The sequence below is a fragment of the Bombina bombina genome, chromosome 6 (genome assembly GCF_027579735.1).
Source record: "Bombina bombina isolate aBomBom1 chromosome 6, aBomBom1.pri, whole genome shotgun sequence".
Lineage (NCBI taxonomy): Eukaryota > Metazoa > Chordata > Amphibia > Anura > Bombinatoridae > Bombina > Bombina bombina.
Window position 1 is genome coordinate 261,036,365 of NC_069504.1, and position 72,089 is coordinate 261,108,453.

General features: G+C 37.1%; 1 protein-coding gene across 5 annotated transcripts; it reads left to right on the top strand.

Moving 5' to 3' along the window:
- Positions 1-3,944: 3,944 nt before the first annotated feature.
- Positions 3,945-52,652, top strand: MDM2 (MDM2 proto-oncogene). Of its 5 annotated transcripts, none has more exons than XM_053716809.1 (11): positions 3,945-4,211; positions 5,353-5,431; positions 5,833-5,907; positions 6,025-6,158; positions 6,303-6,352; positions 6,718-6,785; positions 7,305-7,392; positions 15,232-15,389; positions 16,214-16,387; positions 22,078-22,155; positions 50,238-52,652. In XM_053716809.1, coding segments are annotated over exons 1-11 (1,458 nt in total). In that variant the 5' UTR covers positions 3,945-4,209; the 3' UTR covers positions 50,790-52,652. The 5 variants fall into 5 exon arrangements, with proteins under 5 accessions (XP_053572784.1, XP_053572787.1, XP_053572785.1 ...); XM_053716812.1 differs by having other exon boundaries at positions 15,262-15,389; XM_053716810.1 differs by having other exon boundaries at positions 3,945-4,135.
- Positions 52,653-72,089: the final 19,437 nt, after the last annotated feature.

Genomic DNA, 72,089 nt, shown 5'->3' on the forward strand with positions numbered 1-72,089 from the left:
ACAGCTGTTTCCGGATATTTGTTTTTATAGTTGGTGTGGATTTGGACTTTTATTATTATTCCATTCTGGATACAATAAATGTTATGTTTTATTTAAAGGATAATGTTCTTTTAAATATAATTTTGATGTGTTTCGTGGAAACGTCTTTACTGACTGCTCTGAAGTCACGCGCACATAAATTCAATTGCGTTCGAGCGAAAGTGTTTACTTTCAACCTGTGATATTCGTGCTACTTCTGACATGCACAAAGAGCCGCAATAAACCCCTTTACACTTGTGCGCAACTGTTGCCGTGACACTTGTAATCTAGCCATAAAGCTAATAATGGCTCTTCCAAATAAAGCAAATTGTGGTGGAGTATGTCTATTGATAAATAATTGCAGCAAAAAAGGATGTTGATGTGTTTAAAAACATTAAAGTGATGGAAAACTTTCCCCTTTGTATATTACAGATCTGGAATGTTAGCAATATTCTAGATAGAGTTTAATTGATATGTTGTAATGAAGATGTACTGTAACCTACTTTTTAATTTTAGATATGAAATTCAAATACCCCGCTAAAGCCACCCATTTCTAAAGTAAAATTATTTTTGTGAGCCAAAGGTTTTAAATATTCTCCAATCAGCACTCTAGCCTTATGACACTTTTATTGTAGCAAGAGCACTGATTGGAGAACAGTTCACTTTTAGCTCACCAAAAAATTACTTTAGAAGTAGGGAGCTGGAGCGCTAGGTATTTGAATTTCAGCGCTACATTAAAAAGTAAGTTAAAGAGCTTCTTTATTTTAACTGATAAATTAAACTTCATCTAAATACTGCTAACATTCCAGATCTTTTTACACAAAGGGAAAAGTTTAAATCACTTTAAGATTAGGCTGATATGTTATGTCTTGTGATAACAAGGAGTTTAATGTCCCTTTATATAATAAAATCACTTAAGATAGGAAAGTCTCAATTCCCTTCATGCTTCTATTCGTTCTTTTAACCCCTTCATGTTGGCTTGTGTTTAACACTTGCTGGACAAAGTGAAATCACAATATCGTCAATGCGATCACGTGATTTCAAGGCCGGGATTGGATCATGGGGGACTGCCTACGTTGCTAAGAACACCCCCACCGCAGTCCGATTTTTCACTTCCTAATAGGAGGCTGCAGGATGCCATATAAGTTAGGATGTTCCATGCTGTTCTAACAGCGTTAAAGCCAAGCGCTGTTATGACAGCATGGAACCTCCTAACGTTGTGAAACTGTTAATATATCCTTCTCTGACTTTAAGTCGTTCCTCATCTTTGTGGTATGACCAAATATTTACGGGTTACTACTGAAACTTTAGTGGTTGCAAAATACTATGACTGTGTTGTGTTGTATTCATTGAAACAATAGACATTTGTTTTCTCAAAACATGAAATTCTATATATATGTAAACATATACTTTATTATGTAAGCAAATAAGCCCACCTATCCTTTAGAATACCTCTCACAAAAGTGTTATAACAGATACTAACTTATGAGTGGGTCTGTTACCTCCTCACATTCAGTAATTGTGTGTGATGGTTATGTAATATACTGGCTTGTGAAATAATAGTTTCATTTCATAAATATATGATTTTTTTTTAAAGCACTTTGCATGGTAGTAGTGGTGGGTGGTAAATTATTCTACACATACAAAATGTCATTAATTTATGTTTAACAGTTGAGACATTGGGGTAGATTTATTAAGCAGCAGATGCTGCAATCTACCCTTGAAGTTTCTGGCTTGCCGGAAACAAAAGTTAAAAAGCAGTCAACACAGTAGATCTGCATAATCAACAAATGCAAGATAACAAGACAATGCAATAGCGCTTAGTCTGAACTTCAAATGAGTAGATTTTTTTTCTGACAATTTTAAGTTATGTCTTTTTCCACTCCCCCTGTACCATGTGACAGCCATCAGCCATTCACAAATGCATACACGTACCATGTGACAGCCATCAGCCATTCACAAAGGCATACACACTTATTCTTGCACATACTCAGTAGGAGCTGGTGACTCAAAAAGTTTAAATATAAAAAGACTGTGCACATTTTGTTAATTGAAGTAAATTGGAAAGTTGTTTAAAATGGCTGCTCTATCTGAATAATGAATGTTTAATTTTGATTGAGTGTTCCTTTAACTTCTCTGCCACCTACTGCAATCATCCCGATCCGGATTGACACCCCCTGCTAGCAGCCGATTGGTCAAAATGCGATTGACCTAATGTGCTTGAGCCGAAATGCTCAAGCACATAAGGGCATTTTATTTTTGCACTTGTATGTCCCTTTACTGTAAAACTTTAATTTCCTTATAAATTATATTTCAATACTTTTAATTTTCTGTCAGCATTCTCAATGATGCCATGAGACTTTGAGTTAGCAGGTATGCAATGCCTATAAACAATATTTATTTTAACTTTGGGGAAAAAACTAGCACACGATATTTTGTCTGGTCACCTTCAGGTGTCACAATAATCTAAGTACGAGCATATAACTTTTTTTTTTATGACTTATGCTGCATAAAAATGATTCCAAATCTACACTAATGTCATTTTTGCGGGTATGCGTATAGATATATATATATTTATAAAGTGAATTGTTAAAGACGCAGATGTTATAAATATCGAAGTGACTAAATGAGTAAATGTGACACATCACACATCTATTATTCCATTTTACTCAGTGGGTTTTGTAACCCACCATCAGGAACGAGGCTGAAGTTGGCTTCTTATTGGGCCAGCTTCTTATTCGCTAAAGTTGGCTTCTTATTCAGCTAGCTTCTTATTGGGCAACTGAACACAATCAGATAAAAAAAGCTGTTTAAACAAAATGTCTACAATTATTTTTATTTTAAATAAAATAATAGACTTTCTCAAAACCTTACATTTTATACAAATACATGTTATATTGCAATAAACAGATGGTAAACATGGCACAATTTTGCTTATGTTTTGAATAAATAACTTTTATATTGAAAGGGTGAAAATCCTTTGGGCTACTGATTTATGTAAGGATATGTACAGGGTGTTAGCCCCTTTATATAATCCACATTTTCAGACTGGCCCAATGGTTTCTATGACAAACTGGTGCCAACCTTACCACTTCATATATTTTACCTTTTCTGAATAAGTAACTGGTATTTTAAAAGGGTTAAAATAATTGGACCACTCATTTCTGTGTGTATATAAACAGGTCCTGAGCCCCTTCATAGGATAGATATGTTCTCAGCCTGGACCAACATGTGAAGAGGCTCACTCCCTGTACATATCCTTACATACAACAGTGGCCCGAAGGATTTTCACCCTTTCAATATAAAAGTTACTTATTCAAAACATAAGCAAAATTGTGCCATGTTTACAATCTGTTTATTGCAATATAACATGTATTTGTATAAAATGTAAGGTTTTGAGAAAGTCTATTATTTTATTTAAAATAAAAATAATTGTAGACATTTTGTTTAAACAGCTTTTTTTTATCAATATAAAAGTTACTTATTCAAAACATAAGCAAAATTGTGCCATGTTTACAATCTGTTTATTGCAATATAACATGTATTTGTATAAAATGTAAGGTTTTGAGAAAGTCTATTATTTTATTTAAAATAAAAATAATTGTAGACATTTTGTTTAAACAGCTTTTTTTTTATCTGATTGTGTTCAGTTGCCCAATAAGAAGCTGGCTGAATAAGAAGCCAACTTCAACGAATAAGAAGCTGTCCGAATAAGAAGCCAGCCAACTTCAGCCTCGTCCATCAGGAAAATATCAAGATCCAAAGCAGAAAACTTCAAGATCCCATCATCCCAAGCGCGCATTATTACTGTACTCTGTACTGTATTGAAATAAATACAAGCTACGCATGCGCTTACGAAACAAAGTTTCTTCCAAAACTGGGTGCGTTGTTATCGCGAGATTAAGATTTGTTGTGTAAATGGCAAACATTGCAAAGCTGCCAGTGCCTTGCAGTTCTTGTTTTTTTCCTATAGAGGGACAGCTTACATTACGACTATATGCTGGTTCGATTGCGCTGATCTACTCTATAAGGAATAATTTGACAAAACGTTCAACATGAAACAGTGAACGCTGCGTATATAAAAAAGAGCGGTCGGTTAGGGCTTCGTTAAACGGAGGTGAGATTTTTTTTATATATACAAGCAAGAATATCGTTATTATGAGGAAATCGAAGGCCTAATGACTTCCCACCATGTGAGTCACAACAAGCTTATGTTTGAGTGTAGTAACTCCAAGATACCTCTATGTGGGGGTAAACCAGTTGCAAATTACAATGTATCGTTCTATATCTAAGCGCGCAATATTGGGGGTCCCTGTTTAGAGTGAACGATTTCTGATATATTCCGGCCAGTGTGTACGAGAGGTTTAGACTGTAATGCAATTGTACGTAAAAAAAACCCCACATACATATATTTAGACCTATTTTATTGTATGCCCGTGTATTGAGCTGAGTTTCTTCTATTGTTTGCCATAGCTTACAACGCATGCTATGTGCATTTTCTATAGAAGCCAAACATTAACTTGAAGTATTCGATTAAGTTCTTCACGTGTTATATGTTACACACTAAATATTATAATAAGATTTTGTCTCTGAGGTTATGGGTGGGCACCCTCTGGCTGGAGAGGTTATGGGTGGGCACCCTCTGGCTGGAGAGGTTATGGGTGGGCACCCTCTGGCTGGTGGGGTTGGGTGTTGATAATTCCGGTCACAAGCTGCTTGTTGTGTCTGGCTGATCCGGTATGACTGTGCTGATGATGACTGTGGACAGGTGGTGAGTCAGCGCAGTTGTGGTTCATGCTCAGACATGCACACTCTCTGCACTGGGTCTAGCCCTGACTTGTCTACTGGCTGTTATTTAAAGAGACGATACAGGTTGCTTTGCTGCACTTTACACAACCAAGGAGCTTCTTACTGCTTCTGAAAAAGCACTTTAATAACTTTTCTATGATATTTATTTAAGGTAAGATGCAATTTGTGTTGTGTTTAAGGAAGGGGCATATTGTTTTGCTATTTTTTTTTTTATGCAGAATATTATAGGGATCTACAGGAGACAATACTGAGTTACAGATGTAGTGTTGGTGCATGCTAACAAAATCGAAATGTATACTGATATTAAAATGCTTATCATGAGTCTTGGTACCAATGTGATAAAGCATTACTAAGGATGCACTTGTACAGAGAGTAACATTATTCACCAAGGCTGATCTCCACTCTTCTAATTTAATTTTATTAATATTTTTGCTAGTGCATTATTTTCATAATTGTTAAAAGTATATATTTTTATATTTTAAACTAGTGCTTTTAAATAAATAGCAATTTTTGTCTTTGTTGTAGGCAGAGGTGCAATATAATGTCGTCTACTACAAATTGTTTAGAAAGTCCTCAAATGACGAAGTCGGACCAGGAGGCAATGGTAAGTATTTAAAAACAACTTTACAGTTTGGTTGCTAGACTGTGTTATGATTTGAATGAGTAAATTCATATAGTTTAATGATATTTTTAAATGATTACAGTATTTGATTATTTCTGAGTGTTGGCTTTTTAAAGAGTGGTAAATGTGCACTTGTGCTGCCCATAGCTCTGTACTTACAGGGTGCTTGTCAGTTAATATGCTTCATATACATGTGCATAAACTACTGCATTCAAGTTGACTTACCTTAGTAAAACAAATAGGGAGACTGTGTACTGTCAGTCACTTCTGCCACTTTTAATATGCTGGAGGATATTTCTATGTTCAAAATTACTTTGGATTATTAATAAATGAATAAAAAATATATTAATTTAATTTTTTTAAATTTTTTATTTAAATTAAAGGTTAGACCAAAGCCATTGCTGCTGAAATTGCTAAGGTCTGCAGGTGCACAAAAGGAAACCTTTACAATGAAAGAGGTGAGCAAGCATTCTGTAATCAGTAAACACCATGTAATTCTTTATCTCCATTATACATGAGCTATTTTGCAATGCTTTACTATAGTTTATTGCATTATCTTCATACTTGCGCTATAGGTTATTTACCATCTTGGTCAATACATTATGGCCAAGCAGTTGTATGACGAGAAGCAGCAACATATTGTCCACTGTTCTAATGATCCTCTTGGAGAACTATTTGGTGTACAGAGCTTTTCTGTAAAAGAACCCAGGTAATTAACAGAATGTTAATTGTCACTTGTTGATGTGCAGTATGTGGTTTAGAAATATTTAGGAAGAAATGTTTCCATTTTCAAATGTGATACATAAGGGACAGTTAGTTGATGACCAAAATATTCCTGTATTTTCTATTTCAGGAGGCTTTATGCAATGATATCCAAGAATTTAGTAAATATTGGTTCTCAAGGTAAGTTACTGGTACTCCTTTTTCTTAGGCTCTGTAATGATATCCCTTATGTGTTTTTTTTTTTTTATAGAGAAACACTAGCTGTATAAAACTGGTAATTGCCATTCATTTAGGAAGTTACTATTTCTAATGTGCATACACATCTGTCTTGATAGTAATCAGAATAAATGTATTTTAGACTAATGCATTATTAATAAATACAATGCAAAACATTTCTATTTGGAAAATCTTAGAATTGTGTAAATAGTTTAAATTTAGTAGAAGTGTTACTCCAGCAAATTGCTAAGTTTTATGATAAACTAATGACTACGTTCATGATATGTATATATGAATTATATCTTCAGATATTCTATTTTTCCTTTCAGATTCAGCTGATGGTGCATTGTCTGGAAATGAAATTTGTAGTGTTCCTGAGAAACAAAATGATCAAAAGGTGTGAATACTTTCCAATTATTAGAATGTAGACCAAGAACTGTCAAAAATACTAATTAGCTAGAGCTCAGCTCACTAAAGTTTTATTATTCTGGTTTTAGACTGTTTTGAAGGAAACTAGTCACTGCAGGGAATGCTCAGGAATTAGACAGGATCAGACTGATATACTACAGGAAGGTTCTCTGTGAAAGGCACATGTTTAGCAAAAAGAGGCTGCTTCTTGGGTGGTAACTAGCCAAAGAACAAGCTACATTGTGTTATTGTTACTTCTCAGGTTGAGTGCTTCTCTGTTTTTATTAATGCTCCGGAATTGTAGGCATCCTATAATGTTTGTTATATGGTAACTTCCCATTGGCTTGTTAAAGCTAAACTAGGACAGAGAGCAACTATAGTTATCAAAAACGCGATATAGCAGATGCAAATCTAAATGCTCCTAGAAAGATAGGGCTGTTAGAGTCCAGGTTTAACTTGTCAGTAGATCATTGCATGTTTGCATGACTTACTGTATATTCTTACTTAGCTGTTGGCTGCAGAAGATAAACTGACATCCCCAGATTCTGACTCTAAACCAAGTAACTCATCCCAGAGGAAAAGTCATGGTGAAACAGGTATGTGTATAAACATATCTCAATAGCACTTATGTAGGTGGTTGCTATTATAAGCTTCCGTAGTTGCAATTCGTGCACTTTCTACGTCTATCCAAATGCTGACTCCTGTGCATTACTTCTGTATTGTCCCTGGATTAGCTGCAGGGATGCAATAAACCATTATTCAGGGGTTAAGTACAAGAGCTTGCATTTGTAGGGCAATTAAAAGGTACCAGAGGCAGAGGTGTTTCATTGCTTTTAAAATCAAAGATGTCTAAAGGAAGTTAAATACTGTTTTCATGCTTAGAAATCAGAGTCCTTTAGCTAATTTAGCAACTTTATTGTTCATATGTATTTATTGTAGTGATCACATGTATCAATATCATATAGCATCTTACAGCTTCAGCCTTGCATGTGTGCTAGATATTAAAGTGAGTTATGGGAAGTCCTCATACAAGCAAATTGTATTAATTATTAAAGGGACACTGAACCCAATTTTTTTTTTTCTTTCCAGATTCAGATAGAACATGAAATTTTAAGCAACTTTCTAATTTGCTCTTATTATCAAATTTTCTTCATTCTCTTGGTATCTTTATTTGAAATGCAAGAATGTAAGTTTAGATGCCGGCCCATTTTTGGTGAACAACCTGGGTTGTCCTTGCTGATTGGTGGATAAATTCAATGAAAAAGTGCTGTCCAGAGTTCTGAATTAAAAAAAAGTTTAGATGCCTTTTTCAAATAAAGATATCAAGAGAACGAAGAAAAAATGATAATAGGAGGATATTAGAAAGTTGCTTAAAATTGTAGAAATAAGAGAAAGTTGCTTAAAATTGCATGCTCTATCTGAATCATGAAATAAAAAAATTGGGTTCAGTGTCCCTTTAATGTTCAATGTGCTCAAACTGAATAATTTCTACTGAACATTACCACTTAAGGTAGTAAAGAAATCTTCCTCAATTGTTTTTCAAAGATTTACAGTAGAAGAAAAAAAAATGTTGCTAACTTGTAAACCACAAGTTTTCCTCCAGTGTTTGGAAGATTCTGCTATGCTTTCAGGTAGGCTTGTCGGTGTGGAAGCACGCCACTGTTAATCCTAGCTCCCTATACTACATACCTGTCATCATGTTAGTCTGGGACATCTAAGGTGGGGGACAGATTCCATATGCTTTTTGGGTTTATCACCATCTAATGTAATTTCTTTTTGGATTTTTTTTTTTTCCCTTTACCACCATTTCTGTTAGGGAGGCATAATCTTTATCTGACACCTATTTAGGTATCTTTAAAATGTACTTCTATTGAGTTGAACTGTTAATAATATAAAATAATCCTGGAATATATTGATGACTTCCCAGTCCTCACCTCCATTTGATGAGGTTGCACAGTGGAGCAATGGCTGTAAGTTTCCTGTCTCACCGCTAAAGGGGACAGTGCTTTGTAAAATTGTTTTCTCTTTAATGTGTTTCCAATTACTTGTTATACCAGCAGTAGAGTATAAAATAGATGATACATTGCTTCTTTAGGTAGGTGTGTGTGTGTGTGTATATATGTGTGTGTGTATGTATATGTATATATATATATGTGTGTGTGTGTATGTGTGTATATATATATATATATATATATATATATATATATATATATATATATATATATATATATTTATATTAAAGAGAGGGAAAATAGGGGAAAAAAGGGAAATTCAGGAAGGCGCAACACTCTGGAAAAAGAATCCTAGATAGGGAGTATTTGGGTCAGTGTGTTTTAGATGACCTATTACTCAAGTGATATATACCTAATGGATTATTGCTAAGGGAATATCAAATAAAGATATAATGTAATATAGAGGAGAGGTAATATAATGTTTACTAAGAGTTATTTTGATAGGATGTTTGTTGATTATTAAATGTCTAAAAGTTCTGTTGGATGGTATGTGACCAATTAAGTACATACAGACCTATAACAGAAAAAGACACAAACGCCTAAAAATGCCTAAAATATTCAAAAGTTGACAAAAAATTATAAAAATACCTACGATTGATATTGTAAATTATAATAGCCAGAATATAGAGTAAATTATAATAGTAATAATAATATAGAAACGTAGTGTTGACTGTCAGACTGTGTTTCAACAATAAAAGTCCTGTGAAAGTTCAGAGTTTTAATCCAATAAGGCAAGTGAACTTCTATAACTGTAGATGAATGCAAAAAATCCAAAATGGTTAAACAGGATATATCAATGAATCCACGTTCCACAACGAACCCGTTGGGAGTATACTTACACTCCGTTACCTCAATCTCATGAGGTAAGTGCTGCGTAGTGTATAGGTAGTTCTTCCCCTTGGTGTCTGTGGTAAAGTGGAGAGGTGTCCTTTTTCGATCCAGAGATCTCTTTAATACTCTCTCCCGAATAGTATTCAGTCCTTGATAATTGGAGACCGTGAATCACTAAACATATACAGCTGATGCTTAGTGCTTTACATCTCAGTCACAGGCATGAGGACAGCAGCAAGCAGCTTGAGATAAAGTTATATCTTCTGCTCTCTCTTTCCTAGTGATAATGATGCGGTGAATGACAGGGATCAGTACAGCTGTAGTGCTCAGGTAGATGTTACTCCTCTTACTAACAACATAGGCACCCTTAGCAATAATCCATTAGGTATATATCACTTGAGTAATAGGTCATCTAAAACACACTGACCCAAATACTCCCTATCTTGGATTCTTTTTCCAGAGTGTTGCGCCTTCCTGAATTTCCCTTTTTTCCCCTATTTTCCCTCTCTTTAATACATATTTTTCCTACCAAGTAAACTGTTCCTGGGGGCTCAGTTTTTCTTTGGGTAGATATTCATAGGCAGCAAATTTACCACTCCAATCTATCTAAAATATATTTATAGGGTGTCTTTCTAGCGCCATTCCTACACCCATCTTTCTGTATATATATGTATATATATGTATATATATCTATATATATATATATATATATATATATATATATATATATATATATATATATATATATATATATATATATATATATATATATATATATATATATATATCTAACTGACATAGTTCTTTGACTCCATAACTCAGTAAAATGGACTGAGCTTGCATTGAAATCTGATCTCCATATGTTATAACTTTCTATACACATATGCTTTATCTTTTCTCTGTCTGTATATCAAAGCCCAATTCTTAGGGCCTGGTAATCTAAAGCTCTCCGCTCAGGTGAGATGATTTAAAATGATTCACCAGCACTGCAATATCCCTAGTGAAATTCTTAAAAAGCAGATAATGCTCTACTTCTCCAAGGGACGTTCACTGAATTTCTGTATGTGAAGCAGAGACAAGCCCGGTGCAATGTATTTTGCTTTCACAGTTTCTATGTATCTTTAACAAACTAGGATAAAACTTTGTACGTTTTATCTTTTTTACAAATTATATTGCACTTGTATTTAAAATAAAACAAACTGACCGCTTCAGTTGCCCAGAGAGCTTAATTACTTTCTATGGTACTGACAAGCAAAGATTCTCTAGTTTGGAGAGAAATTATAGTCACAGGGCTGAATTCTCCAAGATAAAGGGTGGAACCTGAAAATCCCAGAGAGATAAGATGCCTTCCATAGAAAGTAATAAAGCTCTCTGGGATACAGAATTTCACATGGGCAGAGGTAAGGTAACTGGAGAACACTTGGGACTGATATAAAAGCTCAGTTTGCATCAATTTCAGATTAAAATGTTTTCATTACAATTTAACTTGTTTTTACCTATAGCTTAGTATATATATTGCTTTTCTGTCAGTTTAAATAACTGTATTTTGAATTTTGAGTAAACTTCACCTGCATACAGCTAGTGTGATAATTCAGGAGATCAGCTTGTGTAAAATGCTTACAGCCTTTCACAAGACTTGTAAGAGAGCTTCAAACATACACAGGGAACTCCACTGTTCCTCCCACTTTCTGAAGCTGTGTTTTATTTTACAATGGAGGAACTACAAAGTGCAATGTAAGTTGTAAACTATACACCGAAATATACAAAGTATGATCTTACTTTCAAAACATAATCAGAATTGGTAAAATCCCTGCTTGATCTAAATGTAATAAAATAGAAAGTGCAAAGCTTAAATGTAATATTGAAAGGACCCAATCTGAAGTGTAAAGTAATATAAAATACATTGCACAAAGTGTATCAAAACTCTTATATCATGCAGTGCTAAATTGCACCGGACTTCTCTCCTTCAGATACAGAAATTAGAAAAATCCTGTATGCAGTGCTGTACGGCTCCGTCCTTTTTCTTTGATCATTCAGTGAATTCAGCCCCTGTGAAGTCTGCCCTACAATCTCCTTCAACCAGGAACATTTTTGTTCATCAGGCCCTTAGAGCAATTGAAAATGTAAAATTTTATTATCTTCCATACCACTGGGAGTGTAAACTCCTGTTTGCATAGCTTTTTATAGCCAATACTTCAGTATTTAAATTTTCAGTATAGGTTAGGCTACCACAGGGAAAATCAGCTATTTCAAATGCCAAAATAAACTATTTGTAAACCATTTTATACACTCCAGCAAGTAAAATGGATAATTGGGAACAAAGTAAAGGGGAGACAAAAACTACAACTTTAATGGTTATATTGTTTACAATTCATTTTAGTAGTTCATTTGCAAATGTTTGACAGGAGTGTTTTTTTTTTTTTGTTCCCCCCCCCCCCCCCTTTTACATTGTCTCTTGCTCAAAGGGACACATCTTATGTATGAATTGTTAGTTATGTTATTTATTTATTTAGTGTTTAATATAACTGATCTGTGCAGGGATACACTAAACACCTTATAATTACAAGACATTTCTGCTGTGTTGCTATAGAATAACATCGTCCAAGTCTAAACGTTTTTAAAACAAATTAACATCCTTTTTACTGCAATTGTTTTTCAATGGCCAAACTTCACCCATCATTTCTTATCTGTAGGAGCAAGTCTGAGCTTTAGTCCTCAAACAACAAGGCTAGCCTAGCCACTGTCAGTTAGTATAAAGTACATTGTTTTGCAGATGTTACCTGAAAAATTCAATTAGGGACAAATATGTAACAGCATTAGCCTTGATAAGTCAGCAGGATGCATTTCAAACTCTGAGAATTAGAAATTGCATACATTTCAGAGCTAAATTACACAAAAAGGGGAAAAAATAATATTCAAAATATTGCAGTGTTTCATTATGCATAACTAAACATAAAAATCACAAATTGGTTACTGTCCTTTTTCAAAAATCTGTTTGTTTGTGCTCCTGGTCTCCCAGGTAAACTACAACATTAGCAGATAAAATATGCATTGTGTAAACCTAGAAGAGCAGCAATTCTGTAAAATAAGCTTTAAAGTTTAATGAATGAAAGTGCCATTGTTTTTAAGATTAGTTTTAGATATCAGGCAAAACTTTACAATCATTTTAACCTTTATACAACTTTTATGGAAGACAATGTATTGTTTGTGATTTTTTTTTTTTTTACAAAGCTTTATATTTTGTCTCACACCATAAGCACTCATCAGAGAACACTGGCCCTTTTGATATTGAGATTTCTCATCCCTGTGCTGAAGCTATTTCTAGTTTTTTGCACCCCTTGAATTTGTACTTCAGATTTACTTTTTTTTCCTTCAGCAGCTCAAGCGTAACCACTTGTTAAAATACAGTAAATTGGGAAAAATACACATTATGAAATGTATAAAATGTGTGTGTGTGTATGTATGTATGTATATGTGTATATATATATATGTATATATGTGTGTATGTATATATATATATATATATATATATATATATATATATATATATATATATACATACATACATACATACATACATACATACATACATACATACATACATACATACATACATACATACATACATACATACATACATACACACACACACATATCTACCTACTGGCATTATACTCTTCTTTAAAATGTTTTTATATTGTGAGCAAAATGACGAGGGCTTCTCTAGAGCTGCCACACGGCCAGTAAGAACAGTTCGATGAGACCACAACTCATATCAATTGGGTTGCTAAGGTTTTTTTCTAGGGCTGCAACTAACGATTATTTTCATAATCGATTAATCGGCCGATTATTTTTTCGACTAATCGGATAAAAAGAGAATCGGTAATAGTTTTCTATGTTTTAAATAAAATCTACGTAATGAGTGTTACAAATATAAACTTCAGACTAAAACTTTACATTAACACAACTGTTTCTTCAATTTCTAAGCAGCAGAGCACAGTTTTATAATTAAACAAAACCACAAACTGTTTGAAAAGAGGTAGAACTAGAAAGAGTTAGACTATCACTGTTAATAACATTCTGTTATTCACTCTTTCAGAAACTTTGCATTGAAATGCAAAAATCTCAACATGTCCACATGCTTCTGGCTAAGGCTGGTTCTCTGTTTGCAGCTATATTTCCTGCAGCAGAGAAAAGGCTGTTGAGGTGTGTAAGTAGGGTTTAGCCAATTTCACCAAAGTGGGATATTTATCTTTGTTAGCTCTTCACCAATGCTAAGTGTTTTCTACCTTGGCAAGGGGCCTCTCAATAAAGTAACCCTTGACTTCATTCTAACATAAAAATATCTTGAATATCTATATGCAATGGTAAATAACCAGCTATAAGGTTAGGGGAAATATCTAGTCCGCTCTAAAAATAACTAAAATATACTTATAAAGGTTGAATCTGGTACATATTATCACAATTTATTAAAAATATAAAAAAACAATAAAAAAGATCAAAAGCGCTAAGGACTGTATATCAATAACAGGACAAAGCCTTACACATTTATTTATACAGTACATATAATCAGCAATAGCAAGCAATACGCTAATAATTGTGCAAACAGATAATAGTGCACATCAATTTAAATAACTCCCATCAATCTAGGGGCAAGGTGTAAACAACAGGCTTGGCACTATATCATGAAAAGCATAGTTACAAATCACCAGATTTAATATAAACAATCCAAATGATGACTATTATATCTGGGTTGCACATAAGCCAGGGGTAGTTGTAAACGTATACTGTCCTGAAAAAGTGAAAAGTAGACGTCCTTTAGGCTAAGGACATAACCATAAAACACAATACCCTGTGCAGGAGTTCATTGCAGTGAAGCAGCTGGTGTTGTGCACAGACCAACTAAGTGCAAACCAACTAATCAATTATGAGATTCGTTGACAACTATTTTCATAATCGATTATTATCGATTATGCCGATTAGTTGTTGCAGCTCTAGTTTTTTCTTCTAGCCCAGATAACACCGTCAGCTGGTAGGTGATTGCAATAAAAGTGCCAGAGATTAAATGACAGGGTTATGAACAAGGGTTTGGGATCTCATGACTTTTCATGTTACTTATAGCTGCTCTAAAAGTGTCCCTTATTAATCTAAAAACACCTTGGTGCATAGTTGGGGCAAGTCATCATCATTGTGATCACTCATTCATTCCAGTCTAGGTAAAGTGGTAAATGCGACAGTATTAGCTACATAATAGAGGGATTTATCCCTCTAGATTAAAAAATTGTATTTTTAGAACCCTGGAGCCTTAGCAAAAAATGTTTGTTGCATGCTATCACCTATATCCTAGGGGGAAATGCAACCCCACATTTTGAAAGTACAAACATTGTGACCAACTGCTTGTTAGCAAAGAATGGCCTTAATAAAGAAGAGGAGTCTTAGCCACCTGAAAAGGTGGGGTTTCAGGAACTTCTTTTTCAATCCTGCTTCCTCATAAAAGAGCCACTTTTTGCTATTGAGTGCTATCTAGGGAACTGAGCCAGGTATAGAAATTCTGTGTGTAAGATATATATTTTTTTTTTCTTCATTGCACAGAGGAAAAATCTTCATCTGATTCTCCTTCAGATCAGCAAAGAAAGCGGCATAAGTCAGACAGCATTTCACTTACCTTTGATGAAAGCCTTTCATGGTGGGTGATAAGCGGTTTACGGTGTGATAGAAATAGCGGCGAATCAACAGATTCTTCTATTCCTGTAAGTAAAAAAAAAAAATAACTACAAGAATAATTCCACATGTGCAGCCTCTTATATTGAATCAAAATTAAATTTCCATTATTCAGATAACCGGGTTTAACAAACTTGTTCATAATCTAGGAGCTGGAAACTTTTGTGTCTCTGTATTTCTGTCTAGCTCTTTGTATATCTATCTCTAATCTTTATTTATATAATGTGTTTTACACACACACACACGACACACACATTCTATTATATCTAAATAAAAGATGGGTTTGTATTAAACATCTGCAAGGATCTAGGCATACCAAGCTAAATTTTAGGTGGCATGGATGGCTTGGGGTCTCTAAATAGATATTTTAAACTTGTCAGAAAAAAATTATCTCCTTATTTGAAATTCAGCGTAAGTGCTATTGCATTGTAATTTTATTATGCATCTATTGATTATGCAACTGTACTATATTTAATGGTAATTTATAAATATTTTACAAAACAATCTCAAGGGGTTTTATGCCCTTTCTAAAGAGTAGATAGAGCCTGCCCCCCCCCCAAAAAAGGGCAATAAATCTGTAAATCCTATGGTGAAGCTTTTATGTTAAGTGTTACAAACTAATTAAAGCGTAATTGTTTTATTTCTGGGCAAAAAAAATAATAATTAGCAAATAAAGTAGTTTATTTTGTAAAATCTGTCATATGAAATATAGCTATGAAATAGCTGAAGATTGATATCAAATTATTTTTTATTTTTTGTAGTCCAGCATTTTTCTTAAACATCTAAAAGTGTCAATATTGGCATTATGAAGCCAGAATAAGTTATATAAGGTCTTTAATTTCCTTTTGTTTAGGATGTTGATATACGAACGGCTAGTGAAAACTCTGATTGGTTAGATAATGCTTCAGATTCTGATCAATTCAGTGTTGAATTCGAGGTTGAGTCTGTATATTCTGATGATTACACTCCTAGTGAAGATGAACAGAGGCTAACTGATGATGATGAAGATGACGATCTCAATGATGAGGTAAAAACATTTTATTGCTAGTTTTTTTTTTCCATTGCTCATTTTATGAAGTATACAAAAAAGCCACATTGTTACTTTTTTTTGGCTGTATCTTAAGATGACTTTATGGATTCCTGTTTTGCAGCGTCTACAACTGGGCTTTATAAATTTGTTTAAAATCTAGGAGCCCGTTTATATGTTGTAAATATTTTTTTCATAATGAGTCCACATGCCATTACATGTGGGATTAAAGTCCAGTCCTACAGGGAGGGGCAAAATACCCCACACAACATAGCTTGAATCCCTCCGGTTTTCCCATGATTTTTGACATTTTTTTGCCTCCAGCAAGGAGTGATGGTTAAACTTGAAATGCTGATCCACATGTTGATTGAAAGGGGTTTTCAAACTAATCCCCCTTAGAGTGCCAGGAGTAAGAAAAAATGGGGTGTAAAGGAGAACATTGTCAGTGAGAGTAATTCTCCTGCGGAAGTTTGTCACTTGCCTGCCCTAGGTGTTGCCTGGGACATGTCCTGCAGCTTCCTCTTGTTGGTGTGTCGAGGTACTTCTTCTTTAGATCCTGTGTTATTGTGTACTACACATGATGGGCTGTTCTACTGGTAACAGATCTCCTGCAGCTTGGTAAGCACGGTAGAGTGAGTGCTGACAGGTAAGTAGGTATTTGCACTCAGCCCACAGGCTATTAGCATGAACATGTACACATGATTCAGATAGGCTGGGGACATAGTTATACCAGATAACTCTACATACAATTTTGGGCACGTTTACCTAAAAATGAGGTACTCTGTCATCAAATTTTTCAGGGCAAATTTTTTAGCACATACCAGAGCTCTTATATGATTAGGATCATTTCTAAAGCTTGGCAGAAGATCACTTTTCCCGTCAAAACTGCTTTCTCCTTTCCCTCACAGGGGGTGGCCATCTTTTATGACAAACTGCAATTTTGTTCAGAGCCTTCGCAAAAATTATTGTAACTTTTTCTGTAGTAAGAGCTTAGGACACAGCAGTAGCTTCTTACCTAGAGAACATTCTGCTTTTCAGATGGTTCAGGAACAAACAAACTCAACTCCTTCAGTTCCTTTGCTCCCATGGTTGGAAAATCAAACTCCAAAAAAGATCTCTACAACCACAAACCAGAGTTGCCTTTCTGGGCTTCATAATAGGCTAACAATGAGACTATCTCTCACAGATCCTTGCACACTGTGCTCTTCTCCATTAAGCACTTCTTTCTACACTGCTTCAATGCATGGAAGTAGTTGGTCTCATGGTAGTGGGTTCAGATGCTGTTCCTTTTGCCAGATTTCACTTCTGTTCTTTGCGGCTTTAAATGTTGCAACAGTGGAATTGAGATAACAAAAAAGTCTCAAAAGATCTCTTTTAGACTTTAAGACAAGACATTCTCTAACTTAGTGGCAGACTCACCAATAATTTCTCTGTTGGAATTGGGTAGTAATTACCATAGGTGCCAGCCTGTTGGGTTGGGGTGTAGTCTGGGGTCCCCTGAAAAAGAGCAGGTTTTTTTGAGCTTTCAGTCAAACAATGTTACAGCAGTGGCTTACATCAATCACCAAGGCGGTACGCAAAGTTCCTTAGCAATTTTAAGAGGTAGCACACATTCTGATTTGGGCAGAACGCCATTATTGCTTGATTTCAGCAATTTATATTATGGGTGTGGACAATTGAGAATCGGACTTGAATCAGGAAGCATTCAACCAGGTTGGAAAAACCAGACATAAACCTCTATGGCCTCTCTTTTTAATTACAAGCTATCCCATATTGTGCTAGATCTTGAGATCCACAAGTGGCTCTAAATAATACTCTAGTGCTTCCCAAGTCATTCAATTGGATTTAAGTCTTTCCTCCTTTTTGTCTTACTAGCCAGGATAAATCAGGAAAGGGTCTCTGATTTTATTTTCTCCTGCATGGCCTTGCAGGGCTTGGCACTCCAGCCAGCCATGGCGTTTTCCTCTCAGAAAGCACCATCTCTCTCGAGATCCCTTCTTCCGTCAAAACTTTAAATCTCTCAATTCACAAGTCTCCTTGACATTCAAGCCTTTGTTCAGTGAAACCTTAACTTAATTTTGAGTGTTCTTCAGGCTTAGCGGTTTGAACCTCTGCATGGTCTGGACATTTAAACTGTTTTGAATGCTTCTCTTTGTTTTAGCTATTTTTTTCTCATCAGAATAAAGCAGTTTTAAGAAAAAACTACTTTCCTTTCTAAGGTTTTCTTCTGAAAACTTAAAGGACCAGTCAACACAGTAGATTTTCATAATCAACAAATGCAAGATAACAAGGCAATGCAATAGTACTTAGTCTGAACTTCAAATGAGTAGTAGATTTTTTTTCTGACAATTTTAAAAGTTATGTCTTTTTCCACTCCCCCTGTACCATGTGACAGCCATCAGCCATTCACAAATGCATACACACTTATTCTTGCACATGCTCAGTAGGAGCTGGTGACTCAAAAAGTTTAAATATAAAAAGACTGTGCACATTTAGTTAATGGAAGTAAATTGGAAAGTTGTTTAAAATGGCATGCTCTATCTGAATAATGAAAGTTTTTTTTTTTTAATTTTGATTGAGTGTCCCTTTAAATTAGAAAATTGTAGTCCCATCTCCCTGCCCAGCGCAACCCCCCAAACCCCCCCCCCCCCCCAAAAAACACATAGGGAGATTTTTACCTTAATTATAGTAAGATCCTTGAAATTTTATCTTAAAGGACCAGTCAACACATTAGATTTGCATAATCAACAAATGCAAGATAACAAGACAATGCAATAGCACTTAGTCTGAACTTCAAATGAGTAGTAGAATTTTTTTTATAACACATTTTAAAGTTATGTATATTTCCACTCCCCTTGTACCATGTGATAGCAATCAGCCAATCACAAATGCATATACGTATAGTCTGTGAATTCTTGCACATGCTCAGTAGGATCTGGTGACTCAAAAATTGTAAATATAAAAGACTGCTGTATCTGTATCATGAAAATTTAATTTAACCTGAGTGTCCCTTTAAAGAATTAAGGGACATGAAACCCACTTTTTTTTTTTTTCCACGATAATTGTATTGTTTACCTGAATCATAAAAGAAAAGAAATTGGGTTTAGTGTCCCTTTAAGAAATTCTTTGTTTTTTTCCATTTCTCAAGTCCCTGCAAGGGACTTAAAGCTACTGAAATCACCTTGGCAGCTTGTCTTAAAGCTTTTATTCTTCTTGGTCATCTTTACATACCTTAACAAAATTCTTCAGTTTTGACACTTTTGCCGCTTCTGAGGCTGCTTTGTTGCCTTAAAGGGACATTGTACACTAGATATTTATTTGGATAAGTGATTGTAGATGATCCATTTATAAAGCCCATTCTGGTAGTATTTTTGTAAAAATTAAGTTTTGCTTATTTTTTTTTTTAAAACCATTGTGCTGATTTTCAGACTACTAACCAAGTCCCACAGTGTCAGATGTATACACGCGTTAACATAAACAAGAGCCAGCAGGATTCTGTAATCTGTCTTTTCATATGCAGGGAGGGGGGGGGGGGGGGGGGAGTGTCTTCTCTTCTTGTTTTCTCAGCCCCTGTTAGTGGGTGTCCCAGCCAAATCTCATTAACGGTGCTAAACTGGGAGCATCTATGTAAGTTTTTAAAAGGTTTTATACTGTTTTTTTTTTGTTTTTTTTAATTTAGATCAGCATCTGTGCATTTTCTTCTTTTATAGTAGTGTCTATTACATGCAGTTATATGAAAATTGGTGTACACTATTCCTTTAACCGTTTTTCCTGCCCTATTTTATGGTGCTTTTGTGGACTTCACAGTTTGTGTAGGATTCCACATGTGATGGCTCGTAGACTCTCACCATCTTATGAAAGAAAACAAAATTGATGCTTACCTGATGATATATTAATTTCCTTCATGATGGGGAGAGTGCACAAGACCTGCCCTTGATTTTTCCATAACTGTTGGAGGCAGTATCAGTTTGCACTTCTTTTACCCTGCTTTGCCTTCTTTGCCTTTCCTGCTTTTATTTTCTAATTTCTCTTGGCCATATGTATTACAATACTAAGGAATCGTGGAAAGTGGGAGGAATTTAAAACTCTGTTGTGTGGTGTGTTTTTCTCTTCTCCTGTAGGACTGGCACTGTCATGAAAGACAGAAATGAATTAAAATAGTGTGTTGAGAAAATGTCATGAAAGTCAAAATTTAACTTTCATGATTCAGACAGAGTATGCAGCTTTAAGAGACTTCACAATTTACTTTAAATTATGCAATTAGTTTATATGCACACTTTCTGAGGTACCAGCCACTACTGAGCATGTGTAAGAGTTCAGTGTATTTGTACAGGGGGACAGGCAAATTTTAAAATTTGTCAGAAAAAAATGCTCATTTAAAATTCAGAGCAAGTGCTATAGTGTTTTGTTTTTTATGATACACTTGTTGATTATGCAATTCTATTGTGTATATAATATTTCATTTAATACTGTTGGAGGCTTAATATTTAACAATGAAAGTTTTTATCAGCCAATGAACAGCTGATGTTTGAGTTAGTTGTGCAGAAATGGGAGTTTAAAAAAAAAATCTTAAATGAAATAGACAGAATCAGGGTCCATTCACAGACTATTTCAAAGATGGCCTTCATTGTATCCCTTTTATGGGTTTAACACAACTCTCTTAAAGGGACATTATACACTCATTTTCTCTTTGCATAAATGTTTTGTAGATAATCTATTTATATAGCCCATAAAGTTTTTTTTTTTTTTAATTAATGTATAGTTTTGCTTATTTTTAAATAACATTGCTCTGATTTTCAGACTCCTAACCAAGCCCCAAAGTTTTATGTGAATACGCTCGACTACCTACTCCAGCTTGCTCCTGTTTGTGTAAAGGGTCTTTTCATATGCAAAAGAAGGGGGAGGGGGGGGGGGGAGTGTCTTATTTGCCACTTGTAGTGGGCTTTCCAGCTACCTTTTCAACAGAGGCAAACTGACAGCTTCTAAGTAAGTTTTTAAACAGTTTTATACTGGATTTTTATATCAGTATCTGTGCATCTTATTCTTTATAGTAGTGTCTATTACATGCAGTTATATGAAAATGAGTGTATACTGTCCCTTTAAGAGTGCATGGGGTGGAATATGGGCTGCCATGGTTTGATCACTCATCCAGGAGAGCATTTACTTTGGTGGGGTTGACATCACTTGTCATGCCTCTTTATGTATGGATCAGAATTTAGCACATTGGTACTATTTACCCATTTTATTATTTAAAGGACCAGTCAACACAGTAGATTTGCATAATCAACAAATGTAAGATAACAAGACAATGCAATAGCACTTAGTCTGAGTTTCAAATCATTGAGTAGTAGATTTTTTTTCTGACAATTGTAAGTTGTCTTTTTCCACTCCCCCTGTACCATGTGACAGCCATCAGCCAATCACAAATGCATACACGTACCATGTGACGGCCATCAGCCATTCACAAATGCATACACACTTATTCTTGTACGTGCTCAGTAGGAGCTGGTGACTCAAAGTTTAAATATAAAAAGACTGCACATTTTGTTAATGGAGGTAAATTGGAAAGTTATTTAAAATGGCTGCTCTATCTGAATAATGAAAGTTTAATTTTGATTTTGTCCCTTTAATGAATTAACTGAGGATTTTACACTATACAGTTTATTAACACTTATATTCTGCTATTTTAGGTATATCAGGTTACTATATACCAGGCTGAAGATAGCGACACAGGTTCATTTTATGATGATACTGAAATTTCGGAAGCTGTAAGTATTGTTTTTATTATAACTTAAGCCAAATTTGTTTTGTGTGTATTTTTTTTCCTTTTCAGGTTAATTATGCATTAAGTACTGTAGCCTTTCTGTGACAGAAATATGACCCTATGTAAAATTGGATGCATCATACAAGAAATATTGCTCAATAAAAAGTACCATTTGTGATACCAGTTTCCATTTTGGGGAATACTGTATTAGTAACAAACACCAGCATTTTCTTCTCCTTTAGCCCTTCTCTTTTATAAAATTTACAGGGCTTTGCATATCAGATAACGAAGACTATAAGTTGCATAGTTCACATACATTCTTAAAGCTTATGTCACAATTGAAACTTAAGAACATTTCCTTCTTAACCGTCTAATAGCTTTCAGCAAAAACAGTTTTAACCTCTGTGCTGGAGCTATTTTTAGCATTTTTAAAAGTACAAGCTTTTTTTTTTTTTTAAATAAAGAAAATTTCCAGAATATGGGAGAACACCACCATGAAAATAGCATTTTCCTGTCATTTTCTATGGCATACATGTTAAATAGCAACAGAGGAGTTATTTTTTTTTCATGTAGCAGGTTTATAATTATATTAATGGAAGGAATAAATTGACACTAGGCTGTTAATGGGACTTTGAAATCAAACATTTACAATAATGTATATATAACAGCAATACGTAAATCCACAGAAATATAGTACTGTGCTAAGGAGCTAAAAGATTGATGTTAGGAAAAAAAGAGTATCTTAAATAAAATACAATGAATAATATTCAAATACAATAAAAAACGTGAGATACAATATCAAACTTATACAGTCCCAATGTGAATGTGTTTTAACACCAATGTGTATTGGTCAAACAATAAGTGAGTAAAGTGAAAAAGAAGAGTATAATTGTCAATTTTTACTATATACATTCCCAATGTAGAGTCCAAATCCTCAGTTGTTCAGTATCTTAGAAGTGTCTCATCTGCAAAGAAACAGACTCTTATGATGCAGTTTGTTAAATGAGTGCAGCTCCAAAAAGGAACTACTTACAGGATCCTACTACCTATGTTTGCTGCACTCCTGATGAGTAGTCTAAACAGTGTGTAGCAAGTAGTTCTTGAGCAGTTTGTAATTGGCACAAAAAGAGTCTGGCGGTTAAAGGCATATACGTAATCGACCTAGCCGTTACAGATCACAAGTGCCTATTTAACGTGTATTGTTCCCGTTCACTGATAGGTATAGTACGCCATACCTCTACAGGAACAGATGACCCACTATAAGCCAGAGATATGGATAAGCAGCGTCTTCCTAAAAAAGATCCAGCCATCACAATATAAACAATGAGTTCTAATAAGAACGAAACGGCTATCTAGTAGTGATTTTTGTATTTGCTGCACTCACCTCATTAGAGGTTAACACAGTATTTGAATCAAAAAGCCTGAGATATTGCATATCTAATTTGCATATCTTACCCAGAATTCACTTGTGCATTGGTAACAATGTATAAGGAGTTTTACTGGGTAGAGGCAAGCGGGGATACTTGCCTAGATGTGCTAATTGCCTGTGAAATAATTTCTATTGATTTTATATAATTTTAAAAATACAGATAAACATACAATTAAAAACTAAAAATTGCAAAGAAAATACTAAAATTTAAATACAGTTTTATGTTTATAGCAGTTAAGTTAGTAAAAAATTATCATAACCCTGATCTATCGTATTTGATTTGACATATTCAGACACACATACTAATAAAACAGTTCATAAACCAGATTTCTTTATAAAAATCTATTAATCTCCAATTCTGTATTTAAGCTTTTTGGAAATAATGTCTGCAGCTCATATCCATTTAGCTAGTGTAGAAGACAATTAGAAAATATTGGATTCTGTTAAAGACGGATCAACAATTTGAAATAAATGAAGTCATAAGATTAAGGTGTTCATATGAGGGGGTTATATATTTAAAGGGACACTCAGGTCAAAATGAAACTTTAATGATTTGGGATAGAGCAGACAATTTTAAACCACTTTCCAATTTACCTCCATTAACAAAATGTGCACAGTCTTTTTTTTTTATTTACACACACATTCACTTTCTTTCTTATGACACGGTGAGTCCACGGGATCATTGATTACTGTTGGGAATATCACTCCTGGCCAGCAGGAGGAGGCAAAGAGCACCACAGCAAAGCTGTTAAGTATCACTTCCCTTCCCACAAACCAAAGTCATTCTCTTTGCCTCGATTCTTCTATCAAGTTTTTTTTTTTTATTTTGAAGTCAGAGCAGGCTTGCTCTGATCTTCCATTACAAGCTGGGTTTAGCTGTATTCCACGTTAGTCTCTATAGTAGGGCTGTGGTAGCTTTTAAGCAGTTAGGAACTTGTACAGTGCGCTTTGCTGCGTTTTCCTAACATGCTGCTGCCCTGGTATGGAAAGCCTGAGTAGGTTTACTCTGTCATTCTTTTTACACAGGTCTTTGTGAGGAGTGGCATCCTCTCATACTTTGAGTCATCTAACTGCCGGACGGCTAGAATGCAGGTAAGTGCCTTTATCTTCTAAAAGATGTGAGATTGTGTGTGTGTATATACATTCCTTTAAACTTTTGCAGGCCAATCTGACGCTAATATATCTCTCTCCTTCAGCCTGATTTTAAAAGCATATCTACCCCAGTCTTAAAAGAAAATAGACATTCATCTCAGCTGTTCCACTGCTATGCAAACAGCCTGATTTTAAAAGCATATCTTCCCCAGTCTTAAAAGAAAATACAGACATTCATCTCAGCTGTTCCACTGCTATGCAAACAGCCTGAATTTAAAAGCATATCTACCCCAGTCTTAGTTGAAATAATTTTTATTGCAAAACATATAAAGAGTATATCACACCTTGTATACTTTTCATACAAATATCGTCTCTTTTTTTTCTTTTTTATAAAAGTCCATCAGTTAAGAGTCTGATAGGTGTTATGATTCCACAATCAAAGTTTGAAAGTAGCTAGGTCTGCCAGTTAAATAGCTGGTGATTGGTTATTTAGACCAGCAAACAGTCCGTGTGATTAAACATACAATCATTAATAGCGACACGGATTGGGGAATGCAGCAGATCAATACCAGAAGACATGAAATTTTCCGTGGCATCCCCTTTCTCTCCGTGCCGCTTTGTTGTGTTTTTTTTTATAAAACTTTTCTCCCTTCCCCTACCCCTCATTAAACTGCAACAATAAACTCCCCCCCCCCTCACTCATTGTAGCATCAAACATAAACTTGCCTGCTCATTTATATCACCTGTCGTCGATCCGGGGAGAGAGCCCCACTTCTTCTGGATATTTATAATTATTAGCAGTCAATTGTCTCTTAAAACCCTATATAGTTCAGTTCCTGCCCTAGATCTAAATTGGTAGTGTGTCTATCTTCTCGTTCTGTGTCTAATTAGTGTCCGCTTAAAATCCAATAATTCCAGATCTTCAAAAATTGTTCGTGGTTGGCTTGTATGAATGAGGCTGATTCAGATAGCTTGTATATTGTCTTAATTTTCTCCATTACCTCTCCCCATGAGGGTATCTTTACCTTCCAGTAACGCGCCACACATATCCTAGTAGCTGTGCATAAAATGTGTATGAATGTGTTCGTGGCTGAGTTGAAGGGTTTTATATGTTCATTTAACAAAGCTTGAGTCGCATTCAGGGTGATATTTTCCGAGAGCACCTCACTCAACAATTTAGACAATTTAACCCATAACTGCTGTACCTGAGGGCATTCCCACCACATATGAATATATGTTCCTGCCTCCTCGCAGCCTCTGTAGCAATTTCTACTGCCGTTTTGAGTGTAGTGTGATGTGATCATCGGAGTGAGATACCACCTAAAAACAGTCTTTTTTTTTTATTGGTGAAGTACATCATTTCGTACATAAAAAGACATAACATTCATCGTTGTATCTGATTATATATGTAACATTGTGAAAACATCTTTTATGAAATTAAATATGCCAAGAAAACAAAGGAAATAAAGATAATCATTTATCTAAAGACAATTTTTCAACTTTCATACTCTGCCTTCTAGTACTTCACATTTTATAACATTTCTGAGAAAAAGGAAAATCAAATAACCAAATGGGGATAAATCGAAACAATCAAACAAATAGACAAAAAAGGAGAGAAAAAAAAAAAAAAAAAAAAGGAGAAAGGGAAAACTACTGGTATCTTAACCCCTGCCATTCCCCCGGGGCCCCCTCCCAGCCCCGCTGACCGTTCACGCTTCATCTATTTTGATCTTCTATCCACTGCCGCGGGAGGATCTCCCCCGCGACCAGTGAAAGGAACGCTACAGAATTTGTCAGAGGGGTGATAAATTGTTTCTGAGATGCCAATGGCCACTTTTGAATTAACTTTAACCATTTCCCGAAATATCTCTTGAGATATTTCTCTGATACTAAATTTTTGTCGTATAGTTCTATCCTCATTTGTAGTCTAATTGCACTTACGAGTTCAGCTATACTCGGGGCACTTATTAACTTCCATTTCTTGAAGACTAACATACGGGCCGTTAGGATAACGGTATTAATCAACTGCTGATCCCCGTAACATGTCTGATCATGGCACAAAAAAAAAATCTTTCTGGGGGTAAATTCGCAGCCATGCTGCAAATGTCTATTCAACCAAAAATTGGCTTTCCCCCAGAATTGTCTAATCTTAGGGCATGACCAGAGACAGTGCAACATATCTGCCTTATCAGCACAACATTTGAAACATCTATACCTTGGTTCGTCACGCACCCATTTATTCATCCTTTCTGGTGTTAAATAAAAATTATTTAATAATTTCATATGAGCTTCCCTCCAACCCGTCTTAGTTGTAGTTGCCTCACATAGACTTAGACTCTTCTTTATATCAGATTATTGTATATTAGTGAAATATCTTTGGAAGGTCTCTTTAATTCGAGATAGATGTCTATCCCCCAGTTTAGAATATAGGGCCTCATACCAAAAAGTGATTGATCTAACACCAGCTTTATATAATTTGAGGCCTGGCTCTATCTCATGTAAGCTCCAATCTGGTATGCCTGAACCCATTAATGATGTTATGAAACTTCTGGCCTGGAGATAAGCAAAGAAATTATTTGAAGGAAGATTATATTTATCTGATATCACGCTATACAATTGAATTATATTACTGTCCAACCTAAGAAGCTGCGAGAAATATGTAATACCTTTAGTATGCCATTCTTTAAATACCCCATTATATATACCTGGAGAAAATGCAGGGGTCCCAATAATGGGTAGAAACCGGGATTTCTGGCAGTCTACTCCCATCATCTTGCAGTATTTCTGCCAAGCTAATACAATATTTGAGAATGTAATTAATTGTTTGATATTAGAGGGTAGTTTGGCGTATACATGGTGCAGAGCTGCTTTCAAGCTAAAGGGTGCAATTAAATCAGACTCCATGTCGAAATATGTGACATACTGTGCTTCCGTCAGCCAGTCCGCACCATATTTAGCCAACGTAACCCAATTATAGTATCTTAAATTTGGTAAGGCCATGCCACCAAATTTTTTAGGAATAGACAATTTCTCAATTGACAGGCGTGGTTTCTTATTGCCCCAGATAAATGATGTGCATGCTCGGTTATATAAAACTATATCCTTTTTATGAATAACCAGAGGTAAATTTTGTAACAGGAATAAGATCCGAGGGAACAAGATTGTTTTAATCAACATAATTTTTCCTGAAAGAGAAAGAAAAAGTATGTTCCACTTTTGGAATTCAACCTCTAGATTCGCAAACATTTTAGTGTAATTTAAGCCATACCATTCCCCTGGATCTCTGCCTATGAACACCCCGAGATAATTTATACTATCTACCTCCCTGAAAGGGTGACGCGTATAGCTATGTTTATTCTTGTTAATCCATAAGATCTCAGATTTCTGAGCATTGATCTTGTATCCAGTGAACTTACTAAAATGCATAATTATCTCCATACTTTTTGGAATATTTATACTGGAGTCTTTAATAAAAAGCATAATGTCATCAGCATATAGCGTTATGACTATATTCTGCTTGCCCAACTGAATACCCTCCATTTCTTGCCTAAGGAGTACAGCCAATGGTTCGAGCGCGAGGTTAAAAAGTAAGGGGGATAATGGGCAACCCTGCCGGGTTCCTCTCTGCAGAGTTATATATGGCGATAATTCACCGTTAACTAGAAGTTGTGACCTAGGTTCCTTATATATTAGTTTAATTGTATCAACAAAATTACCCTGGAATCCAAATTGGGCAAGAGAAGTAAGCATGTGGTCCCATATAATGGAATCAAACGCCTTTTCTGCGTCTATCGTTATCAAGGCCATGTCTGGCAGGGAATGAGAGCCTCTACTGTGGATTTTATTATAATAGTAATCAAGTAAAGTAAGGACTCTACGCATATTTTTTGCTGGGTTCCTAAGCGGCATAAAACCTGTCTGGTCCGGGCTGATTAAATCTCCGATAACCAACTTCAATCTATTAGCTATGATGGACATGAATAATTTATAGTCTTGATTAAGCAGGGATATGGGTCTATATGAGCCCATATCCTCTGGAGGTTTCCCTTTCTTGTAAATTAATGAAACTATTGAATCTGTAAAATATAATGAATGTTTATTATTCTGTATATAGTACTTATTGAACAAACTACTTAACGTTTCTGCCACTTCCAATTTCATTATTTTATAATACTCTGCAGAGAGTCCATCCGGACCTGGGGCTTTCCCTGCTTTAGTCTTCTCTATGGCCGTAATTATATCTACTGTAGTTATTTCTAGGTTTAGTTTATCTAGTGCATCTTTAGTAATTTTCGGTAATTTAACTTTCTTCCAAAAGTTCTGTTTAGCTATGTTGTCTATTGTTCTCTGAGAATATATAGTCTGGTAATACTTAAAAAATGCTTCTCTAATTTCTGAGGCTTTTGTGTAAGTCTCCTTTTTATATTTTATTAGAGAGATCATGTTCCTACTCTTCCTAAATTTTCTGATTTTAACCAAATGTTTAGCTGAAATTCCTTGAAACCCCTGAAAATAGCTTCTCGATTTAATATCTTCCAGTGCCCATTTATTATTTAAAAAGGCCTCCCGCTCTGCTTTAGCCTGTGTATATTTCTTCCATGTGTTATTGCAGGGGTTGTTTATATAGTTTCTATATGTATTTCGCAGCTGGTTAGATAGTTGAATCTCTCTGGCTAGCTGTTTCCTCTTAAGATTTACCATATATTTCTTAATGTCTCCTCTTAAGACCGCTTTCCCTGCTTCCCAGAATATTTCTATCTTATGACTGAATGTATTATTCAAATTTTGATACTCTCTCCATCTCCCTTTTAACCAGTTGCAGAAATGACTATTATTTATCATATATCCTGGGAAGCTAAATGTATTCACATGCGGCCCTTACTGCACCATCAGTTTAAAGTTGATACTAATAATTGCATGGTCTGATAATGTAAAATCATATATCTGGGATATAATATCTATCTTCAGTAGATGCTCCTCTATTAAAAAAAGATCGATTCTAGAGAAGTTCCTATGTGATTTCGATTCACAGGAATATTCTTTCATATCTGGATGTTGTGTTCTCCAGATATCTTTTAACTTTAGTGATGCACAAAATTCTCTAAAAAATTTAGCCTCCTTCCTATATTTTGAAGCACTCTTTTGTCGAAACCTATCTATTTCAGGATGTAGCACCATGTTGAAGTCCCCTGCTAATATTATATTCTGCCCTAAATAAGGGATTAATTTTTGCTTGATACTACCCCAGAATTCCCTATCGAATTCGTTAGGCCCATAGACATTACAGATTGTCCATATTTTATGTGCTGCTTCGATTTGAACAATCAAAAATCTGCCGGCTGTATCAATTTCTTTACTTATTACTTTATATGTAATTTTTTTACTGAATATAATTGCGACCCCCCGCTTTCTATGTGTGCATGGTGTTGCTATTATTTCATTCACCCAATTCGCTCTAAGTTTTACTATCTCATCTTCCTTTAGGTGTAGTTCCTGTAATAGTATTATGTCTGGATCTATTTTCTTGATTGATTTTAAAATACCTTTGCGCTTTGCTGGAGATGACACACCTCCAACATTCCAGGAAATAAAGTTTAAACTTCTACTCATCTAAGAATTAAATTCGTCTTACTTCTAAGCCAGCCCGCCTCTAGAGGGGTACCCGGGGGCGGGCGGGGAAGAAAAAAAAAAAAAAAAAAAAAAAAAAGGGGAGGGAAGGGGGAAAGAAAAAAGAGAAAAAAGGAACGGGAAAGGGGGAAAACCACAACATATAACAAATAAAACCTGCATCCATTCACTACCCAAGCTTACTATATCTGTGCAAGCTGGTAATTTCCCTTCACTGCCATTCATTGTATATCTCTTTTGCTATCTTGATCTTAACTGTGCTGGTGTATTTACCTAGTTACACCTTGATATTCTTTGTTTTACAGTATGTCCTAGCTTCTTCTGGGGTGTTTAACAGATTTTGCCCTTCTTTCTCTTCTATAATTATCCTTGCTGGATACCTGAGGCTAGCCTTTATACCTGCCTTAATAAGGGCTGAGCAATATGGTGACATTTCTCTTCTTCTAGCTATAGTATCGGTAGAAAAGTCTTGGAATAATAGAACTTGTGTACCTTCAATACTAAGTGATTTAATCTTTCGGTACTGCTGCATAACCCTGATTTTATCTTGGAAACACAGGTATCTGATAACTATCATTCTAGGGCGTTTTTTATTATCTGCATCTGACCTACTTGGACCGACCCTGTGTGCTCTTTCTACCGCAAGTTTATCTCCCTGTAATTCCAGGCCCAATAGCGTGGGTAACCTAGTGGAGGCAAATTGTATCAGGTCTGTAAACTCACTATTTTCTGGCAAGCCCACCACCCTCACATTGTTTCGGCGCGATCTATCTTCAAGATCGTCAACTTTGTTTTGCAAAGTTTTAATGGTATCTGTGAGTTTTTGGTTATTTGTTTCCTGTATAGTATATAAGTCTTCTAACTCAGATATTCGAGTCTCTGCCTCTGTCAGTCTACTGGAGAACTGCCTGATCTCCACCGTCAACCCAGCCAAATCTTTTTTCAATGACTCAAGTTGTGGTACAATCAGCTCTGCTAACTGATTATTCGTAATCTGTATGTCTGTGCCGGCGGTGGCCACCACGGATGTCTCCAGCAGGCTATCTGCTACTGCCTCGTTTAATGGCTTATTGCCTTTCTTATCTCTCTTGACGGGCATAATTGGGGATCTTTGTTTCATATTAGTCATATACCTTTCCATGAAGTGTCGTGTATAAAAACAAAATTGTTACAAGTGGTGAATCTTGTATATGCCTATATACCTATAGGCATGTATGTGCACAATATATAAGTAAAAGTGAAAAGTGTAGAAGAAAGAGAAAAAAAAAAAAAGAAAAGAGAGAGCGGAGAAAGAAAAACAAAAAAGAAAAATTGGAGGTTATGTGACCTCTATTCAAAGTGTGAATTGAAAACGGCTCCTTCCCACGAAGCCTGTACAGTTTCAAACAATCTTGTGTGTGTGTGTGTAAAAAACAAAAGTGCTTTACTTTTTAAGGGAATTATGTTTTCACACCCCCATAACTTCTTATGCTAATTGTATTTATGCTTAAATCGTCAAATTGATATATTGCTCTTTCGAAAATGAATAGCTCTAAAATTAGGTATGACAGCTATTGCAGACAGCCACATATATATAAAATAAATGGCAGAAACACAAAGCAAAGATATACATGAAAACAAAAAGAAATATGCAGCAGCAGATCAACTGGGCCAAAGTCCTCTGCCTCCTTGCATACAACACAGGAAGATATTCTGTATTCAGACTATGCCAATCTACTCTTTGTCACTGCAAAACGATGCTCTCTTTCTCCAAGTGTCTTACTGCCTCTTGCTAGAGACCAGGAGGCAGATTTGCAGTAATCCAGGTATAAATGGATATATATAGACAGTGTCTCATAGTATTTTTGGCAATATAGTCCTTTGACCCTTTATTTAATCCACAGATAGAGTTAAAACCTTTATGTCCACCAGGTAGATTTTAAACCTGCACGCCTTTATCTTTGCTGACTAGGGTGTACCAACAGCCGGACAGGCGAAATAACAAGCCTTCAAGAATGTTATAAGAAACTGTTGTTTGGCTTCCTTTAGCTTCTATAGGCCTCCCAGCTGCATTCTCAGAAGGCCCTCAATGTATGCACAAATTTAAGTTAGTTATATCATAACTTTTAAGAGATATATAATAAAACCTTCTGAGATTTGATAAGTCATAACAGAGTATTCCCAGAGGCAAAGATAACTTTATCCAAGCAGCTGACTGTTAAAGTTGCCTTGCTGCATATAGGCCTCCTCACCCAACGGTTAAACACCGGCTCTTCGAGTATGCCATTACTTGTGTGCAAACAAAGATTGATCTTTAAATCATATGCAGAGACACAATATCTGTTATAGACTTAGTGTATCATATGTCCCCATATGTCTCCTTATGACTCTCAGCTTGCATTAGGCTTACAGTATAAAGTGCTGGCTTCTATGCTGTTTTATAATGGAATTGTACTTGCGGTTTTTCTGCCTCAGGGCATGCAGCTCATGTGTTCCGTCACCCTCACTTGGACGTCGATCCAAACGAGACACCTCCCGTTCGCGCCAACCTCCCGTGGTGCCGACACTGAGTCAGATCCTGCTGAATTTCCCGCACTTGTCTCGCTTACTCTTTGGTAAGGACCTGGGCTGGGGCCGGCACCTTCCTCCTCTATTGCTGCACCGCGTCAGCAGAAAGGGTTCCTCCACTAGCTTTTCCTCTGCCCGCAGGAGTAAGTGACTGGATGCGGTCAGTACCACCTGACCTTGGCGGTTAACGCAGACTTCCGTAGTGCTCCGTGAACTCTGTCACCCCTAGGCTTCCGCAATCGTCGCTGCCAATGGGGACCAGGAGCTGGGGTGATGCAAAAACTCTCTGCTGCTTAGTGCGCAGAGCATAGAGCGCGCGTGTGTTCTCTCACGCTCCTCCCCGGAAGTTAGGTAATCGTATTTCCTAAAAACAGTCTTAATGCAGTTTTCTTTCAAATCTGCGCTGATCATACCCATACCTGAGCCATAAAAGATTCCCTCCCATTCCTCTTTGGAATATGTTATATTAATATCTCTCTCCCACTTTTCCATTAGGAGAGATTTAGAAGTATATTTGGCTGCCTGTAGTGTTATGTATAGGGTAGAGATTAATCCTCTGTGGCGAGAATTAGTACTACAAAGCTTTTCTAGTGTTGTTAAGTTCTGTCTGGGATGTTGGGGTAAGACCCCAGTTATGGCAGATGCGATCTGTAGGTATAGGAACCAATGTAATTTATCTGGTAATATTTTTTCTTGTAATTGTTGGTGAGTAGCTAATTTCCCTTTATGGAGAAAATCTGCTAGTCTATAGGGCCCCTTATTTGCCCATTTACCAATTAGTCCCTGAAAATCTGGGCCCATCAGTGTCCTTTATGGTCTCATTAATGAGTCAGATGGTAAGAGCTTTAGATTAGTAGATAGCGAATGCCACATTGACATCATCTCTCCTGTTATTTTCGAGGCCTCAGTCAGCTTAATATATCCTTCGGGTGTTCACATAGGATATCTTCTGAGTGGTTATATCCCGCCATTAAAGTCTCCACCCTCACCCATATCAATTATTTTTGTTTTTTGCTCATTAGGATCTACCCCAGTCTTAAAGGGACACTAAACCCAAAATCTTTCTTTCATGATTCAGATAGAGAATACAAATTTAAACATTACAATTTACTTCTATTATTTATTTTGCTTCATTTTTTTAGATATCTTTAGTTGTAGAAAAACCAATGCACATGGGTGAGCCAATCACACAAGGCTTCTATGTGCAGCAACCAATCAGCAGCTACTGAGCATATCTAGATATGCTTTTCAGCAAAGAATATCAAGAGAATAAAACAAATTAGATAATAGAAGTAAATTAGAAAGATTTTTAAAATTGCATTCTCTTTCTAAATCATGAAAGAAAAAATGTGGGTTTCATGTTCCTTTAAAAGAAAATAGACATTCATCTCAGCTGTTCCACTGCTATACAAACAGTTATGTAAATAGAGACCCTGTCAATCTGCAACTATTCACTGCACTCTGGTGGGTTTTACTCTCCTGTAACTCTCTTCTGGTACGTGAATAGAGACCCTGTCAATCTGCAACTATTCACTGCGCTCTGGTGTTTTTTACTCTCCTGTAACTCTTCTGGTACGTGAATATTTACATAGAGCAAATGGTTTTTGTTTGTTAATTTAGTCCTACATCTGTTGTACTGTTAGCCAATGTCTTATTTCTAATGTTCATTTAATTGCCATGTGATGTTCAATCCTTCTCAATACTTGCTATTATTCTAAAATTTATAGCTGTCTTATTCCATAGTTTTAACCTCATCCAAATTTTATTGTCTGTTTACTTAACATCTCACCCTGACCAGACCAGAATCTAACTTTCCAATTGGCCTTTCCAATTGTCTTTTGAGTAGCAATCAACTAAATTTAGTGGACTCAGCTGACTGCCCTCCCTGCATATATTTCACACTAGTTTGGGATGTGCATTGCACTGGGCTGTGCATTGCTAAAACATATGTTCACATTTTCAAAGTAAACATTTTATAAGTGAGGCACTAGCAATAGAATTATACAAGAATTAAGCGAACATTTTATAAGTGAGGCATTAGCAATAGAATTATACAAGTATTAAGTGAACATTTTATAAGTGAGGCATTAGCAATAGAATTATACAAGTATTAAGTGAACATTTTATAAGTGAGGCATTAGCAATAGAATTATACAAGTATTAAGTGAACATTTTATAAGTGAGGCATTAGCAATAGAATTATACAAGAATTAAGCGAACATTTTATAAGTGAGGCATTAGCAATAGAATTATACAAGAATTAAGCGAACATTTTATAAGTGAGGCATTAGCAATAGAATTATACAAGTATTAAGTGAACATTTTATAAGTGAGGCATTAGCAATAGAATTATACAAGTATTAAGTGAACATTTTATAAGTGAGGCATTAGCAATAGAATTATACAAGTATTAAGTGAACATTTTATAAGTGAGGCATTAACAATAGAATTATAGAAGAATTGAACAAGTATTGGGCAAGGGGCAAGAAAAAGGCAGGTACTTTTGTAATATTATGTTTGATATACCTTATTGTTTTCTTATGCAATTGCTACTGTAATACTGTGTCTTATGTGTTTAACTGGTTCCCTCTTTTGTAAAAATGCCTAATATCTTCATATTCACTTTTGCTGCCTTCTGTCTCTAACAAACTACATTATTCAATTACTCCTGCAAATCTGTATCTCTCTCATGTCATTCTCCCTCTTGCTTTTACTAACTGCTGGTGACATCTCCTCTAATGCTGGTCCCCAACAACTGCCTAGCCGTGCACATCCATGAGGTCTGGTAATAGACAAGGAGGTGGTGTAGTTATTTTACTTTTCCTCTCGTTGCTCCTTTCAACAAATACATTCCATCTCTTTTCTCACATTTCCTCATTTGAAACCCACATGATTCGCCTATTCTCTCCTCTTTCTATACGTGTTGCAGTCATATACCGACCCCCTGGCTCCTCAACTCAATTTCTAGATCACTTGGCTGCCTGGCTACCTTATTTCCTTTCCTCAGACACCCCTTCCCTCATTCTTGGTGATTTCAACATCCCTCTTGACAATCCCACTACCTGCAAAACAACTTCTGCAACTCTCTTCCTCTTTCGGTTTGTCACAATGGACTGATTCTCCCACTCACAAAGATGGTCACTCCCTTGACCTGATCTTTAGCTATCGATGCACTCTCTCAAACTTCACAAACTCACCCTTTTTCCTCTTTCTGACTACCATCTCCTTACTTGCAACATATCATCCCTCCCTACAACTTTCCCTCCTTCTGCTCCTCACACCAAACTTCAGACGCATTATGTCATTAGATCAACAACAGCTTTCTAATTCCCTCAAACCTCTCCTCTCATCCTTCTCCTCCTTTTACTTCCCTGACCAATCTATCTGCCACTATAACTCCACCCTTACATCTGTCCTTGACAATCTCTCCCCTCTTACCATAGCTCGGAAATCACTCATCCTCAGCCCTGGCATACTCCTCTGACACGATACCTACGCAGATGTTCCCGTACTGCTGAGTGGCACTGGAGAAAATCTAGGCGTTCAGCTGATTTTCAACATTACAAATTTATCTTGAACTCCTACTATTCTGCCCTTAATTTCCATAAGCAACATTACTTCTCTACTCTTATCTCTAATCTTTCTTCAAACCCAAAACGTTTGTTCTCCACTTTCAATACCCTTCTCCGCCCTCCCCCATCTCCTAATACCATCTCTGTCAGCTCAAGACTTTGCCAACCACTTCAATACCAAAATCGACTCCATCAGAAATTAAATCAGCTCTCAACATAATTCCTTTCTCTCACCCCCTCAAATGCTCTCAACCAACCACAACCCACATAACCTTAAACTTAGCTCATTCTCCCCTGTTACTGAGGAAGAAGTTTAGGCACTTATACAGCGCTCTCACCTCACTACCTTTCCCCTTGACCCTATCCCCTCACAGCTACTCCCCTCCCTCTCTGCTATCCTCACCCCTATACTCACACACACTTTCAACCTCTCCCTAAGCACCGGTATATTTCCCTCATTGCTGAAACATGCACTGGTCACACCTATCCTCAAAAAACCTTCCCTTGATCCTATCTCCCCATCCAACTACCGCCCTATTTCCCTCCTCCCTCTTGCATCAAAGCTTCTCGAAAAACTAGTTTATGCACGTCTATCCCATTTCCTTACAATAAACTCCCTCCTTGATCCACTGCAATCTGAATTTCGTCCCCATCACTCCACAGAGACAGCAATTGTTAAGGTTACCAACGACCTACTTACAGCAAAATCAAAAGGCCACTTCTCTCTGCTTATCCTCCTTGATCTGTCTGCAGCCTTTGACACTGTTGACCACCCTCTTTTGCTCCAAACCCTCCGATCCTTCGGCATCTGTGACACAGCCCTCTCGTGGCTCTCTTCCTACCTGTCAAACCGTACCTTTTAGTGTAGCCTTCTCTGGGGCCTCCTCTGCCCCGTCACCACTTTCTGTCAGAGTACCGCAAGGCTCTGTCCTCGGTCCCCTTCTCTTCTCAATCTACACGTCATCACTAGGTTCCCTAATAAAGTCCCACGGTTTACAATATCATTTGTATGCCGACGACACCCAAATCTACTTCTCTGCACCAGACCTATCTCCTTCCTTGCTAACCCGTGTCACTAACTGTCTTTCTCACATCTCTAACTGGATGTCCCCTCACTACCTCAAGCTAAATCTCTCCAAAACTGAGCTCCTTATTTTCCCCCCTTCCTTAAAACTCTCCACCCCCAATCTCTCTATAACTGTCGACAACTCCATCATTACCCCTACCCCGCACGCCCGATGTCTCGGATTCACATTTGACTCAGATCTTTCTTTCACTCCTCTTAATTAGGGAACATCTATGTGCTATTAGAAATTCTAAATCAGACCATGAACTGGCGGTTCCTTTTCATCGCAGTAATACAAAGGAATTTACATATACTGCTATCTGTAGAGTACAAACAAAATTAGAATAGGTGATTTTAATTGGTTGCTTCTAAGAACGAAAACTAATAAATACGGAATTGGAGATTAATAGATTTTATGAAAAAAATTGTTTTATGTGTCAGAATATGTCCAATTAAATAAGATAGTTCACAGTTATTAAAATGTAGTTTGAATTATATCATTTAAAATTATAAATATAATTTAAAATTATCATTTTTAATATTTTCTTTGCAATTTTTTATTTTTTATTTGTATGTTTTTAACTGTATCTTTATAAATTTATCGGTTTGAATTACACATAAAATTAAGTAAGAAATACTATTTTCTATCCCATAGATGAGATAAAGTTGTTACGTGTGTGTGTGTATTTATGTATATAAAGAGATAAATCAAAATAATTTATAGAAGAGCTGGAAAGAGGCCAAGTTAATTAGGCTAAAAAGCGTTTTTCAATTTACACTGAGTAACCAAATTCCACTTGCATATGGCGTGGCTATATAGCTAATTATTACAGCAGACAAAACTAGTGCAGGAGCGCTAACAAAAGCTTAGGGAGTTCTAGAGATCAATATACCACTCTACACATCTCATTAGTTAAGATTTCAATTTAATGTTTTACATTAAAAACAAGTATATTAGGGACGTCTCCCTTAACACAATGGCTGATAAAATTTAACAAAACCGCAATATAAAAAATATAGAACTATTAAAATTAAGGTCGTAGAAACAGAAAACAGTAATTAACAAATTCCACCTTTAAAAAATTGACCTAAGATGTCCAATCTGTCAAAAGTTCTTTGCAATTTCAGATGGGTAACAAACCGTAAGCGTTGTATTTTCTATGCTGGCATAATGGTACACACTTTGTATGTAGATTTTACAAATGGAATCTCTTTGTATCTTTGTGTTGTTAGAAACAAAGTGTCAATATGGTATATACATAAATTGATAATTATAGGATGATGAAGTAGGCTTACCGGGTCTTCGGACACACTCAGTGTCTAATGCAGAGTTTCTTTTTTGCCTTACCGGTATTATATTGATTTTTCAGCCTCTCCTTTATTGTACCCGTTGCTCCGATGTTGGCACTTATTCGTAATAAGTGATTACTAAGATCTTAAGGGTGTGATGCATGCTCCAGCGTGTTAGCAGGTAAGATGGCTTGAGCAAACAAACGGCCTTTCGTTAGCGTTCTCCTCCCCTGTACTCGTTTTCGTCCGAGATTCTGCAGGGAACAGCAGAAGTTATCCAGTCCTTCGTACTCTCTTTATGTGGTTAAAACGTCAACGCATTTCGCCTGGAAACGAGGCTTTATCAAGACGTATACCATAGTCCATTATTCAGGCATTTAAATACCCCTCCTTTCCATCCTATTGGTCCGGAATTTTCTTGGTCTTATTGGTTGTCTATTTAAGGTGGCATTGTTGCATTTTGTTACATTATTTAAGGTGGAATTGCTTAAAATAAAAATAAAATTGCAATATTTAGATATGCCGTTTACTTATAGGATGAGTCCTTCTGTTTGACATATTTACATAGTTAAATAGAAAATTTCTGTTCTATGGTGGTGGTGCTTATCTATATGTTTGCTCTAAATCCCTAGATGGACCATTCTATGTCTTAAAGGTTCTTTAGAAATTGTTATAACAGGTATACCCCGCTCATACAGCAGGTTAGGGACTGGAGCCCCGCTGTAAAGTGAAAACCGCCTTAAAGTGAAACAAGGCAGTTTTAGCTTTCTTTTCAGTGTTTAAAATCTTGAAAACATGTATGAACTAACATATTATTAGGGGTGCAATAGTGCTACGTTCAGTTTAACACTAGCACAGCAAGTATTCAATAAATACTGTAAAATTGTGACAATTACTGTAGTAAAATTTGCCAGACTATAGCACTGAGACACAGATTGCACTGCAATGCTATAAACAGAGTGAACTAAGCATAACAAAATGGTGCCATTCACTTTTCTAGCAATCTCACGATGATTATAGCACTGTTTCAAAATCCTTGGAGGTTGAACTTCAGCTCCACAAAGCGCTGTATTAGCGAATCGCTGTAAAGTGAAGCGCTGTAAAGTGAGGTATACCTTGTATATGTATCGTTCTGTGTGTGTGTGTATTTATGTATATGTATTTATGTATATGTATTTATGTATATGTATTTATGTATATGTATTTATGTATATATATTTATGTATATATATTTATGTATATATATTTATGTATATATATTTATGTGTGTATATATATATATATATATATATATATATATATATATATATATATATATATACACACACACACACACGTGGCCCTCGTTTTACAACGGTTCAATTTACACCGTTTCAGAATAACAACCTTTTTTCCCAGTCATGTGACTGCTATTGAAAAGCATTGAGAAGCAGTGCATTTATTAAAATAGCCAGTAGGTGGAGCTGTCAGCTTGTGTTGCAGCAAAGCCAAGCAAGCTGAAATTAATGAATTTAACCAGACCTGAGCTATCAAGCAGATTTCAAAGGAACAAGATATTTATGTCTATAAATCAGTGCTGACTGGAATGCATTGAAAGAACTGTTTGCAGAAAAATGCAAGTAAAGTCTGTGTTGTGTGATTATTTTATTAGGTTTATAATGCTGTTTAACAAAGGTTTTTGTTCATTTAACTTAGTTTAATTATATATTCTGTATTGTGTGATTATTTTATTAGGTTTATAATGCTGTTTAGCATTTAAAGTCTTCATTTCAAAGCTTTAAAAATAATGTATTAGGTGTTACTTATGCCAATTTTGAGAGGGGCCTGGAACCTATCTCCCTCACTTCCCATTGACTTGCATCATAAACTGGGTTTCAATTTACAACGGTTTCGATTTACAACCATTCCTCCTGGAACCTAACCCCGGCGTAAACTGAGGGCTACCTGTGTGTGAATGTGTATGTGTATATATATATATGTGTGTGTATATATATATATATATATATATATATATATATATATATATATATATATATATATATATATATATATATATATATATATATATACTAACCTATACAACATATATCTAAATAAAGAGTTAACTCCATTATATTTTTTTAAGGTTGAGTGGAGTATAGGAATATATATGTATAAGGTGAAACTTATCCTTTATTGAAAAGTAAAATAATTGGAACTGCTAGTTAGTTATCACTCCATATCTTATATAGCAATTTGTTTTATGAAGTGAGAAAAGGGGAAATGTCTAATTCGGAGTTTAGACCTAAAGGAAGCAAGTTTGCATGTTATAAATTAATTCAGCTTCTTTTTTTAAAAGTTTTTCTTCAAAATTCCCCCCTCTCCATTCTGGTTTTAATTTCTTTATGCCCCAAAAAGTAAAGTCTTTTAAATTATTTTTATGTACTTCCCTAAAATGAGTATATAGGTGTGTGTCCAAATTTCCCCTGTCTATACATGAGATGTTCCCGTATACGCTCCCTTAAGGTCCTAGTGGTCTCTCCTATCTATTGCATATGGCAGGAACATTGTATAATGTAGATTACACCTTTATCTTGGCATCTGATTGTTTTCTTGATGTGATGTATTAAACCGTTTTGGCTTGATTGAATTTTCTTACATTTACTGCTGTAGCTGCAAGATCTACAACCGAAACATGGGAAGAAGCCTACTAATTTATTACCAGACAGATCTCCCTCTGATATAGATCTTATCTGTGTTTGTTTAAATTTTTCTTTTTGGGGCATAAAGAAATTAAAACCAGAATGGAGAGGGGGCAATTTTGAAGAAAAACTTTTAAAAAAAGAAGCTGAATTAATTTATAACATGCAAACTCTCTATCCTTTAGGTCTAAACTCCGAATTAGACATTTACCCTTTTCTCACTTCATAAAACAAATTGCTATATAAGATATGGATTGATAACTAACTAGCAGTTCCAATTATTTTACTTTTCAATAAGGATGTTTGTTTGACCTTATACATATATATTCCTATACTCCACTCAACCTTACAAAATATAATGGAGTTAATTCATTGTTTAGATATGTTGTATAGGTTAGTGTGTGTGTGTGTGTGTATATATATATATATATATATATATATATAACACATAGAAACACCCAGCACTCACCAGCTAGCTCACAGCTAAGATAAAATCACAACTGGAAAGGTTAGTCACCGCATCTGGCCAAATGGGAAAGCTCAGGCACCACGTCAAGGTCCTTTCCATTGCCTGAGTCCCTAACACAGCCACACCATCATGCGAGCTCACAAAGCCAAACAGACTGAGAACAAAGAAGGGGTGCACAGGTGGATGTAATCACCCAGAGAAAATACAAAACATGGAAGGGAACTGCACTCCAAGACCGGACCAGGTACACATCATGTGACTCGGTAACATCCAGCCCTGGGTGCTAAATAGCACTCCAAAAAAGCTGTGATGTCAGCAGAGCCACACGCAGTTAACCTCAGTCCGGCATATAATTATTAATTTATGTATATACCATATTGACACTTTGTTTCTAACAACACAAAGATACAAAGAGATTCCATTTGTAAAATCTACATACAAAGTGTGTACCATTATTCCAGCAAAGAAAATATAACACGGTTTGTTACCCATCTGAAATTGCAAGGAACTTTTGACATCTTAGGTCAATTTTTTAAAGGTGGAATTTGTTAACTACTGTTTTCTGTTTCTATGACATTAATTTTAAGTTCTATATTTTTTATATTGCGGTTTTGTTAAATTTGATCAGCCATTGTGTTAAGGGAGACGTCCCTAATATACTTGTTTTTAGTTTAAAACATTAAATTAAAATCTTAACTAATGAAATGTGTAGAGTGGTATATTGATCTCTAGAACTCCTTAAGCTTTTGTTAGTGCTCCTGCACTAGTTTTGTCTGTTGTAATAATTGTTATATTTGGTTAATCTAAGGGACGATTACCTGTAAGGGAGCCTAGGGGTTATACACTTGGCGCTTAACTTAGAACCTTTTTTAAATATATAGCTTAATAACCAGCCGTGAACAAAGGCTACCACCTATCTGAGTCGGCATTGTTTATTTCTTCTGTTATGTGCGATCAGTCCACGGGTCATCATTACTTCTGGGATATAACTCCTCCCCAACAGGAAATGCAAGAGGATTCACCCAGCAGAGCTGATATAGCTCCTCCCCTCTACGTCAGTCCCAGTCATTCTCTTGCACCCAACGACTAGATAGGATGTGTGAGAGGACTATGGTGATTATACTTAGTTTTTATGACTTCAATCAAAAGTTTGTTATTTTACAATAGCACCGGAGCGTGTTATTACTTCTCTGGCAGAGTTTGAAGAAGAATCTACCAGAGTTTTCTACTATGATTTTAACCGGAGTAGTTAAGATCATATTGCTGTTCTCGGCCATCTGAGGGAGGTAAAGACTTCAGATCAGGGGACAGCGGGCAGATGAATCTGCATTGAGGTATGTAGCAGTTTTTATTTTCTGAATGGAATTGATGAAAAAATCCTGCTATACCATTATAATGACATGTATGTATACACTTCAGTATTCTGGGAATGGTTTTTCACCGGAACTACTCTGTTAAAGGTTACTAATCCTTTTAATAAATATTGTCATGTTAAACGTTTTTGCTGGAATGTAGAATCGTTTACATTGCTGAGGTACTGAGTAAATAAATGTTTTGGGCATTATTTTCCACTTGGCAATTGTCTGCTTTAAATTGTGACAGTTTCGTTTCTCCTCACTGTTGTGTGTGAGAGGGAGGGGCCGTTTTTGGCGCTCTTTTGCTACGCATCAAAAAAAGAAAAAAAAAAAAAAAAAAAAAAATTCCAGTCAGCTACTATTATATTTCCTGCATGATCCGGTTCACTGACAGATCTCAGGGGTCTTCAAACTTCTTTGAAGGGAGGTACATTCTCTCAGCAGAGCTGTGAGAATTTTTATTGACTGTGAATAAAAACGTTACTCTGTAATTTTTTATGTCAAAATTAGTTATTTACTAATGGGAACAAACCTTTGCTAAAAGTTGTGTTATTTTAAACTTGATGCTTTAACTGTTTTTTCAGTTCATTATCTCAACTGTCATTTAATCGTTTAAGTACCTCTTTGAGGCACAGTACGTTTTTGCTAAAAAAGATTATAACCAGGTTGCAAGTTATTGCTAGTGTGTTAAACATGTCTGACTCAGAGGAAAATATCTGTGTCATTTGTTCCTATGCCAAGGTGGAGCCCAATAGAAATTTATGTACTAACTGTATTGATGCTACTTTAAATAAAAGTCAATCTGTACAATGTGAACAAATTTCACCAAACTGCGAGGGGAGAGTTATGCCGACTAACTCGCCTCACGCGGCAGTACCTGCATCTCCCGCCCGGGAGGTGCGTGATATTATGGCGCCTAATACATCTGGGCGGCCATTACAGATAACATTACATGATATGGCTACTGTTATGACTGAAGTTTTGTCTAAATTACCAGAACTAAGAGGCAAGCGTGATCACTCTGGGGTGAGAACAGAGTGCGCTGACAATACTAGGGCCATGTCTGATACTGCGTCACAGCTTGCAGAGCATGAGGACGGAGAGCTTCATTCTGTGGGTGACGGTTCTGATCCAAACAGATTGGATTCAGATATTTCAAATTTTAAATTTAAATTGGAGAACCTCCGTGCATTACTAGGGGAGGTCTTAGCAGCTCTCAATGATTGTAACACCATTGCAATACCAGAGAAACTGTGTAGGTTGGATAAATACTTTGCGGTACCGGCGAGTACTGACGTTTTTCCTATACCTAAGAGATTAACTGAAATTGTTACTAAGGAGTGGGATAGACCCGGTGTGCCGTTCTCACCCCCTCCAATATTTAGAAAGATGTTTCCAATAGACGCCACTACTCGGGACTTATGGCAAACGGTCCCTAAGGTGGAGGGAGCAGTTTCTACTTTAGCTAAGCGTACCACTATCCCGGTGGAGGATAGCTGTGCTTTTTCAGATCCAATGGATAAAAAATTAGAGGGTTACCTTAAGAAAATGTTTGTTCAACAAGGTTTTATATTACAACCCCTTGCATGTATCGCGCCGATTACGGCTGCGGCAGCATTTTGGATTGAGTCTCTGGAAGAGAACCTTAGTTCATCTACGCTAGACGATATTATGGACAGGCTTAGAGTCCTTAAACTAGCCAATTCATTCATTTCGGAGGCCGTAGTACATTTAACCAAACTTACGGCTAAGAACTCTGGATTCGCCATACAGGCACGTAGAGCACTGTGGCTAAAATCCTGGTCAGCTGATGTTACTTCTAAGTCCAAATTACTTAATATACCTTTCAAGGGGCAGTCTTTATTTGGGCCCGGTTTGAAAGAAATTATCGCTGACATTACAGGAGGTAAGGGCCACGCCCTACCTCAAGACAAAGCCAAAGCTAAGGCTAGACAGTCTAATTTTCGTCCCTTTCGGAATTTCAAAACTGGAGCAGCGTCAACCTCCACTGCACCAAAACAGGAAGGAGCTGTTGCTCGTTACAGGCAAGGCTGGAAACCTAACCAGTCCTGGAATAAGGGCAAACAGGCCAGGAAACCTGCTGCTGCCCCAAAAACAGCATGAACCGAGAGCCCCCGATCCGGGACCGGATCTAGTGGGGGGCAGACTTTCTCTCTTCGCTCAAGCCTGGGCAAGAGATGTTCAGGATCCCTGGGCGCTGGAGATCATATCTCAGGGATACCTTCTAGACTTCAAATTATCTCCCCCAAAAGGGAGATTTCATCTGTCAAGGTTGTCAACAAACCAGATAAAGAAAGAAGCGTTTCTACGCTGTGTACAAGATCTGTTATTAATGGGAGTGATCCATCCAGTTCCGCGGTCGGAACAAGGACAAGGGTTCTACTCAAACCTGTTTGTGGTTCCCAAAAAAGAGGGAACTTTCAGGCCAATCTTAGATTTAAAGATTCTAAACAAATTCCTAAGAGTTCCATCGTTCAAAATGGAAACTATTCGGACAATCTTACCTATGATCCAAAAGGGTCAGTACATGACCACAGTGGATTTAAAAGATGCTTACCTTCACATACCGATTCACAAAGATCATCAACGGTATCTACGGTTTGCCTTCCTAGACAGGCACTACCAGTTTGTAGCTCTTCCATTCGGATTGGCTACGGCCCCAAGAATCTTCACAAAGGTTCTGGGTGCCCTTCTGGCGGTACTAAGACCGCGAGGGATTTCGGTAGCTCCGTACCTAGACGACATTCTAATACAAGCTTCAAGCTTTCAAACTGCCAAGTCTCATACAGAGTTAGTTCTGGCATTTCTAAGGTCGCATGGATGGAAAGTGAACGAAAAGAAAAGTTCTCTTTTTCCTCTCACAAGAGTTCCATTCTTGGGGACTCTTATAGATTCTGTAGAAATGAAGATTTACCTGACAGAAGACAGGTTAACAAGGCTTCAGGATGCATGCCGTGTCCTTCATTCCATTCAACACCCGTCAGTGGCTCAATGCATGGAGGTGATCGGCTTAATGGTAGCGGCAATGGACATAGTACCTTTTGCACGCCTACACCTCAGACCGCTGCAATTGTGCATGCTAAGTCAGTGGAATGGGGATTACTCAGATTTGTCCCCTACCCTGAATCTGAATCAAGAGACCAGAAATTCTCTTCTATGGTGGCTTTATCGACCACACCTGTCCAGGGGGATGCCATTCAGCAGGCCAGACTGGACAATCGTAACAACAGACGCCAGCCTGCTAGGTTGGGGCGCTGTCTGGAATTCTCTGAAGACTCAGGGATTATGGAATCAGGAGGAGAGTCTCCTTCCAATAAACATTCTGGAATTGAGGGCAGTTCTCAATGCCCTTCTAGCTTGGCCCCAATTAACAACTCAGGGGTTCATCAGGTTTCAGTCGGACAATATCACGACTGTAGCTTACATCAACCATCAGGGAGGGACAAGAAGCTCCCTAGCAATGATGGAAGTATCAAAGATAATTCGCTGGGCAGAGTCTCACTCTTGCCATCTGTCAGCAATCCACATCCCGGGAGTGGAGAACTGGGAGGCGGATTTCTTGAGTCGCCAGACTTTTCATCCGGGAGAGTGGGAACTTCATCCGGAAATTTTTGCCCAAATACTTCGACGTTGGGGCAAACCAGAGATAGATCTCATGGCGTCTCGCCAGAACGCCAAACTTCCTCACTACGGGTCCAGATCCAGGGATCCGGGAGCGGTTCTGATAGATGCTTTGACAGCACCTTGGAACTTCGGGATGGCTTATGTGTTTCCACCCTTCCCGCTGCTTCCTCGATTGATTGCGAAAATCAAACAAGAGAGAGCATCTGTGATTCTAATAGCGCCTGCATGGCCACGCAGGACTTGGTATGCAGATCTAGTGGACATGTCATCCTGTCCACCTTGGTCTCTACCTCTAAGACAGGACCTTCTGATACAGGGTCCATTCAAACATCAAAATCTAACTTCTCTGAAACTGACTGCTTGGAAATTGAACGCTTGATTTTATCAAAGCGTGGTTTTTCTGAGTCGGTTATTGATACCCTGATTCAGGCTAGGAAGCCTGTTACCAGAAAGATTTACCATAAAATATGGCGCAAATACCTATACTGGTGCGAATCCAAGCGTTACTCCTGGAGTAAGGTTAGGATCCCTAGGATATTGTCTTTTCTACAAGAAGGTTTAGAAAAGGGTTTATCGGCTAGTTCATTAAAGGGACAGATTTCAGCTCTGTCCATCTTGTTACACAGGCGTCTGTCAGAAAATCCAGACGTCCAGGCTTTTTGTCAAGCTTTAGCTAGGATCAAGCCTGTGTTTAAAGCCGTTGCTCCGCCATGGAGTTTAAACTTAGTTCTTAACGTTTTACAAGGTGTTCCATTTGAACCCCTTCATTCCATTGATATAAAATTTTTATCTTGGAAAGTTCTGTTTTTAATGGCTATTTCCTCGGCTCGAAGAGTCTCTGAGTTATCAGCATTACATTGTGATTCTCCTTATCTGATTTTTCACACAGATAAGGTAGTTCTGCGTACTAAACCTGGGTTCTTACCTAAGGTAGTTACTAACAGGAATATCAATCAAGAGATTGTTGTTCCATCCTTGTGTCCAAATCCTTCTTCAAAGAAGGAACGTCTTCTACACAATCTGGATGTAGTTCGTGCCCTCAAGTTCTACTTGCAGGCAACTAAAAATTTTCGCCAAACTTCTTCCCTGTTTGTCGTTTATTCTGGACAGAGGAGAGGTCAAAAAGCTTCTGCTACCTCTCTCTCTTTTTGGCTTCGTAGCATAATACGTTTAGCCTATGAGACTGCTGGACAGCAGCCTCCTGAAAGAATTACAGCTCATTCCACTAGAGCTGTGGCTTCCACTTGGGCCTTTAAGAATGAGGCCTCTGTTGAACAGATTTGCAAGGCTGCAACTTGGTCTTCGCTTCATACTTTTTCCAAATTTTACAAATTTGACACTTTTGCTTCTTCGGAGGCTATTTTTGGGAGAAAGGTTCTTCAGGCAGTGGTTCCTTCTGTATAATGAGCCTGCCTATCCCTCCCGTCATCCGTGTACTTTTGCTTTGGTATTGGTATCCCAGAAGTAATGATGACCCGTGGACTGATCGCACATAACAGAAGAAAACATAATTTATGCTTACCTTATAAATTCCTTTCTTCTGTTGTGCGATCAGTCCACGGCCCGCCCTGTTTTTTAAGGCAGGTAAATATCTTTTAAATTATACTCCAGTCACCACTTCACCCTTGGTTACTCCTTTCTCGTTGATTCTTGGTCGAATGACTGGGACTGACGTAGAGGGGAGGAGCTATATCAGCTCTGCTGGGTGAATCCTCTTGCATTTCCTGTTGGGGAGGAGTTATATCCCAGAAGTAATGATGACCCGTGGACTGATCGCACAACAGAAGAAAGGAATTTATCAGGTAAGCATAAATTATGTTATTATGAAGGCCAGGTTTTCTTTCTTTTTCTTTTTTTTTTTGGGAAGACACCGCTTATCCATATCTCTGGCTTATAGTGGGCTATCTGTTCCGGTAGGAATCTTACTGATAATTTCAACTTGAATAGGTATTTTAGGTAAAATGGATAATTGAGAACAAATTTAAAAGAAAGCGTTTTTGAGTAAACTGTCCCTTTTACGTATTAAATACATGACTTTGTTTTTCACAGACCTTTGATATAAGGGAAGAATTTTACTCTTTATAACTTATAGAGTGTTAAAGGGCCATAATACCCAAATGTTTACCTCATTTATAGTGATGCAGCATAGCTGATTAGAAAATATCACCTGAACATCTCTATGTAAAAAAGAAAGATATTTTACCTCAAAAGTTCCTCAGTAGCCACCTCCCATTGTAAAGGATTTCTAAGCAGCATATTAGTATGTCTGTCCCGGGACAACTGAAAGCATGAGCATCGTGAACTCTCATATTATTTCACCAATCAGGTAAAGGAAGCTTACTTTGAAATCTCATGAGAGTTAAGTCAAATCTCATGAGATCACAGTAAGAGTTCATGACCTCAGCGCTGCTGATGCTGATTGGCTGCTGTTCATTTCTTCATTTTTTTTAATTTTTTTACCTGCAGCTCAGTATAACTTTTTACACAGAACTCACTCTGCTGAGCTGAGGAGATTGTGAGGTAAAATATCTTCCTTTTTTACATAGTGATGCTCAGGTGATATTTTCCTGTCAGCTTTTTACAGTTATACTGCATCAATTGATTCATTAGAACCTTATACACAATTTACAATTTAATTTGTATTGGTAGCCCTGACAAAATAATTATTTTATCGGGGTTTTTTTTTGTTTGTTTTTTCCCCGTTAACATTTGATTGTCTTGTATGCAATTTCAAATAAATTATAAATGAAAAAAATGAACACTACTTTGGACACTGTTTCTGACTTGTGAACTCCATTATTAAACCCAATGAAACATTTTCTTTTAAAGGGACCGTAAACATCTTGGTTTAATATAAAATGTTTAGTTGTGCTTAATAAAACAACTTTGCATTATACTTTAATTATTTATTTATCCACCTTTTTTATGTAATTTAGCTCTGAAAAGTATGTTTTTTAATTCTCATAGCTGTAAAACCACACAGACGACTTCCAAGGCTACCCCTGCTTCATATGTTTCCCTGATTGGCTTTAGCAGATAAATGCAAAACCATTTACTTTATGCTAACCTTATGGTTGTGATTATCCTTGTCTGGGGACTGAATCCCAGATTGACTCCTCCTGTAAGGCAAGCATAGGGTGGAGTTTTGCTATTGAAAACAATTGCAGCAAGCAACATGTTAAATGATTTTACAAAGGTTTATTCCTTATAGCAAGAAACTATAATGGTCTTGTAATAAGGTGTATTTTCCGTTTAAGTTGGGACCTTTTGCAGAAACATAATTTTTGTTTTTGAATTCTTAATTTGTTTCAGGATTATTGGAAATGTTTGGAATGTGACGAAATTAATCCTCCTCTTCCAAGTCACTGTCACAGATGTTGGTCTCTACGTAAGGATTGGCTTCCTGATAAAAAGGAAAGAAAACTTCCCCCCTTAAAAAGGAAAAGGTCTGAAGAAGCCGATGACGAGGATGGTTTTGATGTTCCTGATTGTAAGAAAGGTAAATTGTCAGACTCACAAGATTTTGTTGCTGAAAAAAAGGAAGATGACGCTGCACAGAGTTCAGAATCCCAGGAAACTGAAGACTTTTCTCAACCTTCCACATCTGGTAGCATTGTTTCCTGTAGTCAGGAAGACCCCAAAGAAATTGAACGGGAAGAAAATTTAGAAACTACCCTTCCAATTACAAGCATTGAACCATGTGTGATTTGCCAGACAAGGCCAAAAAATGGCTGCATTGTTCATGGGAGAACAGGCCACTTAATGGCATGCTTCACTTGCGCAAAGAAGCTTAAAAGAAGGAATAAACCTTGTCCAGTATGTCGGCAACCAATTCAAATGATTGTGTTAACTTACTTCAGCTAGGGGCCAACCATCCTAATGACTTTGAAACTGAAAACACAAACTATTGAAAGTCTTAGGACATACCTAGCATTAAGCAGGACTTCTCACAAAATATTTAAAAATATATACATATATGTACAAATGGGACAGCATATAAATGAGAACACAACATATGGAAAACCTCTTACTAATCTCATTTTTGTCAGGGTCTGTGCATTTTTTGCAGAACACAAGTTAAAACAATGCTCTAAAGTTCAGCAATGTGGCTTGAAACTATATAGTTTTTAACTTATTCCTGTTAATTTGTGTATTGCCTTGCTTATTGTGTGCATTTAAAAAATTAACTGAATTTATATGCACAATAGGTCTACAGAATTCTGAATGACTTGTTCACTATGGTTGCTAGTGTAAATTATTTGCCCCCCAAAAAAATCTCTATAAATGAGGTAAACATATATTTATTCCCAGATGCACTTGCTTTTTATTATATATTTAATTAAAAAAAAATCTCATATTTTACTCCATATTGTAGTGCTGAATTTTCCTTCTCAGCTTACTATGGTTCATCGCACTAAACTTGTGAAGGGGGACATTTATAATTCTGCTAGATGCTTCAGAGAATTTGTGTAACATCTTGGAATGCAATGGTACTGTGCATTGTTTAACAAGTCTGCAGATTGTAGCTACCTCTTCTTTTTTTTTCATTGTTATTTTGTGCCTGATAGTATGTGATCTTTTGCATTTACATTTTGCTTGTATATCCAAAGTAAAGAATAATTTATTAACTGAGATATTATACATTATTATTATTATTATTATTATTATCGGTTATTTGTAGAGCGCCAACAGATTCCGCAGCGCTAAACATGCTTTAGTTTTGAGTGCTATCACAATAAATGTAATTCTATAGATTTTTTTTTTTTTTTAAGTTAATGGGCAACCATGCCACTTTTTTCCTTTGTACATTTTTCTTCTATTTTGATAAAAAGAAATATGTAAACTAAAATAGGTGATTTTATAACTTATCTAGTCTGACGAAAAAAATCTAAAAATTCAGCTTTAGAATGAGATTCAAACAAAATAGAGCCAAGAATATGCTTTGTGGAGGGGGTTCTTTAATATCTTTGGCCAGGAACTCGCAAATAAATTTCTTTACACTTGACAGTGTTCTCAAAATCTTACTTGTCCCTTCTAAATTTCTTTTTCAGGTTAAAAAGTTCTTGAATCTTACCTCCCCTTCCAGGTGTATTTTTTTTTTTTCTCTTTTTTTTCCCCAAGACCTATATAGAGGTAGATTCCACAACCAACATTTGTAATGGCAAAGAAAAAATATTTTAATGTTTTTTTTTTTTTTTTTTTATATGATTAGAATTAGTGGCTTTATAGTTTAAAAAAATAATCCTTAAATTATTTATAAATTTTTGTTTAGTGTAAATATTTATCCTTTTAAATGATTAGAGGTGTTAAAATCTTTGGTGCTTATGTAAATTTAATATGCACCATTAAAAAGAAAAAAAATACAGTATGCACTCTTCAAATAATAATGAATATGTAGGTTAACGATACTTCTAGTATTTTATGCAGTGTATTTTTGTAAATGTTTTAATATTTAAATATTTCATACGATTTGCTATGATATTCAGTTTTTGTTATAACGAAGTTTACAGATTCCACTAAGTGCCTACATGTTTCTGCTTTAAGTGGTTTCCTCTTAGCACCTTGTTATTGAAGACTCATTTGTAATGTGAACAGTACCTATGTTCTAGGAGTTGAATTGTACTGCATCCTTGTTATATGTAGAACATTTGACTGAAATGCACTGTATATAAAACTAAAATGTTATTTTGTGTATTTAACTGTAATTAAAAAAACATGTAAAGACTATCATTTATTGCTATAATTTTATATTTCATTATAATCCTTTATAAAACACCAACATGTTTCTATATTATTGTATGGCCCAGGTACCCATTTTTTCCCCCAAGGTCACAAGTGACATTTTTGCTTTTTCTGGAGGAGTTGGTAGTGGAACTGTTAACTGTAGATGCAGGAGAAGGCTACAGTGTATTGCTAATCAATGTTTTGTACCCCAGAAGTTGAGAGCAGTCATTAAGGTGTCCACTATAACTGAACAGGATACAACTTTATTTTCAATTTATTGACTTATTGAGAATCACAAGAAAAACATTTACTCTGTAAAGATACTGATTTAGTAAGAAAATATTAGACACAGTCAAGTCCAAAAAAACCTTTCATGTTTCAAATAGGGCATATAATTTTAAACAACTTTCCAATTTACTTTTATCACCAAATTTGCTTTGTTCTCTTGGTATTCTTAGTTGAAAGCTAAACCTAGGCAGGCTCGTATGATAATTTCTAAGCCCTTGAAGGCCGCCTTTTATCACATGCTTTTTTATTTGCTTTTCACAGCAGGGGAGAGCTAGTTCATGTGAACCATATTGATAACATTGTGATCATGCCCGTTGCTTTTGGCAGACACTGCACTAATTGGCTAAAATGAAAGTCAATAGATAATAAAGTCATGTGATCAGGGTGCTAACAGAAGATGCTTAGATACAAGGTAATCACAGAGGTAAAAAGTGTATTAATATAACCGTGTTGGCTGTGCAAAACTGGGAAATGGGTAATAAAGGGATTATCTATCTTTTTAAACAAAAACTCTGGTGTTGACTTTCCCTTTAACATTTGGATTATACTAATTTTGGGCATAAGTACTACAGATAAAACTAGTAAATATAAGTTGGAAGTAGTTTGTTTTTTATACACACATCTCTCGATAGTGCAACCAAAAGAGAAGCCATGGGAAAAGGGAGAACAAAATGGGGTAGTGAAGGAAAGGCCAAAACTGCAGAAATTAATATCTGCAGTTCAACATACAGAGAAGCTGCATAAATTGAGAGACTTTTCTTTCATGTAATTGGCAAGAGTCCATGAGCTAGTGATGTATGGGATATACAATCCTACCAGGAGGGGCAAAGTTTCCCAATCCTCAAAATTGCCTATAAATACACCGCTCACCAAACCCACAATTCATTTTACAAACTTTGCCTCCTATGGAGGTGGTGAAGTAAGTTTGTGCTTAGATTCTACATTGATATGTGCTTCTCAGCATTTTGAAGCCCGATTCCTCCGAGTACAGTGAATGTCGGAGGGATGTGAAGGGAGTATCACCTTTTGAATGCAATGTTTTTCCTTGCGGGAGATCTATTTCATAGGTTCTCTGTTATCGGTCATAGAGATTCATCTCCTACCTTACTTATTCAGATCAACGATATACTCTCATATTCCATTACCCCTACTAAAAACTGTTTCAGTACTGGTTTGGCTATCTGCTATATGTGGATGGGTGTCTTTTGGTAAGTATGCTTTCATTACTTAAAGGACCAGTAAACACTGTAGATTTGCATAATCAACAAATGCAAGATAACAAGACAATACAAAAGCATTTACTCTGAATTTCAAATAAGTAGATTTTTTTCTAACATTTTAAAGTTATGTATATTTCCACTCCCCCTGTACCATGTGATAGCAATCAGTCAATCACAAATGCATATATGTATAGCCTGTGAATTCTTGCACATGCTCAGTAGGAGCTGGTGACTCAAAAAGTGTAAATATAAAAGAATGTGCACATTTTTTTTAATGGAAGTAAATTGGAAAGTTGTTTAAAATTACATGCTGTACCTGAATTATTAAAATTTAATTTCTCCAACATTGGTGTGTCCGGTCCACGGCGTCATCCATAACTTGTGGGAATATTCTCTTCCCCAACAGGAAATGGCAAAGAGCACAGCAAAAGCTGTCCATATAGTCCCTCCCAGGCTCTGCCCACCCCAGTCATTCTCTTTGCCGCTGAACAAGCAGCATCTCCACGGAGATGGTGAAGAGTATGTGGTGTTTAGTTGTAGTTTTTTATTCTACTATCAAGAGTTTGTTATTTTAAAATAGTGCTGGTATGTACTATTTACTCTGAAACAGAAAAGGATGAAGAGTTCTGTTTGTGAGAGGAGTATGATTTTAGCAGCAGTAACTAAAATTGGTTTCTGTTCCCACACAGGACTGTTGAGATGAGATAACTTCAGTTGGGGGGAACAGTTGGCAGACTTTTCTTCTTAAGGTATGACTAGCAATATTTCTAACAAGACTGTGTAATGCTGGAAGGCTGTCATTTTCCCCTCATGGGGACCGGTAAGCCATTTTCTTAGTCTCAAACAGAATAAAGGGCTTAATATGGGCTATAAAACTGGTAGACACTTTTATGGGCTAGATCGATTGCTTTATTTGGGCATTTTATACAGTTTGATGTTGAAATTCACACTTTATATCTTTGGGGAACGTTTTTTTTACGTCAGGCACTGGTTTAGACACCTTCCCAGTCAGGAAGGGCCTTCTCTGTAGTAGGCAGAGCCTCATTTTCGCGCCATTACTGCGCAGTTACTTTTGAGAGCAGTACATGCAGCTGCATGTGTGTGAGTCTGGAAATAGTTGAAAAGGTTCCTAGAAGGCTTCATTTGGTATCGTATACCCCCCTGGGTTTGGTAAAGTCGCAGCAAAGGCTGGAGCTGGGACTGTAGAAGGGTTAAAACTGTAAACGGCTCCGGTTTCCTCATTTTAAGGGTTAAAGGTCTGGGGTGCAATGCTTTGAATGCTTTAAGTAAGTAAAATTTGGTTAAGATTGAACAATTCCTTCATAGTTTTTCACATATTCAGTAAAAAAGTGTGCCCTGTTTAAAATTTAAAGAGACAGTAACGGTTTTGTTTTAAAACGGTTTTTGTACTTTATTGACAAGTTAAAGCCTGTTTAACATGTCTGTGCCTTCAGATAGACTATGTTCTGTATGTATGGAAGCCAATGTGTCTCTCCCTTCAAATATGTGTGATAATTGTGCCATAGCGTCCAAACAAAGTAAGGACAGTACTGCCACAGATAGTAAAGTTGCCCAAGATGATTCATCGGATGAAGGGAGTAGACATAGTTCTACATAATCTCCTTCTGTGCCTACACCAGTTTTGCCCACGCAGGAGACCCCTAGTACTTCTAGCGCGCCAATGCTTGTTACTATGCAACAATTGACGGCAGTAATGGATAACTCCATAGCAAATATTTTATCCAAAATGCCTGCATTTCAGAGAAAGCGCGATTGCTCTGTTTTAAACACTGTAGAGCAGGAGGGCGCTGATGATAATTGCTCTGTCATACCCTCACACCAATCTGAAGTGGCCATGAGGGAGGTTTTGTCAGATGGGGAAATTTCTGATTCAGGTAGAATTTCTCAACAGGCAGAACCTGATGTTGTGACATTTAAATTTAAATTAGAGCATCTCCGCGCACTGCTTAAGGAGGTGCTATCTACTCTGGATGATTGTGACAACCTGGTCATTCCAGAAAAATTGTGCAAGATGGACAAGTTCCTAGAGGTTCCGGTGCACCCCGACGCTTTTCCTATACCCAAGCGGGTGGCGGACATAGTGAATAAGGAGTGGGAGAAGCCCGGCATACCTTTTGTCCCCCCTCCTATATTTAAGAAATTATTTCCTATGGTCGACCCCAGAAAGGACTTATGGCAGACAGTCCCTAAGGTCCAGGGGGCAGTTTCTACACTAGCCAAGCGCACTACTATTCCTATCGAGGATAATTGTGCTTTTAAAGATCCTATGGATAAAAAATTGGAGGGTTTGCTTAAAAAGATTTTTGTACAGCAAGGTTACCTCCTGCAACCTATTTTGTGCATTATTCCTGTCACTACAGCAGCGTGGTTCTGGTTCGAGGAACTAGAAAAGTCGCTCAGTAGAGAGACTCCGTATGAGGAGGTTATGGACAGAATTCACGCACTTAAGTTAGCTAATTCCTTTATTTTAGATGCCGCTTTGCAGTTAGCTAGATTAGCGGCGAAAAATTCAGGGTTTGCAATTGTGGCGCGCAGAGCGCTCTGGCTAAAGTCTTGGTCAGCGGATGTATCTTCCAAGACAAAATTGCTTAATATCCCTTTCAAGGGTAAAACCCTTTTTGGGCCAGAATTGAAAGAGATTATCTCAGACATCACTGGGGGTAAGGGCCATGCCCTCCCACAAGATAGGCCTTTCAAGGCCAAGAATAAGTCTAATTTTCGTTCCTTTGGCAATTTCAGGAACGGACCGGCCTCCAACTCTGCAGCCTCTAGACAAGAGGGTAATGCTTCGCAAACCAAACCAGCTTGGAAACCGATGCAAGGCTGGAACAAGGGTAAGCAGGCCAAGAAGCCTGCTGCTGCTACCAAAACAGCATGAAGGAGTAGCCCCCGATCCGGGACCGGATCTAGTAGGGGGCAGACTCTCTCTTTTCGCTCAGGCTTGGGCAAGAGATGTTCAGGATCCCTGGGCACTAGAAATAGTTTCTCAGGGTTATCTTCTGGAATTCAAGGAACTACCCCCAAGGGGAAGGTTCCACATGTCTCACTTATCTTCAAACCAAATAAAGAGACAGGCATTCTTACATTGTGTAGAAGACCTGTTAAAAATGGGAGTGATACACCCAGTTCCAACTGTGGAACAAGGACTGGGGTTTTACTCAAATCTGTTTGTAGTTCCCAAAAAAGAGGGAACCTTCAGACCAATTCTGGATTTAAAGATTCTAAACAAATTTCTCAGAGTGCCATCGTTCAAAATGGAAACTATTTGAACGATTTTACCTACAATCCAGGAGGGTCAATTTATGACTACCGTGGATCTAAAGGATGCGTATCTACATATTCCTATCCACAAAGATCATCATCAGTTCCTAAGGTTCGCCTTTCTGGTCAAACATTACCAGTTTGTGGCTCTCCCATTCGGGCTAGCCACTGCTCCAAGGATTTTCACAAAGGTACTCGGGTCCCTTCTAGCGGTTCTAAGACCAAGGGGCATTGCAGTGGCACCTTACTTGGACGACATTCTGATACAAGCGTCGTCTCTTTCAAAGGCAAAGGCTCACACAGACATCGTTCTGGCCTTTCTCAGATCTCACGGGTGGAAGGTGAACATGGAAAAAAGTTCCCTGTCTCCGTCGACAAGAGTTCCTTTCTTGGGGACAATAATAGATTCTTTAGAAATGAAGATTTTCCTGACAGATGTCAGAAAGTCAAAACTTCTAAACGCTTGTCAAGTTCTTCACTCTGTTCCACGACCTTCCATAGCTCAGTGCATGGAAGTAGTAGGGTTGATGGTTGCAGCAATGGACATAGTTCCTTTTGCGCGAATTCATCTAAGACCATTACAACTGTGCATGCTGAAACAGTGGAATGGGGACTATACAGACTTGTCTCCAGTGATTCAAGTAGATCAGATGACCAGAGACTCACTCCGTTGGTGGCTAACCCAGGATCACCTGTCCCAGGGAATGAGCTTCCGCAGACCAGAGTGGGTCATCGTCACGACCGACGCCAGTCTAGTGGGCTGGGGCGCGGTCTGGGAATCCCTGAAAGCTCAGGGTCTATGGTCTCGGGAAGAGTCTCTTCTCCCGATAAACATTCTGGAACTGAGAGCGATATTCAATACTCAGGGCTTGGCCTCAACTAGCAAAGGCCAGATTCATAAGATTCCAATCAGACAACATGACGACTGTTGCTTACATCAACCATCAGGGGGGAACAAGGAGTTCCCTGGCGATGAGAGAAGTGACCAAAATCATAAGATGGGCGGAGGATCACTCCTGCCACCTATCTGCGATCCACATCCCAGGAGTGGAAAACTGGGAGGCGGATTATTTGAGTCGTCAGACATTCCATCCGGGGGAGTGGGAACTCCACCCGGAGATATTTGCCCAGTTGACCCAATTATGGGGCATTCCAGACATGGATCTGATGGCGTCTCGTCAGAACTTCAAGGTTCCTTGCTACTGGTCCAGATCCAGGGATCCCAAAGCGACTCTAGTGGATGCATTAGTAGCGCCTTGGACCTTCAACCTAGCTTATGTGTTTCCACCGTTTCCTCTCATTCCCAGGCTGGTAGCCAGGATCAAACAGGAGAGGGCCTCTGTGATTTTGATAGCTCCTGCGTGGCCACGCAGGACTTGGTATGCAGACCTGGTGAATATGTCATCGGCTCCACCATGGAAGCTACCTTTGAGACAGGATCTTCTACTACAGGGTCCATTCGAACATCCAAATCTAGTTTCTCTCCAGCTGACTGCTTGGAAATTGAACGCTTGATTTTATCTAAGCGTGGGTTTTCGGATTCTGTGATGGATACTCTGGTACAAGCCAGAAAACCTGTAACTAGAAAAATTTACCATAAAATATGGAAAAGATATATCTGTTGGTGTGAATCCAAGGGATTCTCATGGAGTAAGATTAAAATTCCTAGGATCCTTTCCTTTCTCCAAGAAGGTTTGGATAAGGGATTATCAGCGAGTTCTCTAAAAGGACAGATTTCTGCTTTATCTGTCTTGTTACACAAACGACTGGCAGCTGTGCCAGATGTTCAAGCTTTTGTTCAGGCTTTGGTCAGGATCAAGCCTGTTTACAGACCTTTGACTCCTCCCTGGAGTCTGAATTTAGTTATTTCAGTTCTTCAAGGGGTTCCGTTTGAACCTCTACATTCCATAGATATCAAGATGTTATCTTGGAAAGTTCTGTTTTTGGTTGCTATTTCTTCTGCTAGAAGAGTTTCTGAGTTATCTGCTCTGCAGTGTAATCCGCCCTATCTGGTGTTCCATTCAGATAAGGTTGTTTTGCGTACTAAACCTGGTTTCCTTCCAAAGGTTGTTTCCAACAAGAATATTAACCAGGAAATAGTTGTGCCTTCTTTGTGTCCGAACCCAGTTTCAAAGAAGGAACGTTTGTTACATAATTTAGATGTAGTACGTGCTTTAAAGTTCTATTTAGAAGCAACAAAGGATTTCAGACAAACGTCTTCTCTGTTTGTCGTTTATTCTGGCAAGAGGAGAGGTCAAAAAGCTACTGCTACCTCTCTTTCCTTTTGGCTGAAAAGCATCATCCGATTGGCTTACGAGACTGCCGGACGGCAGCCTCCTGAACGAATCACAGCTCACTCTACTAGGGCTGTGGCTTCCACTTGGGCCTTCAAGAACGAGGCTTCTGTTGATCAGATATGTAAGCCAGCGACTTGGTCTTCTCTGCACACTTTTGCCAAATTCTACAAATTTGATACTTTTGCTTCTTCGGAGGCTGTTTTTGGGAGAAAGGTTTTGCAAGCCGTGGTGCCTTCTGTTTAGGTAACCTGATTGGCTCCCTCCCTTCATCCGTGTCCTAAAGCTTTGGTATTGGTTCCCACAAGTTATGGATGACGCCGTGGACCGGACACACCAATGTTGGAGAAAACAAAATTTATGCTTACCTGATAAATTACTTTCTCCAACGGTGTGTCCGGTCCACGGCCTGCCCTGGTTTTTTAATCAGGTTTGATAAATTTCTTTCTTTAACTACAGTCACCACGGCACCCTATGGTTTCTCCTTTTTTTCTCCTGTCCGTCAGTCGAATGACTGGGGTGGGCGGAGCCTGGGAGGGACTATATGGACAGCTTTTGCTGTGCTCTTTGCCATTTCCTGTTGGGGAAGAGAATATTCCCACAAGTTATGGATGACGCCGTGGACCGGACACACCGGTCAGGTAAGCATAAATTCTGTTTTTACCTGAGTGTCCCTTTAAGACACTCTCAAATATGGTTTGGCACTTTATGCATTAATATAAAGCTCTAAATATATGTATTGTACTTATATTTGCCATGAGTCAGGTTTATGTATATTTCCCTTTGCAGACTATCATGTTCATATTTGTGGAAAAAACATATATAGGAAAAAAAATTCTTACCTGGGGTATAGTCTTTTCTCAATTGACTGTTTTTTTATTAAATTTCACGGGCAAAATTAGGCTTGCGAGGGCGCAAAATGACAAAGTTTATTGCGTCATTCTTGGCGCAATAATTTTTTTGGCGCAAAGGTACGTCCGATGACGCAAATTCGTAATTTCCAGCGTCTTAGTTGACAGAGTTCCTTGCACAAGGTTGCGTCTTCAATGATGCGAGTGTCATTTCCGGATGTTAGCGCCCAAAAAGTTCCAGTTTACGTCATACTTGGCGCCAAATAATTTAATTATTTAAAGCCCCATTCCTAGATGCCTCTTGCCTTTTTTCAAAGTCAGAGGGCTATGCTGTTTGTATTTTTTTTTTCCCATTCCTAAAACTGCCATTTGATAATTTTGCTTTATATATTGTTTTTTCTCTTACATTTGCAAGATGTCTCAATCTGATCCTGTCCCAGAAATCACTGTTGGAACCCTGCTGCATGATAACAGTTTTACCAAAGCTAAGTGCATTTGTTGTAAATTTGTGGAGATTATATCTCCAGCTGTGGTATGTAATAGTTGTCATGATAAGCTTTTACATGCAGAGAATGTGTCCATCAGTAATAGTACAATGCCTGTTGTTCCTTCAACATCTAATGTACCTGATATACCTGTGAATATAAAAGATTTTATTGCTGATGCGATTCAGAAGGCTTTGTCTGCCGTCCCGCCTTCTAATAAACGTAAAAGGTCTTTTAAAACTTCTCATAAAGTTGATGAAATTTCAAATGATCTACAACATACTGAATTATCATCCTCTGATGAGGATCTATCTGATTTAGAAGATCCTTCCTCAGATGTTGACACTGACAAATCTACTCATTTATTTAAAATAGAGTATATTCGTTCCTTGTTAAAAAAGGTGTTGATTACATTGGATATTGAGAAAACTAGTCCTCTTGATATTAAAACTAGTACATGTTTAAATTCTGTTTATAAACCCCCTGTGGTTACTCCAGAGGTTTTTCCATTTCCTGATGCTATTTCTGATATGATTCCTAAGGAATGGAATAGGCCTGGTACTTGTATCCTTTGCCAGCAGTTAGATTGGAGTTTTGGGAAAAGATCCCTAAAGTTGATGGGGCTATTTCTACTCTTGCTAAACGTACTACTATTCCTATGGAAGATAGTACTTCTTTTAAAGACCCTTTAGATAGGAAACTTGAATCTTATCTAAGGAAAGCTTATTTATATTCTGGATTTCTTCTCAGGCCTGCCATTTCTATGGCTGATGTTGCAGCTGCATCAACTTTTTGGTTGGAAAGCTTAGCGCAACAGGAAACGGATCCTGATTTGTCTAGCATTGTCTGCTTGCTTCAACATGCTAATCATTTTATCTGTGATGCCATTTTTGATATAATCAAAATTGATGTTAAATCTGTGTCTAGTTATTTAAGCTAGAAGAGCTTTGTGGCTCAAATATTGGAATGCTGACATGGTATCTAAGTTTAGATTACTATCTCTTTCTTTCCAAGGTAATAAGTTATTTGGTTCTCAGTTGGATTCGATTATTTCAACTGCCACTGGGGGGGAGGGAGTTTTTTTTTGCCTCAGGATAAAAGCCCTAAGGGTAAATCTAAAGCTTCTAACCGTTTTCGTTCCTTTTGAAAAAAAAGGAACAGAAACCTAATCCTTCCCCCAAAGAATCTGGTTCCAATTGGAAACCTTCAAGTTGGAGTAAATCCAAACCGTTTAAGAAATCAAAGCCAGCCCCCAAGTCTGCATGAAGCTGCGGCCCTCATTCCAGCTCAGCTGGTAGGGGGCAGATTAAGATTCTTGCAAAACATTTGGGCAGATTCTGTCCAAAATCAATGGATTCAGAGTATTGTCTCTCAAAGGTACCGAATAGGATTCAGAGTAAGACCTCCTGTGAGAAGATTTTTTTTTCTCACGCATCCCAGCAAATCCAGTAAAGGCTCAGGCTTTTTGAAGTGTGTTTCGGACCTGGAGCTTTCAGGGGTAATCTTACCAGTTCCGTTTCAGGAACAGGGTCTGGGGTTTTATTCAAATCTATTCATTGTCCCAAAGAAAAAATTCATTCAGGCCAGTTCTGAATCTGAAAATTTTGAATAGTTATGTAAGAGTGCCACCTTTCAAAATGGTGACTATAAGGACTATTCTGCCTTTTGTTCAGCAAGGGCATTATATATCCACTATAGACTTACAGGATGCATATCTTCATATTCCGATTCATCCAGAACACTATCCGTTTCTGAGATTCTCTTTTCTAGACAAGCATTATCAATTTGTCGCTCTTCGATTTGGCCTAGCGACAGCTCCAAGAATCTTTTCAAAGTTTCTCAGTGCCCTACTCTCTGTAATCAGAGAACGGGGTATTGCAGTGTTTCCTTATTTGGACGATATCTTGGTACTAGCTCAGTCTTTACATTCTGCAAAATCTCACACAAATCAACTAGTGTTTCTTTAAAGACATGGTTTGAGGATCAATTTACCAAAAAGTTCCTTGATTCCTCAGACAAGGGTCACCTTTTTTAGGTTTCCAGATAGATTCAGTGTCCATGACTCTGTCTCTAACAGACAAGAGACGATTAAAATTGGGTTCAGCTTGTCAGAACCTTCAGTCTCAATAATTCCTTTCCGTAGCTATGTGCATGGAAGTTTTAGGTCTCATGACTGCAGCATCGGACGCGATCCCCTTTGCTCGTTTTCATATGAGACCTCTCCAGCTTTGTATGCTGAACCAATGGTGCAGGGATTATATAAAGATATCACAATTAATATCCTTAAATCCCAATGTTAGACTATCTCTGACTTGGTAGTTCGATCACCTTCGTATAGTTCAAGGGACCTCTTTTGTTCGTCCAACCTGGACTGTGATAACAGATGCAAATCTTTCAGGTTGGGGAGCTGTCTGGGATCTCTGACAGCACAAGGGGTTTGGAAATCTCAAGAGGCGAGATTACCAATCAATACTTTAGAACTCTGTGCTATTTTCAGGGCTCTTCAGGTTTGGCCTCTGTTGAAGAGAGAACCGTTCATTTGTTTTCAGACAGACAATATCACAACTGTTAAAACAACCAAATATAGGGGGCGCTAAAAGTACATGGATAAATCGGTGCAAAAATAAATCACTATGCATGGAAAATACAGAGCAATTCATATATTACAAGAACCAAACAAATGTATAAAACCTTTAAATAAAACCTTTGAATAAAGGATGACACAGACAGAGACCAAAGTCTTTCTTGGAAATATATGACCGGATGACTGGAGAAGAAGGGATATAAAATGTTCTTATGTAGGCTGCCTCCTCCTCACCGACTGGTCCGGGTAAAGCTGAAAAAAATGCAAGAAAACAGAGGGGCGCCTCATGTGTGGTATAATCAGATGATATGATACAAAACAAACAGAATGGAGCCAAATGAGTACTCACATACTCTTGAAGCACACCTATGTGCTGGTAGAGACAAGCTGCAACTTCAGATAGGTGTGACAGCTCACCCTCCAGGCAATGCTGTGTGGCTGGTGAGAAATTAGAAAACACAAAAAGAAAGCACTACATGTGCAGACCATTAAAGAGATAACCGGTAAAATCTCTTAGATGATACAGATGGGTACTCACATACTCCTGTAGCACACTTATGTGTTGGTAGAGGCAGGCTGTAATTTTAAGGCAGGTGTAACAGCTCACCCTAGGTGAAGATTTCTTAGTTGTGCAGGAGTGTAGGTCCCAGTGAACATTCAGCAAAGGCATAAGGTAGGAAGAGGAATCCACTCAGAGTGAATTTGAATAAAATATAGCTATTTATTAAAAATAAAAATAAAAAACAACACGGCAGTTGTTGTGATAAGTGGATAAAAGGGTTAACAATGACACCCCACAAATGCAATGCGTTTCTCGGTTTAAAACCGTTTCATCAGGCATATATTCATTCTTCATCCTACCTCTGCCTTAAATAACAAACTAAAAGCTATTCACCTCCTTACAAAGGGGTGTGTTTGCTAATTGATACCTAGCACCTGTCTGATGACATCAGACCTTCTAATTGCAAGTTTTTCACATAGAAAGAAAAAAAAAAACCATTATGGCAATAATATGCTCATACAAAATACTTTAGTAATAATATCCTATACTAAACAATAATTAAATAATAAAATAATACATTGTATATTTTTATTTATATGTATAATAAAAGATTGGCATTGACCCACAGTGATCAAAGGGTTGTTCGATCTATTCTCCTATTCACACAATGTTTAAAATTCAGAATAATATATATTGGTCATAGTGTCTGCTGAAACTTGTTTTAAATCAGCCCAAGCAAAATCTGTATTTAATGTGTCTAGGACGGACTTTGTATTGTTTTAGAAACAAATAGTTTCCGTGATTTTTCCCACAAATGTATTGTCAGCATTCAATGATTTTCTTTTAGCTAGTTTATGGCCAACTATTGGATAAAGAAAGTTATTACCGTTAGATGTATGTTTCAATAGGTCAATGTCATATGACCAAAGGGTTTCTTTCAAACTATAGATGGTTTCACATAACGGGGTGTGTTTCCACTCAATTTAGTGAGTGAAAAAAAACACACAACCCGATATAAGATGAGCTCACATTGATAGTAAAGTAAGATGGACACTCTCATTGGCAGGAGCCTATTGTCTGGAAAAAATGTGAAACTGATCGTAAATAAAGTCTTCCCCGTATTCAATATTGATCGTGATCTTTCTATTTGAGTCCCTCTTCGTATATGCCTAACCTCAAATCGTAAATAAAACAGAAAACGGATCATCATATAGAAAATCTAATATAAGGAAATATTTGTGAGAGCCAGCTTCTATCTGAAGTCTAAAGCTGAGCCAGATTTGAACGTATTGTTAATATGAGGAACGACCTACTGTGCATTGAACCCATACTCAAATAATAAATGAAAGGAGGGCGTGCATGTTTACAAGGGATGTGTCGAAACAGCCAATGAGCTGGTGTTGGTGTATCTACAGGGGGTGTGTTAAAGCAACCAATGAACTGACATTAGTGGGCATGTGAACCCTAGATACTGTTTAGGTTAAACCTCTTTGTAGCGGACTAAGTTGCATGTATATAACAATAACGGATACACAAATATAATGTCCGTAGTAAAGTGCATGTTGTCAAACATTATGTATAAAACCCGAAGTATATTTTAATAACACGCATATCAGTGAGAGAGAGGGGATATCAATATTCTATGCTACATGATGGGTTAAATATGCTAACTTGTGTAATAGTTCTGAAAATGAATACCATAAAAGTGTGTAACGGGAAAACCCTATAATCTCTCTAAACCTCAGGTGATGTATATGTGAACAGGCGCACTCTTTAAAGGGATGCTGTTATCTAAAGTGAAAATAAATAAAAAGTGATAGCTATGTGTTTATTAATATGTGATCTAAATAGATAAGTCTGGCCTTTTAAGTTATAAAAAACAGAGAGTAAAAAAACAAGAGACATCCTATTTGGAGGTGTGCAACTCCACAGTAAAAATGACGATATAATATAGTCAACTAATCCAAAAAGGACCACTAGTGGTCAAATATAAATAGAAACAAATAATATAACTATATCTAACAATGAATTAACCAAAAAATATAATATATCCAATATATCTCAAAGTGTACCCTGAAAATCCTACCATATAAAGACATAAAATGAAAGACTAAGCTGAAATAACAAATAATTAAGAACGGTATCCTAGATTTCCTACCCTAACAAAACAAGCGGTTTACTCACACCTAGACTAAATGCTTATTCTAGTATTAAGACTATCGATATCTAATTGTGTAATTCTATAATGAAAAGAATGGTTTTTAAAAGCTGCCAGATCTAGAACTTCGTTTAGGCCAGAGGGAAACAGAGATTGGAATTTATAACTGTTCATTTGCTTTCAGACAGACAATATCACAACTGTGGCATATGTCAATCATCAGGGTGGGACTCACAGTCCCCAAGCTATGAAAGAAGTATCTCGGATACTTGCTTGGGAGGAATCCAGCTCCTGTCTAGTTTCTGTGGTTCATATCCCAGGTACAATTAAGAAGCGGATTATCTCAGCCGTCAGACTTTACATCCGGAGGAGTGGTCGTTCCATCCAGATGTGTTTTCTCAGATTCTTCAGATGTGGGTTCTTCCAGAAATAGATCTGATGGCTTCCCATCTAAACAAGAAACTGTCCAGGTCCAGGGATCCTCAGGCGGAAGCGGTGGATGCGTTAACAGTTTCTTGGTGTTACCAACCTGCTTATATTTTCCCGCCTCTAGTTCTTCCAAGAGTGATCTCCAAAATCATCATGGAACAATTGTTTGTGTTTCTGGTAGCTCCAGCATGGCCCTCACTGGTTTTGGTATGCGGATCTTGTTCGGATGTCCAGTTGTTAACCTTGGTCCGTTTTCCATCAGGATCTCAAATCATTAAATTTGAAGGTATGGAAATTGAATGCCTAGTCCTTAATATTAATCACTGAGTCAGAGAAACCTCTATGACTATGTTACAGGCTTGTAAATCTGTTTCAAGGAAGATTTATTATCGAGTTTGGAAGACTTGTATTTCACGGTGTTCTCATAAATTCTCCTGGCATTTTTTTAGAATTCCTAGAATTTTAAAGTTTCTTCAGGATGGTTTGGATAAGGGTTTGCAAGTTCCCTGAAGGGACAAATCTCTGCTCTTTCTGTTTTATTGCACAGAAAGATTGCTAAGCTTCCTGATATTCACTGTTCTGTACAGGCTTTGGTCCGTATCAAGCCTGTCATTAAACCAATCTCTCCTCCTTGCAGTCTTAATTTGGTTTTGAAGGCTTTACAGGCTCCTCCGTTTGAGCCTATGCATTTTTTGGACATTAAACTACTTTCTTGGAAAGTTGTTCCTTTTGGCCATCTCTTCTGCTAGAAGAGTTTCTGAATCATCTGCTCTTTCTTGTGAATCTCCTTTTCTGATATTCCATCAGGATAAGGCAGTTTTGCGGACTTCATTTTTATTTCTACCTAAGGTTGTGAATTTTAACAACATTAATAGAGAAATTGTTTGTTCCTTCTTTGTGTCCTAATCCTAAGAATTCTTTGGAGAGATCCTTACATTCTTTGGATGTTGTAAGAGCTTTGAAATATTATGTTGAAGCTACTAAAGATTTCAGGAAGACTTCTAACCTATTTGTTATCTTTTCTGGTTCTAGGAAAGGTCAGAAGGCTTCTGCCATTTCCTTGGCATCTTTGTTAAAGCTTTTGATTCATCAGACTTATTTGGAGTTTTGGGAAAAGATCCCTAAAGTTGATGGGGCTATTTCTACTCTTGCTAAACGTACTACTATTCCTATGGAAGATAGTACTTCTTTTAAAGACCCTTTAGATAGGAAACTTGAATCTTATCTAAGGAAAGCTTATTTATATTCTGGATTTCTTCTCAGGCCTGCCATTTCTATGGCTGATGTTGCAGCTGCATCAACTTTTTGGTTGGAAAGCTTAGCGCAACAGGAAACGGATCCTGATTTGTCTAGCATTGTCTGCTTGCTTCAACATGCTAATCATTTTATCTGTGATGCCATTTTTGATATAATCAAAATTGATGTTAAATCTGTCTAGTTATTTAAGCTAGAAGAGCTTTGTGGCTCAAATATTGGAATGCTGACATGGTATCTAAGTTTAGATTACTATCTCTTTCTTTCCAAGGTAATAAGTTATTTGGTTCTCAGTTGGATTCGATTATTTCAACTGCGACTGGGGGGAAGGGAGTTTTTTTTGCCTCAGGATAAAAGCCCTAAGGGTAAATCTAAAGCTTCTAACCGTTTTCGTTCCTTTTGAAAAAAAAGGAACAGAAACCTAATCCTTCCCCCAAAGAATCTGGTTCCAATTGGAAACCTTCAAGTTGGAGTAAATCCAAACCGTTTAAGAAATCAAAGCCAGCCCCCAAGTCTGCATGAAGCTGCGGCCCTCATTCCAGCTCAGCTGGTAGGGGGCAGATTAAGATTCTTGCAAAACATTTGGGCAGATTCTGTCCAAAATCAATGGATTCAGAGTATTGTCTCTCAAAGGTACCGAATAGGATTCAGAGTAAGACCTCCTGTGAGAAGATTTTTTTTCTCACGCATCCCAGCAAATCCAGTAAAGGCTCAGGCTTTTTGAAGTGTGTTTCGGACCTGGAGCTTTCAGGGGTAATCTTACCAGTTCCGTTTCAGGAACAGGGTCTGGGGTTTTATTCAAATCTATTCATTGTCCCAAAGAAAAAATTCATTCAGGCCAGTTCTGAATCTGAAAATTTTGAATAGTTATGTAAGAGTGCCACCTTTCAAAATGGTGACTATAAGGACTTTTCTGCCTTTTGTTCAGCAAGGGCATTATATATCCACTATAGACTTACATGATGCATATCTTCATATTCCGATTCATCCAGAACACTATCCGTTTCTGAGATTCTCTTTTCTAGACAAGCATTATCAATTTGTCGCTCTTCGATTTGGCCTAGCGACAGCTCCAAGAATCTTTTCAAAGTTTCTCAGTGCCCTACTCTCTGTAATCAGAGAACGGGGTATTGCAGTGTTTCCTTATTTGGACGATATCTTGGTACTAGCTCAGTCTTTACATTCTGCAAAATCTCACACGAATCAACTAGTGTTTCTTCAAAGACATGGTTTGAGGATCAATTTACCAAAAAGTTCCTTGATTCCTCAGACAAGGGTCACCTTTTTTAGGTTTCCAGATAGAGACAGAGTCATGGACACTGAATCTAACAGACAAGAGACGATTAAAATTGGGTTCAGCTTGTCAGAACCTTCAGTCTCAATCATTCCTTTCCGTAGCTATGTGCATGGAAGTTTTAGGTCTCATGACTGCAGCATCGGACGCGATCCCCTTTGCTCGTTTTCATATGAGACCTCTCCAGCTTTGTATGCTGAACCAATGGTGCAGGGATTATATAAAGATATCACAATTAATAGCCTTAAATCCCAATGTTAGACTATCTCTGACTTGGTAGTTCGATCACCTTCGTATAGTTCAAGGGACCTCTTTTGTTCGTCCAACCTGGACTGTGATAACAGATGCAAATCTTTCAGGTTGGGGAGCTGTCTGGGATCTCTGACAGCACAAGGGGTTTGGAAATCTCAAGAGGCGAGATTACCAATCAATATTTTAGAACTCTGTTCTATTTTCAGGGCTCTTCAGGTTTGGCCTCTGTTGAAGAGAGAACCGTTCATTTGTTTTCAGACAGACAATATCACAACTGTTAAAACAACCAAATATAGGGGGCGCTAAAAGTACATGGATAAATCGGTGCAAAAATAAATCACTATGCATGGAAAATACAGAGCAATTCATATATTACAAGAACCAAACAAATGTATAAAACCTTTAAATAAAACCTTTGAATAAAGGATGACACAGAGACCAAAGTCTTTCTTGGAAATATATGACCGGATGACTGGAGAAGAAGGGATATAAAATGTTCTTATGTAGGCTGCCTCCTCCTCACCGACTGGTCCGGGTAAAGCTGAAAAAATGCAAGAAAACAGAGGGGCGCCTCATGTGTGGTATAATCAGATGATATGATACAAAACAAACAGAATGGAGCCAAATGAGTACTCACATACTCTTGAAGCACACCTATGTGCTGGTAGAGACAAGCTGCAACTTCAGATAGGTGTGACAGCTCACCCTCCAGGCAATGCTGTGTGGCTGGTGAGAAATTAGAAAACACAAAAAGAAAGCACTACATGTGCAGACCATTAAAGATATAACCGGTAAAATCTCTTAGATGATACAGATGGGTACTCACATACTCCTGTAGCACACTTATGTGTTGGTAGAGGCAGGCTGTAATTTTAAGGCAGGTGTAACAGCTCACCCTAGGTGTAGATTCTTAGTTGTGCAGGAGTGTAGGTCCCAGTGAACATTCAGCAAAGGCATAAGGTAGGAAGAGGAATCCACTCAGAGTGAATTTGAATAAAATATAGCTATTTATTAAAAACAAAAATAAAAAACAACACAGCAGTTGTTGTGATAAGTGGATAAAAGGGTTAACAATGACACCCCGCAAATGCAACGCGTTTCTCGGTTTAAAACCGTTTCATCAGGCATATATTCATTCTTCATCCTACCTCTGCCTTAAATAACAAACTAAAAGCTATTCACCTCCTTACAAAGGGGTGTGTTTGCTAATTGATACCTAGCACCTGTCTGATGACATCAGACCTTCTAATTGCAAGTTTTTCACATAGAAAGAAAAAAAAAACCATTATGGCAATAATATGCACATACAAAATACTTTAGTAATAATATCCTATACTAAACAATAATTAAATAATAAAATAATACATTGTATATTTTTATTTATATGTATAATAAAAGATTGGCATTGACCCACAGTGATCAAAGGGTTGTTCGATCTATTCTCCTATTCACACAATGTTTAAAATTCAGAATAATATATATTGGTCATAGTGTCTGCTGAAACTTGTTTTAAATCAGCCCAAGCAAAATCTGTATTTAATGTGTCTAGGACGGACTTTGTATTGTTTTAGAAACAAATAGTTTCCGTGATTTTTCCCACAAATGTATTGTCAGCATTCAATGATTTTCTTTTAGCTAGTTTATGGCCAACTATTGGATAAAGAAAGTTATTACCGTTAGATGTATGTTTCAATAGGTCAATGTCATATGACCAAAGGGTTTCTTTCAAACTATAGATGGTTTCACATAACGGGGTGTGTTTCCACTCAATTTAGTGAGTGAAAAAAACACACAACCCGATATAAGATGAGCTCACATTGATAGTAAAGTAAGATGGACACTCTCATTGGCAGGAGCCTATTGTCTGGAAAAAATAAAGTCTTCCCCGTATTCAATATTGATCGTGATCTTTCTATCTGAGTCCCTCTTCGTATATGCCTAACCTCAAATCGTAAATAAAACAGAAAACGGATCATCATATAGAAAATCTAATATAAGGAAATATTTGTGAGAGCCAGCTTCTATCTGAAGTCTAAAGCTGAGCCAGATTTGAACGTATTGTTAATATGAGGAACGACCTACTGTGCATTGAACCCATACTCAAATAATAAATGAAAGGAGGGCGTGCATGTTTACAAGGGATGTGTCGAAACAGCCAATGAGCTGGCGTTGGTGTATCTACAGGGGGTGTGTTAAAGCAACCAATGAACTGACAGCGGACTAAGTTGCATGTATATAACAATAACGGATACACAAATATAATGTCCGTAGTAAAGTGCATGTTGTCAAACATTATGTATAAAACCCGAAGTATATTTTAATGACACGCATATCAGTAAGAGAGAGGGGATATCAATATTCTATGCTACATGATGGGTTAAATACGCTAACTTGTGTAATAGTTCTGAAAATGAATACCATAAAAGTGTGTAACGGGAAAACCCTATAATCTCTCTAAACCTCAGGTGATGTATATGTGAACAGGCGCACTCTTTAAAGTAATGCTGTTATCTAAAGTGAAAATAAATAAAAAGTGATAGCTATGTG

Excerpts from the sequence above, each read along its gene's own strand:
- MDM2 (XM_053716809.1), top strand. Across the intron at positions 5,432-5,832 it reads AGTCGGACCAGGAGGCAATG|GTTAGACCAAAGCCATTGCT; the intron begins GTAAGTATTTAA and ends TTTAAATTAAAG. Across the intron at positions 6,159-6,302 it reads TTTTCTGTAAAAGAACCCAG|GAGGCTTTATGCAATGATAT; the intron begins GTAATTAACAGA and ends TTTCTATTTCAG.